Source organism: Pinus tabuliformis, chromosome J (assembly GCF_031772625.1).
Source record: "Pinus tabuliformis cultivar Carrire ecotype Pingquan chromosome J, CPIR1, whole genome shotgun sequence".
Classification (NCBI taxonomy): domain Eukaryota; kingdom Viridiplantae; phylum Streptophyta; class Pinopsida; order Pinales; family Pinaceae; genus Pinus; species Pinus tabuliformis.
The window spans coordinates 1542986238-1543058326 of NC_142295.1; the positions used below are offsets into that span (position 1 = coordinate 1542986238).

Consider the following 72089-nt stretch of genomic DNA (forward strand, 5'->3'; position numbering starts at 1 on the left):
ACTCTTCAACCATAGTCAAAAACTCCTTAATATGTTGGTCATCTTCAAAAACTTGCTAGTTCATAACATTATTAGGAACAAAAGGTCTGTGTCTCATTTCTACCTCATATCTTAATCTTGGAATAATAGGAGGCTTGAAAGTGCTAGCAGCCACAGCCAACGAATCTGCCAATCTATTTTCATCTCTAGGAATGAATTGCATGTTAAAAGCTTCAAAGAAGTTTTCAATCAAATCCCATACCTCATTTCTGTATGCCTGGAGTCTAGGATGCTTTGTTTGGCAGTGATATTTTATCTGCTTAATAATTAGCTCCGAATCTCCAAAAGTAGAAATTGACTTGACTGCCATCTGTTTGGCTGTTTATAGCACAATAATCAAGGACTCATATTCTGCCACATTGTTCGTTGCCTCGAACTATAATTTGAAAGAAAAAGGAAACATATTACCTCCAGGTGCAATTAGAAGAAAACCAACACGTATTCCTTCCTTGGAACAAGATCCATCAAAGAAACATTTCCACACTTCTTCCGTTTGCAGCTCTATAATTACATTGCCTGAAGCAAGCTGCTTCTGATTATCTTCAGCCAACTCTGCATTATCATGCAGTGTGAAACAAGCGAAATCATCCTTGTCCTGACTATATACAGGTGAATTGCTTGCTCCATTTTTTGTAATTGTTTTTACAAACCTATTTTATTTGTACAATCTCCTCTCCTCCCCACCAAAAATCGGTATAACAACATATGTAAAATATAACTCCAAAACACCTCTCAATTTAGGCTCCCAGGACCTAGATAGAAGCATTCCAATTCTAGTAGGAATATCTGCTACTACAACATCCATGACTAAACTTCTAGTTGGAATTTTGGCTAGTGACACTGCCAGATCCTTAATAACCCCCAGACACTTGACCTTGTTTGAATCGAATGAATACAAATCCCTATAAGGTTTAGTCACTTGTAAATTCAGTTGCTTCATCACTGACAAAGGCATAAGATTATTTGAAGCTCTCGAATCAAACATACAATTATGTAGGAGGAAATCATGAACCAATAGGGAAATATAAAAACGAGGTATTGAAGAATCTACTTCCTCTACATGTGGACCAAAAAACACTACTGGTTTATCTTCTTGTAGATTTATAGTGTCACTCTCATTTTCTTTTAAATTAATAAACTCAGCAATCTCCTTTTGATAAGTAGATGTTTTTGCAAATTCTATAATGGGAACTTGTATTCTTACCTTTTCCAACTCCTTGGTAATACTAAATAAGTGACCCTGTTTAGCAATTTTTTCATTCTCATCTTCACCTTTCTTCATGACTGGAATTATTTGAGGAATTGAAACAAATTTTTCCAAAGGAATTTTCCCAGTTTGATCTTGAGAAGAATTACATTGAAGTATCTATGTTTTTCCATTTGCATTTTGCTACTGCTTTCCTTTATTTACTTGTTTTGCAGACTGAGATTCTTGTGGAGTCACCTTTGATGAGGATGTTGAAACTTGCTCCTCAATTTCATTTTCTTGATTTCTTGGTCTTTTCCTAGATCTCAGATCATATTCCTTATGTAGTTCAGCCTGCATAAAATCAGAAAATTGTTTCCAATATTCATCAATTTCATTTTCATTATGAATAGCATCTGCCTCATCATACACATACTCTTCTCCTTCAATGCTGAGTTCATCTTCATCAACTGCATATAATGTGGAAATTTGATCTTCACGTTGTTCTCCACCAAGATCTACTTCTATATATAATGGTGCTTGAATTTGATTTTGATCTCTTCTTTCCTTTTGCAAAATTTGCAAAGGTTGCCTTCTGAATTGGGGATTAAAATTCTTATTATACTGTGTTTGTCTCTAAGATTTATTAATTTCTAACTCTAACCTATTTAACTTATCTGACAAAGTTTTAATTACATTACACATTTCCTCCAATGATTGACTTTGAGAGGATTCTATCTTTGCCTTTCCCGCCACATGGATATTACAGATGGAGCAATTCTTCGATCTCAATAATGTGAAAAACACACAAAAGGTACGTATGGCAACTTTATATTTGGAACCAAATCAGTTTGTATGGTATCAATGGCTTTGTTCTCGTAAATAATTTATCACTTGGGCAATTTTTACGGAAGAATTGATAACACATTATGAGGATACAAAAAGCAACACTTTCTTTAGCCAATTGATAAGTCTCAAACAAAAGGGTTCAATAATGGAGCACATTGAGGAGTTCCAAAAATTGAACATAAGGGTAAAAGATATTCCAGAGGAGCATAGGATTGATGTGTTCATAGGGTCTTTAAAGGATAATATCCAACATGATGTGTGCCTTTGGGAACCTGATTCATTAGAGAAGGCATTCAGGTTAGCAAGAAAAATGGAAAGCAAAATTATGGCAACTAGGAAGCATACCATTCAAAACTATAAAGACGGAAGTGTTGTTGCCCATAGTCTTCCACAACCTACAAGGTTGACACCACAACAATTGGAAGAGAAAAGAGCAAAAGGGCTTTGTTACAATTGTGATAGCAAATACACAAAAGGTCATAAGTGTGCTGAGAAGAAATTATTCTACATAGATTGTGAAGAGGAAGAAGAAAAGGAGCAAGAAGGGTCAAAAGAAGAGGATATATTCCAGGAACAAAGCCTAGATGAAGAACAAATAAATTCAACCATATCTTGTAATACATTGGTAGGAATTACCACTCCTCAAACCATCAAGATAGAAGGACAAATCAAGAAGAAAAAGGTAATAGTGTTGATTGATTCAAGAAGCACCCACAATTTTATTCATTGTAGGGTAGAAAAAGAATTGAGTTGCTTCCTATATCCAGCACCAGAGTGTCAAGTGATGATTGCAAATGGAGGAACAATAAATTGTTCTGGAAAGTGCCATAATATCAAGCTATCCATGGGAGAATATGTATTGACTAGCCCAATGCTTTCCATTCCAATGGGAGGTGCTGATGTTGTACTAGGAGTCCAATGGCTACAATCTTTGGGTATAATAGCTTTTAATTTTCAAGAACTTTTCATGAAATTTTCTGTGGAAGGAAAGGAAGTTGAACTAAGGGGTATTGCAAGGAAACCAGGAAAGATAATCAACTCTAATGGCATGACAAAGCTTCTAAAAAAGGAGCAAAGAGGTGTAATTGCACAATTATGTTCACTAGATGTTTCCACATTGGAATCATCTATTTCTCCAGATCTCCAAAAAGTCCTGGACAATCATTCCAAGGTATTTGAGACTCCCAAAGGTCTCCCACCTATGTGTGATCATGATCATGCTATTCATATGATACCAGGAAGTGTTCCTCCAAACATCAGGCCGTACAGATATCCCTATGTCCAAAAAAGTGAAATTGAACGTATGGTTTGCAGAAATTCTAGAGGCTAGTATAATTCAACCGAGTCAAAGTTCTTTCTCAGCTCCAGTAGTATTGGTGCACAAGAAGGATGGATCATGGCGCATGTGTCCAGATTATAGGGAGCTCAATAAGCTCACTATTAAAGATAAGTTCCCCATTCCTTTCATTGATGAATTACTGGATGAATTGCATGGATCAATTTACTTCACCAAGTTGGATCTTCGTTCGCGATATCATCAAATCAGAATGAAGATTGAAGACATTCTGAAAACAGCATTTAGAACTCATGAGGGTCATTATGAATTTTTGGTCATGCCTTTTGGCCTTACCAATGCACCTTCAACATTTCAAGGTTTGATGAATTCAATTTTCAAACCATTCCTTAGAAAATTTGTGTTCGTATTTTTTGATGATATACTAATCTACAGCAAGTCTTGGAAGGATCATGTTGAACATGTTGACAGGGTGCTACAACTATTGGAGGAGAAACAATTATATGCAAAAAGATCCAAATGTTTCTTTGGAGTCCAGGAGGTGGAATATTTGGGTCATATTGTATCTCATGAAGGAGTTAAGGTAGACCCTAGCAAAATTAAAGCCATTAAGGAATGGAAAATCCCCACATCCATAAAGCATCTGCGAGGATTTCTTGGGTTGACAGGGTATTATCGCAAGTTTGTTAAGAATTATGGGAGAATAGCAGCACCTCTAACAACATTATTGAAGAAAGATTCATTTTCATGGACTCCGGAAGCAATAAAGGCCTTTAAACATCTTAAAGAGGCAATGTGCCAAGCACCGGTCTTAGCTACACCGGACTTCACAAAAACCTTTATTGTGGAATGTGATGCTTCAGGAAATGGAATTGGTGCTGTTCTAATGAAAGATGAAAGACCCATTGCTTTTGAAAGTCGTCCAATCAAGGGAAAGTTTTTAAGCAAAGCTATTTATGAGAAGGAAATGTTGGCAATACTCCATGCACTTAAGAAATGGCGACCCTACCTAATGGGAAGACATTTCAAGGTAAAAACAGATCATGATAGCCTTAAATACTTTTTAGAACAAAGATTATCCTCTGAAGAGCAACAAAAGTGGGTCACAAAGATGTTGGGTTATGACTTTGAAATCATCTACAAAAAAGGGAAGCAAGATGTGGTGGCAGATGCACTCTCAAGAAAGGATGAGGATATGGAAGCATTGTTGTGTGCCATTTCTATTATCCAACCAGATTGGATAAACGAAGCAAAGGAGGAATGGAAGAATGACGAAGAAGTGTGGGCACTTATTCGAAAGCTACAACAAGATTCCAGTACTTCTGATACATTTAGCTGGAAAAATGATTCGTTATGGTACAAAGATCGTTTATACCTCTGTAAGAATTCCCAGCTAAAACAAAAGATTCTTATGGAATTGCACACTTCTCCCTTAGGAGGGCACTCAGGATTTTTAAAAACTTACCACAGGGTTAAGAAGGAATTTTTTTGGGATGGCCTTAAATCAGATATTCAAAAGTTTGTGGCGGAATGTTTGGTTTGCCAACAAAATAAAGTTGAAACAATTAAGACACTGGGTCTATTACAACCTTTATCCATTCCAAGCCAACGTTGGGAGGAGGTTTCAATGGATTTTATCACAGGTTTACCCAAGTCTGAGGGAAAGAGTGTCATCATGGTGGTAGTTGACAAACTTACCAAGTATGCACACTTTTGTGCATTATCACATCCATTTAAAGCCAGTACAGTTTCTATTGCATTTATGGAAACAGTTCAAAAGCTACATGGAAACCCAAAGATTATTGTAAGTGACAGAGATCCCATTTTCACTGGAAATTTTTGGACAAAATTATTTTCTTGTCTTGGTACTCAGTTAGCTCATAGCTCATCTTATCATCCTCAATCTGATGGGCAAACTGAGATAGTAAACAAATGTTTGGAAGGATATCTTCGTTTCTTTGTATCTGATAAACAGACACAATGGGTCAAATGGTTGCCTCTGGCTGAATGGTGGTATAACACTTCCTTCCATACAGCAACAAAAATGACCCCATTTATGGCACTTTATGGGTACCAACCACCATCCATCACATCATATTTAAGAGAAAATTCTAAGGTTCAGGCAGTGGAACATCACATCGAACATCAACAACAAGTCCTCCAACTCTTAAAGGATAACCTCGTGTTGGCACAAAACAGAATGAAGCAACAGGCAGATCAACATCGCAGTGAAAGAAGTTTTGATGTAGGTGATTGGGTATTCCTACGGCTACAACCATATAAGCAAATGTCCCTAAAGAAAGCTAAGAAAGATAATAAATTATCACCAAAGTATTATGGTCCGTACAAGGTGTTGCAAAAGATTGGTACTATGGCATACAAATTGGAGCTTCCTGCAGCTTCTCGATTGCACCCAGTTTTCCATGTTTCATGTTTAAAGAAGGTTATAGGCGACAAGCTCCCAGTTCAAACAATATTGCTAGAACTTGACGAGGAAGGAAAAATTATATTGGAACCGGAAGCAGTCACAGAAACAAGAACTCGACAGCTATGAAATCGATCAATTTCAGAGTATCTTATCAAGTGGAAGAACTTATCTGCTGAAGATTCCACATGGGAGGATGAAAATTTTATGCAGAAGTATCCAGAACTACTCAAGCGTTGAGGACAACACTTTTTTGAAGGAGAGGGGCATGTTGGGTCCCTATAATACTAGTGATTACCCCATTACTATTGTAGTTAAACCCCTTATTTATATTGTTGTGCCCCTATTACCCCCATATTGTTATTTCTGTGCGCCATAGAATCCCTCTATTGTTATTTTTGTGGCTTTATATTATTATTGTTAGGTCGACTGGATTATATTGTGACTCCTTAGACTCCTATATATAGAAAGGAGGTTTTGTCATTTGTATCATCCAAGAAATTTTCATTTATGTAATGTAAAGGAGGTTGCCCCCTCGAAGAGGCTGAATTCTAAGGCGTTGATCTTTCTTTCCTATCTTTTCTTGATCTGGTTTCATAACAACGGTGGTGGAGCAAAAGAGCAGCGTAGAGGGGCCCAATGACTAATTATGGAGGTATGGGCTTTATTATGGGTTAAAAGATGAGATTAGCGGGGTTCTTCGTTTAAATCATAAAAACAATTTAACAAAGAAATCCTTCGGAAAACACGGTATGGTGGACTTGAAATTGTATGAATTTAGGTGGATAAATGATGTCGAGTCTGGGTTCATCACATATCGCAATCACAGTTTACGAAGGAAGGCCCATCGCAAAGGAATGCAATAAGGGCCAGACGCAACGTGAAAATAAATCATGGATAATACTGCGATTGGGTTCGGGTTCCCATCGCATATCGGAGATCGCAATGGTGGAGGGTGCATGTTTCAGCTGGGACTTGCGATGAAGGGCAGATGCGAAATGCCAATGAATTATGATATATATTGTGTCAGGTCTGGGTCCATTGCGCATCGCATATCGCAATGTGGAGGAGAGTGCTTGCACGTTGAAAGGTTTGCGATCTGTTGATATGCAATATTTTATGGAATACATAGTTTTATAATAAAACTAATGGTTTCGGGATATTTTAATAAAGGGAGTTAATATATACGGGAAAGGACTTTTAGGGGTTTAATACGTTAAGTTAGCATTAATATGAAATATGAGCGGAAAGAGGAAAAACACTAAGTATAATGCTTTTTCATGAGTTATTTTCTTTTCACATATACATCAATACTTAGGCTAAACATCTTTTTGTGGGTTTTTTGGGTAAAAGGGTATTTAACATGGGTTTTTCACTTTTCCTAGGCAAAAAGGATTTTAACCTTAGGAAAAGGGGTTTTTAATGGAAAATGAATGAACATGAACTGTATGAAAGTGGAAAGGGGAAATTAGTAAATATAGGGATGAATGGGATGAGGGAAGTTAATTAATTGATCTTGTAGACATTCATTTGCTTTGTGTAATTGCCTCATGGACATAGAAACATATGGTAAAATATGATAAATGTACATTTTGTCCAATGAATTATCATACTTTTTCAACCTTTCTTCTACTTACCCTTTGCTTATCCTATCATTTTTTTTTCACTTAATGTGTGCATTTAAGCTACCAAGCCATTTTCCTTTATGTTTATTTAAAAAAAAAAAACTATCTAATTCTAACCTTATAACCTCCAAGGGCTCAGATTAAACTGATGAGCACCTTATTATTCTCTACCTAACTACTGATCTACCAAGATTAAACAGTTTGGCCAGATCTTTATTCTCTAACTATAACATCAAATTTAAAGCATGAAGTAGTCAAGATGAAACTATTTGATTGTCATGGGTTGTGGCATTTATGACAAGCTACACACAACCATTATTTTTTAGAAAAATAGTAGTGACATTTAGACTTTCTCACTTTCAGAGTTTATTTGTTTCCTTTTCTTTCTAACCTAACATTTTCTTTTTGACTTTGATTTTTTAGGACATATAATGTAACATTTTCTTTAATATGGACATCATCATCAAGATATTTTCAAAAACATTTTATTCACTATTGTTATGTCCATATCCTAACTTAACATTTTTTCAAAATAGTTTTTATTTTTTGACTATTTTATTCTACCTTATCAAAACCAAAAAATTCTACAACATTGGCTCCATCTAGGGACTGCTTTCTCTTGTAAAATGTAGAGTACCTACAAATCCATGTGCCTTCTCCTTGGGCTATGGAGTCCTTGCTGTAAGAAAAATCACACTGACATATTGAAAAGTAAAAGAAAACCAGAGTATTAACAATGAAAACTATTTCAACTTATTAGTACTGAATGTAATGTTTGAGAAACCTTCCATTTATAGGATAAGTGGAATATAGCCCCTCAAGATTCTGCAACACTGTTGGCTAGTTGAATTGTTTATTGATTAACAATCAAGTACCACATTAAATTGTCAACCTGGGAAAGTCTTTTATTTCAAAGGCTACCACGTACTATATGTACTTAACTCTAAAAGCATTAAAAAGCTGTAGTATACGTAATTCTCACGTTATGTCATAACAGTGTACTGTAAAGATAAAATGAAAGCAGTTAATTTAAGATGACAAATCTGAAAAGAAGAGTGGTGGATGCTCTGTTATCAGAGGGTCAGGACCCTATCCTCCAAGCAAGGACGTTTAGCACCTACCCCTGTAACCAGATTGCTAATACACACTGCAATTATAATTCACCGGTGAAGTACAGTTTCAAACGATTAACAAAACAGAGTGCCAGCAAAAAGGAAATTATCAGAGGTAATGCTACAGAATCCAAAACAGAGTATCAGCATAAAGAAATCACCAAACACACTTACACACTTGACAGAAAATTAAATGGGTGAATCTTGTGAGGAAGGTGGGCCCGGTCCCTCTCACAAGATTCCCCAGAACACAATTGCTAGATTAGGTACTCAGAACAATCTTCTATTCATCTGCCAAAAGATTCAGTTACAATAAAAGTTTAGACTTTGCTGTTGTCTTTTCAAAATTCCCCTTACAAAACTATTTTTCTCCCCCCTTCTCTAATGTAGATGTCTCCTCTTTATAGAGGATACATCTATTACAATAAATTATCACAGTTCATTCAGTTAACCAAAAATAAGAGTTATAGGATGCTGTTATAACAGTGTGACAATGTATTCTTTCTTGAGTTTCTTGCTGTTACACAGCTGGTAACCGCACTTTGACCGTCTTCTTGGGATCCTCGCACTATCCTTTACCGTTTCCCCATGGTTGCTGATTTAGTAAACCCGTGCTGTTCCTGATACTTTAGCAACTGTAACTGTGTTTTGCCCTTTTTGGACAGTTGCTGATCATGCCGCGTCAGCGTGGAATTCTGGCGATCTCCAGATAGTTGTCGTTTTTTATTTCCAGTTGTTGTAAAAATAGAATTCCCCCGCTTTAGATGGTTGCCGTTGCTGGCTGTAGCAACTGCGTAGTTGTTGCTTCTGGTGTTGCAGCAACTGCGTAGTTGCTGTTTCTGGTGTTACAGCGACTATGAATTATAATTCCTGTAGACCTTAGACAGTCCAGCGATTACTTGGCAACTTAATTAGCTTTTCCAAAGATAAATATAAAGATATTCATGAATATGCAATGAACAATTAAACATATAGATATGCGGAGAGTTATTTCATACCTTGGGGTGATTAAATCATAATGTAATCAAAGCTGTCAACTATGACTGAAAAAGGTTAATATTATGGCAAAAATATAAGGTCAAAATTGGTCAATTCTGAGTCCTAACAAGCACAAAAGTGTTGTTACCCTTCAGTTCAACAATTGCTAAAGGTCCAAACCATAGATTGTCAAATTTGCCATGCTTTCCTTTCTCTTCTCTCCTAGCATCCCATCTTAGAACTAGATCACCTTCCTTAAAGTCCCTTTCCCTGGCTCTTTCGTCAAACAGGGCCTTCACCTTATTATGATATTTCTTCAATTTGTGTCGAACTTCATCTATGTTTTCATTAAGTTCAATAATCTGATTTATTCTTCTTGAAAAATCATCAGGTTCATCTGTTGAATCCTGCAAGAATTTTAAAATAGGGAAGGCCAGATTGGTAGGGAAAATTGTATCTTTCCCATGGGCTAATTGAAATGGAGATTTTCCAGTTGATCTCTTTGGAGTAATTTTGTTTGCCCATACTGCATAAATCAAATTTGAATTCCATCTCTTCTTATGATCAACTAGAGTCTTTTTGATTACCTTTACCAAAATTTTGTTTGATGAATTTGCAAGGCCATTTCCTTGAAGGTAGTATGGAGTTGAATGATGTAACAAAATCTTATATTTCTAGAAAAAGTTAATCATTTTAACACTAGAAAAAGATGCTACATTATTAGTGACAATTTGAGTTGGGAAACCAAATCTAGATAAGATATTCTCCTGAATAAACTTAATTACTACTGAATCAGTAGCATTTCTGATTGGAATTGCTTCCACCCATTTAGTAAAGTAGTCTGTTGTAGTGAGGATCCATCTATGTTGATTACTTGAAGTGGGGTGAATCTCTACAACAAAATCCAATCCCCACTGAGAAAAAGGTGTTGAAACTATTGATGGAACGAGTGGAAGAGCTACTAATTTTTGTTTCCCAGCAAACATTTGATAAGGAATACAACCTCTGACCTTTGTCCCTACTTGTAAGAACAATGTGGGCCAATAAAACCCTTCCCTCAGAATCTTGTACATTGTTGCTCTCCAAGCATAATGTCCCCCACAAAATCCTGTATGAAATTGATCAATGATTCCTTCAGTTTCTCATTATGTTAAGCATAATAAAAAAATATTCAGTGGATCTTTCCGGTATAAATTTTCATTTATAATGCAGTACTTGATTGATTTTAACTTAAGGGGTTTACACTTGGTTTTGGAGAACGATGCTGAACAATCAAAATGGATCAAGAAATTTACAATATCTTGATACCAGTTTGACAACAAGAATTTTTCATCAATGTGTATAAGATTGATCTTCTCTGAAGGTAGAGGTTCTTGTGGATTCTCCCCTTTAGGATGAAGGGAAGGTTCTCGTGGATTCTTCCCTTGTATTTCTAAAACAAAATTTATTCCAAGCACTTTGCAGTTGGATTCAGCTAGAAGCTTAGCTAATCCTTGACCTTTTACTAGCTCGGTAGTCTTGATAGTTAGATCAAACTCAAAAATTTGAGTGATCCATCTACCTCTTTTCCCATCAGTGTCTCGTTGGGTTAGGAAAATTGTATCTTTCCCATGGGCTAATTGAAATGGAGATTTTCCAGTTGATCTCTTTGGAGTAATTTTGTTTGCCCATACTGCATAAATCAAATTTGAATTCCATCTCTTCTTATGATCAACTAGAGTCTTTTTGATTACCTTTACCAAAATTTTGTTTGATGAATTTGCAAGGCCATTTCCTTGAAGGTAGTATGGAGTTGAATGATGTAACAAAATCTTATATTTCTAGAAAAAGTTAATCATTTTAACACTAGAAAAAGATGCTACATTATTAGTGACAATTTGAGTTGGGAAACCAAATCTAGATAAGATATTCTCCTGAATAAACTTAATTACTACTGAATCAGTAGCATTTCTGATTGGAATTGCTTCCACCCATTTAGTAAAGTAGTCTGTTGTAGTGAGGATCCATCTATGTTGATTACTTGAAGTGGGGTGAATCTCTACAACAAAATCCAATCCCCACTGAGAAAAAGGTGTTGAAACTATTGATGGAACGAGTGGAAGAGCTACTAATTTTTGTTTCCCATCAAACATTTGATAAGGAATACAACCTCTGACCTTTGTCCCTACTTGTAAGAACAATGTGGGCCAATAAAACCCTTCCCTCAGAATCTTGTACATTGTTGCTCTCCAAGCATAATGTCCCCCACAAAATCCTGTATGAAATTGATCAATGATTCCTTCAGTTTCTCATTATGTTAAGCATAATAACAAAATATTCAGTGGATCATTCTAGTATAAATTTTCATTTATAATGCAGTACTTGATTGATTTTAACTTAAGGGGTTTACACTCGGTTTTGGAGAACGATGCTGAACAATCAAAATGGATCAAGAAATTTACAATATCTTGATACCAGTTTGACAACAAGAATTTTTCATCAATGTGTATAGGATTGATCTTCTCTGAAGGTAGAGGTTCTTGTGGATTCTCCCCTTTAGGATGAAGGGAAGGTTCTTGTGGCTTCTCCATTTTAGGATGAAGGGAAGGTTCTCGTGGATTCTTCCCTTGTATTTCTAAAACAAAATTTATTCCAAGCACTTTGCAGTTGGATTCAGCTAGAAGCTTAGCTAATCCTTGACCTTTTACTAGCTTGGTAGTCTTGATAGCTAGATCAAACTCAAAAATTTGAGTGATCCATCTACCTCTTTTCCCATCAGTGTCTCGTTGGGTTAAGAAAATTTTCACAGCACTATTAGGGACATAAGCAGTAATAGGTAAATGTAAGACATACATCTTGAATGATTTTAGGGCTTGAATAAGGGCATAAGATTGCTTCTCAATGATGTCATACTTAAGCTCATCATCTCTCATAACCTTGCTAAAAAAGGCTATGGGTTGGTCATGGGAATCTTCATTTTCTATAATAGAATGGCAGCAACGGTTGTTTTAGAGGCAAAATAGAAAACACTAAATGGCTTAGTATAATCAGGGCTGGCTAAGGTGGGAGCTTCAGAGATAGCCCTTTTTATTTGTTCAAATGCATGCCTAGAAGAGGTAGTCCATTTGACTTCATGGTCCTTTAGGAGCATGTCAGTTATATCTTTTACAATCTTTGCATAATTTGGAATAAATCTCCTTAGAAAATTAATCTTGCCTAGAAAAGCTTGAATCTCCTTCTTGTTTCTAGTAAGGTCAATGTTTCAATGGCAGATACTCGTTTGGGGTCAATTACTACTCCCTCTGATTTTTTTTTTTTCTACGTAAAGACTAAGCTCTTGTATTAATAAAGAAAGAAAATATTTACAAAGAGGTACTAGCCTCTGAGGATGGATAAGGCCACCCTCTGTCTGAAGAGCATAGCAGGTACTCAAGGCTACCTGAATTACAAAGATAGAAGCAGTAGAAGTAAGCATGAGCAAAACAGAAGCAGGTAGTCCTCTGACTTACAAGAGAGATTCCTCCAAAAAGAACAACAGTAGCAGAATTGTAGAACCAAAGAACCTTTGCTGCTGATATCGTCGCGGCAGTTGAGGGTAGGAGGACAAGTGATTCCAGAGATCTGGAAACATTGCGAATTCTGGGCAATCCTCTACCCCAAAAACAAAACCTGGGTATCTCGGAAAGAGAAGAGACCCCTCCAAAACTCCAAAACTTGACCATTGAGCTGCAGCAGAAACAGTAATTTAGCCTTCGAAGGCTTACCTTATGCTTTGTTGTCGAAATCTGGCATAGTTGCATCTTCGTTCACTGGCTGTCGGGAATCCGGTGGGTGTGCTGGCTGCTGAAGCGAACCATGTTGATCAAGAGCATGCTCCTCAGGATTGACAACGCCTGGAGGAGGAATAACGACATTGCCAATTTCCGCCCTCGCTTGGGCATTACCAGTCTGAGCCAGCTCCCCATCGTCTTCCTCCTGGCTGTCGGAGTCTTCATCTTCTTCCTCCGTCGCGATTACCGTTATCAGTAGAGACACCCGTGATTGATTTCTCCAGCATCTGAATGTGAAACGGGATGTATGCACTTGACTATCTAGTTGGTCCGACTCCTCTGAAGGAGAAGACGGAGGCGCTACCATAGCCAGCGGCTGAATTGCCCTTGCTTGAACCTCCTGTCTTCGACTAATTCCCCAAACACCCCCTCTTCTCGGGACCCCACGCTGTCTCGGCGCCATGAGCAGGGAAACTTGAGAGCTATTTACAGTGGGAGGCCCAGTATCCAAACGCAGAGCCTGAACTCTGCCCCCCAGAACCGGCCTAGTAGAAACCTGAACCAAAGTATGAGTCCTCACTATAATTTTAGCCTGCCAAGGTCGAGAGAGCATACTCTGAGCGGAGGTGAGGCCTCTGCCACTGCGCACCCTGCCAGAGATCGTCTCCTCTCCACTCTGCTCGAAGCACAACATAACAATACACCAAACATACCCAAACTGGAGCAGATACGCCGTTAAGTAATCCTCTTTTCGGAATTCTCTGGATGCCTCCATAACGAACCCCAACGAATTAGCGTACAATGCAGTTAAGTCCCCTCGCGCGAACCCATCTCCCCTCTGCACAACCTTCTCCTCGGCCTTTAAAGGCATTAATGCCTGGCAGAGCCGCCTAGTGTGGCCGTCCTGGCAGGCCACCTTAACATGCCAGCTGCCCATCGCTGTTTATCAAATTGCCACCCGCATCCGGGTGAGAATCATCCTGTGTTTGCATGTCTCTATCTATTAGTGCTTGGAAGGTGGATAGATGATCCATCGAAACTACATCATTTAGATGGCCAACTGAGAGGTCTTTCTCATTTTCCACCCCTAAATTAGCAAGGAAATCAGCTGGCTTGTTCCCGTCCCTTTTTATATGCTTGAAGGAAACAGCTCTGTTCTCTTGCAGCCAATGTTGTATTTGTTCCAATCTAGATGCCAGTCTCCAGCTACTGCTGATCTTGTGAACTTGGGAACCCTGTTGGAGTTTTAAGGCCATGTTTATTAGAAGTTGGGAATCCCCTTCCACTATCAACGAAGATAATTGCCCTGCTACGCCAGAGTGAGACCTTTCCATAGAGCCTCCAGTTCCGCTGCATTGTTGGTATTCCACCCGATTGTGCCATAGTAGGTGAGGTGGGATTTACCCTGATGGTCTCTGATAATGCCGCCATAACCAGTCTGACCCGGATTGCCTTTCGATGCGCCATCGAAATTCAGTTGGAACATGTTGATGGGAGGTGGCCTCCACTTTACTGAATGGGTTTGGTGCTTTACGGGGCTGTCCTTGACAGGAATCTGATCTTGTATCGTTATCTGCCAATTGTTCCAGATGGCCAGCTCCTGAGGTTCCTTTGGGTAGTCATCTTGGGACCAGTTCTTTGTGGATAGAGTTTCTCTGATGTTGTTATGAATTACCTTCCATACCTGCTCCATTGTCATTGATTGACCTTTGAAGATCCTCCTGTTCCTTTCCTTCCAGATATTCCACATCAAGAAACCCGGTATAGTTTGCCAAAGGATGTTTAGAATTTTACATTGGTATGGTGTTTGAGGCCATTGACGTATTGTGTCTTTGATATCCCCCAGAACTCGGCCTTCCTTTTGACATCGAAATGCCACCTTTTCCCAAATCCTTCTACTCAGCTGGCACGTCTGCATTAGGTGTAAGGCTGTTTCTTCTTCCTGATTGCATATGAGGCATATGGAAGGACCCAGGAAGCCCCTTTTCCTGAGGTTATCCCAGGTTAGGATTCTATTATATGAAAGGAGCCAGAGAAAGGTGGAAACCTTCGGCCAGATTGGTGGTTTCCAGATTTTGCCCCATATCTGATCTTTATCCATTCTGTCTTTTATGATGATCCTGTAGGCTTCCTTTGTGGTGAATGTACCCTTCTCCTCATAACCCCATCTCAATGTGTCCATACCTGCTTGCTTTAATATCCTGCGTTTTTTTAACTCGGTGTTGAGAGTGAGTTGGTTGTGATTTGAGCTGCGTGGTAAAATAAGGCTAGTTTCTTTCCACTCTCTCTGCTCTTGATTATTCGGTTCTTTCCAGAAATTGCTTATTTTCTCCTGCGGGGTTATCTCCCAATCATGAATAGTTTGCATGCAATCCTTAAGATTTGGTAGCTGTTGCCAGGAGTCTTCCCAGAACCTGGCAGTAAGACCATCTTTCACCTCCCAAAAGCTATGTTTTTGGATGAGATCTCTATGCTGTATGGCTGAGTTCCATATTAGTGATCCTTTACTTGTTTCCGACATTTTGATCCTTTCTTCTAAGGGTAAGTTCCTTGAGTACTTTGTTGTCCAGAGACATGCCCAGGGGGTATTGAAGTTTGAAAGCCACCTCCACCATATTTTCGCCCCCATGGTCTTATTACTTTGTTCCGGGTCTCTGAGTCCTATTCCTCCTGCCAGCCTAGGAATACAAACCTTTTCCCATCGAATGAGAGCCCATTTTCTGTTTGGTCCAGAGTTGCCCCATAGGAAATTTCTCTGTAATTGTTTGATTGCCTTAAGTACCCATTTTGGCGCTGCTAAAATGGAGAATAAGTAAAGCGGCATGGATTGCAAAACGGATTTGATAAGCACAATTCTACTGGCCATGTTAAGCGATCTATAGGTCCAAAGGAGCAATTTGGCTTCAAGTTTTTCAAGCAGGATTGTCCATGATGAATGCTTGAGGGCTGATGCGATAAGAGGAGCGCCTAGATAAGAGGAGGGCAGAGAAGCCTTGGAGAAGCCAAGAATACGCGTTATAGCTCTTTGGGTATATGGAGGGGTGTTAAAGAAGAATACTTGGGATTTAGCATTATTTATGAGGGCTCCAGAAGCTTTTGAAAAAGAATCCAAGATGGATTTGAAAGAGCGAGCTTCTTGAACGGAAGAGTGGCCGAATAACATATTATCATCAACAAATTATTGATGAGAAACTGCTGGGAGATGGTGAACGACAATTCCTTTGAGCTTATGCGCTAGAATGGCGGCTTTAATGCTTCGCCCCAGTCCTTCAGCAAGGATAACAAACATAAAGGGTGACAAGGGGTCTCCCTGCCTAATGCCCCGAGATGGATGAAAGGTGGGAGAGGGAATCCCATTGATGAGGATAGAAAAGAATGATGAGGAGATGAGACTACTAACCCATCTTACCCATGGGGGAGCAAATCCAAAAGCCAGGAGAGTTTTTTGCAAATAATTCCAGCTAATACTATCGAATGCTTTTGAAAGATCGATTTTGAGAAGCATCCCCGGCTTCTTTAATTGTTTGAGAGAATGCATTATTTCATGGGTGAGGATGATCCCATTAATGATTTGACGCCCTTCAACATACCCGGATTGTTCAGGAGAAATGATGAGGGGCAGCAAGGGCTTCAACCTTAGAGCAATAACCTTTGAGACAATTTTATAAATGATATTACATAAAGCAATGGGCCGATACTTATCTGGAGTGTTGGATTCTGAAGACTTGGGGATTAATGCTATAAAAGTGGCATTCATAGCTGGATACATCCATCTGAGAGTCCTTGATTCCTCCACGACCTGCCATACTTCCCATTTTATTAATTCCCAGAAATGCTGAAATAAATTTGACGTGAACCCATCTGGGCCGGGTGCTTTCCCTGCTTTCAGTTGGTTCACCGCTAATTCTACTTCTTGAAGACTGATCGGTTTAAGAAGCAGAGTATTCTGATCTTCAGTAATTATTCTTGGAATGTGCCTGGTGATGTTATCAATGGCCGCGGATCTATTGATATTTGGTTCTTGATTCATCTGTTTGAAGTAGTTAACGAACTCCGTTTCTATTCCTTCATGGTTTTCGACCTTGATTCCTTGCTCATTATTCACAGAGGATATTTGGTTGATCATGCGCCTTTGGACTGTTTTTTTGTGAAAGAATTTTGTGTTCTTTTCACCTTCCTTCAGCCACCTAATCCTGGACTTCTACCTCCACAATGTCTCTTCCTGCAGATCTCTTTCTAGAATTTGCTTTTCAATTGCTTGTTCTTGCTGTGTCAATTCCTCGGATCGGCCATGAGAAATTATTCTTTGTTGGGTGTCCTTCATTTTTTGAATTAGGATTTCCTTTGATTTGAAAATATTACCAAATGTAGATTTATTCCAACGTTTTATTTCCTCTTTGAGATACTTCAGCTTCTTTTGAAATAGGGCCATTCTTGTCCCCTCCGTTGCCCTAAAATTTGTCCAGGTTGTCTTTATAAATTCATGGAAGTCCGGATGAGATAGCCAGAAAGATTCAAATCTGAATGGCCTCCTTAAACTTTTGCCTGGTCGGTTCCAGTTTAAGGCAATGGGCCAGTGGTCCGATCCTGAATAAGGTAGGATTGAGGCTGTGAATTCTCCGCCCATGTGTACTGCATTGTCAGAAATTAGGAAGCGATCCAGTCGCGAGGCCACTTGCATCGGTTCCGTTCTCTTGTTGTTCCAGGTATAAAGGCCATTTTCAGTAGGAAGATCAATCATCCAATTGTCTTGAATGAAATCTTTGAGTAGAGTGCCGTCTCTGTTAATTCTGCAACGTCCTCCTCTCTTTTCCTCCAGAGTCGCTATCATGTTGTAATCTCCGCCTGAGATCCATAGCGGGTGCATTCGGTTTGCATTGAGCTGCGTTAATGCATCCAATATATCAGCTTTCTGCTGGATTTCTTGTGGAAAGTATACATTTGTAATATGCCCATCAATATTTGTGCCAATGAGATGAAACTTGGCTTGGATGAAATTTCTATTTGCATGTATATTATCCAGCTGTATCACCCTTACGTCCCAAAGGATTTCCAAGCCTCCTGAAGCGCCCTAAGCTTCCACTGCTGTGACCTGCCCTACCGGCCAAGCCTTAGCTGCTACTTTTTCTAAAACTACTTGTTTACATTTGGTCTCTTGCAGGAAAAGAATTGCTGGTTTTTCCTCCATTATCATGTTTTTAAGGAGTCTACCTTTCTTCTGGCCGTTAAGCCCTCTAATGTTCCAAGATATCAACTTCATTGGGAATGTTTGGGGTGGATGTTAAAATACCTGGTTAGCTGGGCGTATCTGCCTGAATCTACCAGGACTTCTCCGACCTTGATGGTTCTCTCCAGAGCGGACTTCCTTCCACGATTTTTGCTATCCTTTGAAATAAACGTCCCATCCCATTTGCTGCCTGTTTGCACCCCGAGTGAATATTTCTTCTGGGCTTTATGCAGAACCTCCACCAGTTTGTCCACTTGCGTTGCAGTTATCTTGTCGAAGTTCTTAGTTTTGCAAGCGGCCTCCAGACCAAGAATGTCCAGTTCCCCTATATCAAATGTTTCTGTGTCCTCATCCATATTTTTGACTTCTTGATGGCTTTCTTCTTCTTCCCGTGCTTGTACTGCGCCTGAATCCGTTGTGTCTATCTCCATCTCTGGTTGGCTCCAGATTTTCAATTTGGTGCTATAGGTGTTGTCATCTTGTACCTCGTTTTTTCCTTTTGATGACGCTTTGGGATCCTCAGACATGTCCGGATTTGTGATGCTCTTGGATGACAGAGGATCTTGGACTTGTTGCTCTTCCTCAACTAAAACAGCAAAGCTATTACTTGTTGAAGGCTTTGAAGGATCCTTCGTGACCTGCCTGTTCTGAGATGGCTGTTTCTTATTTCCTCTTCTGCGATTAACTACTTTGGTGAACCCATCGGTCGATTGCTTGTCCTGATCTTGTTCCGTGGACTTCTTATTTAGCGGGCAATCTCGGAACAGGTGCCCTAAGGCATGACATTTTCTACACCTAAAGGGCACATGTTCATAGTCTATTAACTGGTACCATTCTTCATCCTCATGAGTTAGTTTTACCTTGTCCGGCAGGGGTTCCTTTAAGTCCATGTAGACGCAGATCCGGGCATAAGAGGTGTACTTCTTCGTTTTCGTTTCTTCTGCAATCTTGACAAAGTCCCCCAGAACCTTCCCAATCTCCTGAAGCGATTCTTCTTCCCAATATTCCCATGGCAATGAGTACAGCCTGATCCAAACTGGTGCCCAGCTCAGATCCTCCTTATCTGGGTTAAATTTTGCTGCCCATTCTCTGAGGAATAGACCCGCTGAGTTAAAGAAATAAGGTCCGCTCTCAAAGACTCTATTTCTGTCCTCCAAGCAGTTGAAGACTGCTGTAAAGAAACCTTTTGGACCTAAATGCAGGGATATATGTCCTTTCGGGTGCCATTTTATATTAATCCAGGTCCTCAGGGCTTTCTCATTTGGCCAAATGCCTATAAATTTGCCTATAAGGGCATGATCCTTCATGTATTGTATTCTTGCATTGATTCTGTGACTGGGGAACTCCACTGTTGGCGTATGCTTAGCAACAGGCTTGCATGTGGATGATCTCACTCTCTGATCCTCTGGCTGAGCTTGATCATTCTGCCTGTCCGACATATCTTCAGTATCCTTTTCATTTGTTCTCTGATCTTTCCCTAAATCGTTCTGGTTTTCGGGCTGCATTTCGTTAGTTGGGGAATCCCCTCCTGCCCCCTGGCGGAGGTGGATTTTCGCTGCTGCCAACTTCCTACAACCGTGATGTGCAGCTTTTCCGCCTTGGGGTGGGCTTCTACCCCTGCAGTCCGCCTGCCGCTGCAGGTCTGCAGCTAACCCTAACCGCTGTACGCTGCTACTCTGCTCATCTTCGCGCTCTCCTCTCTCGGCGGGTTTCCACTCCCTCCTTTGAAATTATATGGCCCAACAATTTTCATTCTTTGACAACAAACAAGGAATTCTTAGGGTTCAATGATATTCCAATTTTTTTACACCTGCAAAAACCTTCACCAAGTGCTTTAGATGTTTCTGATTAGATTAAAAAAAAATAGTTATGTCATCAAGATAAATAACCACAAATTTATTTACCTGACCCATAAAAGTTATGTCCATAGCTCTCTGAAATGTTGCTCCAGCATTGGTTCAGCCAAATGGCAACCTAGCGTACATGAATGTACCCCAGGGTGTAGTAAGGTTCTCTTCTCTCTGTCTGCTATATCAACATTCACCTGATTGTAACTTGAAAAACCATCAAGCATAGAAAGTCTTTGTGCTCCTGAAACCATTTGAAGTAACTGATCCATTTTGGGCAAAGGATAATTATCTTTTAATGATGCCTTATTCAAATTTCTAAAATCCACACAGAGTCTTATTTCTCCATTTTTCTTTCTAATAGGATCTAGATTTGCAACCCAATTAGAATATCTAAGAGGGAGGATGATCTGAGCATCTAGAATTTGCTTAATCTCCCTTTCTACAGTTGGTAGAAGGGATGGATTATCCTTCTAAGTTTTTGTTGATAAGGTTTTGCTTCCGGCTTCAAAGGAATCTTATGTTGTATTAATGAAGTATCATAGGTCTTTAGATCAGCATAAGTCCAAGAAAAAACGCCCTTGTGATTTTTCAGTAACTTAAGATATTGAGTTTTGATCTCAGGGTCTAGAGATGCACATACTTTGATATTTTTTATATCTTCATTAGTTCCAATATTAATCTCTTCTATGTCATATTCTGAAATGGATTGAGGGTTTTGGAGGACATCATTTTGATTAAACAATTTTTCTAAAGGAATGAGTCCTTTTGGAATAAAATTATTAGATAATTGAATAATGTCATGACTAGAAATTTGGGTTTGAAAAGCTGAAGTATCATTTCCATCTACATTTTCATTTATTTCAGTTCTATCTTCATCAATTTGTAGAAATGAAAAATCATCTATTACTTGCAGAAATGATTTCAAATGTTCATCATCTTTGAATATATGCCAATGTTTCAGATTATCTGGGATAGATGGCCTATATTTGACTTGTATTTGATAGAGTACATCAGTATGATCAAGAATTTAAAAGAACTAGCTAAGACAGCTAAGGCATCTGCATGAATATTATGATCTCTGGGAATATGAGTCAAATTAAAAGCATCAAAGAAGTTTTCAACTGAATCCCATACTTCATTTCGGTAGGAGCTAAGTCTAGGGTGCTTGGTCTAGCAAACATTTCTTACTTGCTTAACAATAAGTTCTAAATTAGTATAAACACTTAAGTTTTGAACTTTCAAGCTTTTGGCTAATTGCAATCCTAAAAGGAAAGCTTCATATTTAGCCATATTATTTGTAACTTCGAAGTCTAATTTACATGATTGAGTTGTATTTTCTTTTTCAGGTGAAATTAAAACTACACTAGCTCCTGCTCCATCTTTCATGCAAGAGCCATTAAAGAACAGTTTCCAAATATCAGTTTGGTTTGGTTCAAGAATTTCAACTACCTCTTCAATTTTGAATTGAGTTTTATGTTGGTTTGAAGTGAGTTGAAAAAAACCAAAGTCTTGATCTATTGCATAAATTGGATGGTTCCTTGGCTAGTCAGTCTTACAAATAGTATGTGCAAATCTTACCTCTATATAATCTTAATTTCTCTCCTCTATAAACAGGAATAGTAGCATATGAAATATCCATCTATAGAGCTCCCCCTAATTTGGCACAGTAAGACCTAGAAAGGAGCATTCCAAACTTGGGAGGGATATCTGTGACAAAAATATCAAGTACTACACTTTTCACTGGAATTTGGGCAAGGGTAGCCACTATATCCTTGATCAATCCCAAACAGGGCACCCTTTTAGAATCAAAGGTGTACAAGTCATGGTAGGATTTAGTTATGTTGAGTTTCAAATGGTCCATGATAGATTTTGGCATAAGGTTGTGTGATGCTCTTGAATCAAGCATACAATTATACAGCATGGAATCATTTGTTTTAAGAGTTACATAGAAAGGAGGTACTATCTCATTTATCATGTCTAAACTAGGGCCAAAAACTACTGCTAGTTTTTCATCTTGTAGACTTATGACATCACCTTCAACATAAACTGAGATATTTTGTATCTATTTTGTGACTTGGCTTTTGTAACCAGGGGTTTTAGAAAGTTCTGATAGTGGAATTGGGATCTTAACCCTCTCTAATTCTTTTTCAACATTAAATGTAGTCAAAATGTTTTTACCAGTTTGGGTGGTATCAATTGACTGATCTAAGGGATGAATAAGAGTTGTTTGAGCTTCAACAATTTTGGTACATGGTTCAATTGTTGGAGTTTCCTTTGGAGGTCTCCCAGGACCAGGCCTAGGCCTAAGATCATATCTCTTGTTTATCTCTGCAATTAAAAATTCATAGAAAGCATGATATTTAGAGACCTGTGAAGCTTCTTGATCTTCTCGAATCTAATTTTGTTGTGAGAGAGGAATGATGGCTATTTGATTGGAAGAAGAACCCATACTATTAATATCTTCAGTAATTGTCATAGTATTATCATCAGGTTGTTGGTCATTTATCAATAGAGGAGTAGGAACCTATTGATCATTGCTAGGTCTCTGAAGAATTTGTAGTGGCGGATTTTTTTTACACTGACCATGATTTTGGTTTTGAGGTCTAGTAACTGTTTGTTGTATTGTCCTAGGTTGGGTATCAATCTTTGAAATCCTATTTGATAGGTTTCTAAGAAGAGATGCTATTTCATCTATTTTTGAGTCTTCTAATTTGGTATTAGACGAACTAGAGGCTTCTTGAACAAATTTTAGTTTTCTTTGGGCCTTTTCTTTCTTAAGTTTTAAAGAAGTTGAGGCTGCCCTATTTGCTTCTACTTCTATAGCGTTTGTTTGCATATCTTCAAGGTTCTTGAAGTTCTCTGTTATGAAACTAGCTCAAGAAAAGATAGAAAAGATAGATCAACGCCTTAGAATTCAGCCTCTTCGAGGGGGCAACCTCCTTTACATTACATAAATGAACAATTCTTGGATGATTCAAATGAAAAAACCTCCTTTCTATATATTGGAGTCTAAGGAGTCACAATATAACCCAGCTAACCTAACAATAATAATATAAAGCCACAAAAATAACAATAGAGGGATTCTATGGGGCACAGTAATAACAATATGGGGATAATAGGGGCACAACAATATTACTAAGGGATGAAACTACAATAGTAATGGGGTAATTACTAGTATTATAGGGACCCAACATACCCCTCTCCTTCAAAAAAGGTGTTGTCCTCAACGCTTGAGTAGTTCTGGATGCTTTTGTATAAAATTCTCATCCTTCCATGTGGAATATTCAGCGGATAAGTTCTTCCACTTTATAAGATACTCCGAAATTGATCGATTTCGTAGCTGTCGAGTTCTTGTTTCTGTGACTGCTTCCAGTTCCAATATAATTTTTCCTTCCTCGTCAACTTCTGGCAATATTGTTTGAACTCGGAGCTTGTCGCCTATAACCTTCTTTAAACATGAAACATGGAAAACTGGGTGCAATCGAGAAGTTGCAGGAAGCTCCAATTTGTATGCCATAGTACCAATCTTTTGCAACACCTTGTACGTACCATAATACTTTGGTGATCATTTATTATCCTTCTTAGCTTGCTTGAGGGACATTTGCTTATATGGTTGTAGCCATAGGAATACCCAATCACCTACATCAAAACTTCTTTCACTGCGATGTTGATCTGCCTGTTGTTTCATTCTATTCTGTGCCAACACGAGGTTATCCTTTAAGAGTTGGAGGACTTGTTGTTGATGTTTGATTTGATGTTCCACTACTTGAACCTTAGAATTTTCTCTTAAATATGATGTGATGGATGGTGGCTCATATCCATAAAGTGCCATAAATGGGGTCATTTTTGTTGCTGTATGGAAGGAAGTGTTATACCACCATTCAGCTAGAGGCAACCTTTTGCCCATTATGTCTATTTATTAGATACAAAGCAACGAAGATATCCTTCCAAACATTTGTTTACTATCTCAGTTTTCCCATTAGATTGAGGATGATAAGATGAGCTATGAGCTAACTGAGTACCAAGACAAGAAAATAATTCTTTCCAAAAATTTCCAGTGAAAATGGGATCTCTGTCACTTACAATAATCTTTGGGTTTCCATGTAGCTTTTGAATTGTTTCCATAAATGCAGTAGAAACTGTATTGGCTTTAAATGGATGTAATAATGAAAAAAAGCGTGCATACTTGGTAAGTCCATCAACTACCACCATGATGACACTCTTTCCCTCAGACTTGGGTAAACCTGTGATAAAATCCATTGAAACCTCCTCCCAACGTTGGCTTGGAATGGATAAAGGTTGTAATAGACTCGGTGTCTTAATTGTTTCAACTTTATTTTGTTGGAAAAATAAACATTCCGCCACAAATTTTTGAATATCCGATTTAAGGCCATCCCAAAAAAATTCCTTCTTAACCCTGTGGTAAGTTTTTAAAAATCCTGAGTGCCCTCCTAAGGGAGAAGTGTGCAATTCCATAAGAATCTTTTGTTTTAGTTGGGAATTCTTACAGAGGTATAAGCGATCTTTGTACCATAAAGAATCATTTTGCCAGCTAAATGTATCAGACGTACTGGAATCTTGTTGTAACTTTCGAATAAGTGCCCACACTTCTTTGTCATTCTTCCATTCCTCCCTTGCTTCGTTTATCCAATCTGGTTGGATAATAGAAATGGTGCACAACAATGCTTCCACATCCTCATCCTTTCTTGAGAGTGCATCTGCCACCACATTTTGCTTCCCCTTTTTATAGATGATTTCAAAGTCATAACCCAACATCTTTGTGACCCACTTTTGTTGCTCTTCAGAGGCTAATCTTTGTTCTAAAAAGTATTTAAGGCTATCATGATCCGTTTTTACCTTGAAGTGTCTTCCCATTAGGTAGGGTTGCCATTTCTTAAGTGCATGGAGTATTGCCAACATTTCCTTCTCATAAATAGATTTGTGTAAAAACTTTCCCTTGATTGGATGACTTTCAAAAGCAATGGGTCTTTCATCATGCATTAAAACAACACCAATTCCATTTCTTGAAGCATCACATTCCACAATAAAGGTTTTTGTGAAGTCTGGTGTAGCTAAGACCGGTGCTTGGCACATTGCCTCTTTAAGATGTTCGAAGGCCTTTCTTGCTTTTGGAGTCCATAAAAATGCATCTTTCTTCAATAATGTTGTTAGAGGTGCTGCTATTCTCCCATAATTCTTAACAAACTTGCGATAATACCCTGTCAACCCGAGAAATCCTCGCAGATGCTTTATGGATGTGGGGATTTTCCATTCCTTAATGGATTTAATTTTGCTAGGGTCTACCTTAACTCCTTCATGAGATACAATATGACCCAGATATTCCACCTCTTGTACTCCAAAGAAACATTTGGATATTCTTGCATATAATTGTTTCTCCTCCAATAGTTGTAGCACCATGTCAACATGTTCAACATGATCCTTCCAAGATTTGCTGTAGATTAGTATACCATCAAAAAATACTAACACAAATTTTCTAAGGAATGGTTTGAAAATGGAATTCATCAAAGCTTGAAATGTTGAAGGTGCATTGGTAAGGCCAAATGGCATGACCAAAAATTCATAATGACCCTCATGAGTTCTAAATGTTGTTTTTGGAATGTCTTCAGTCTTCATTCTGATTTAATGATATCCTGAATGAAGATCCAACTTGGTGAAGTAAATTGATCTATGCAATTCATCCAGTAATTCATCAATGACGGGAATGGGAAACTTATCTTTAATAGTGAGCTTGTTGAGCTCCCTATAATCTAGACACATGTGCCATGATCTATCCTTCTTGTGAAATAATACTACTGGAGCAGAGAAAGAACTTTGACTCGGTTGAATTATACCAGCCTCTAACATTTCTACAACCATACGTTCAATTTCACTCTTTTGGGCATAGGGATATCATCATATCTGTACGGCCTGATGTTTGGAGGAACACTTCCTGGAATCAAATGAATAGCATGATCATGATCACGAATAGGTGGAAGACCTTTGGGAGTCTCAAATACCTTGGAATGATTGTCCAAGACTTTTTGGAGATCTGGAGAAATAGATGATTGCAATGTGGAAACATCTAGCGAACATAATTGTGCAATTACACCCCTTTGTTCCTTTTTTAGAAGCTTTGTCATACCATTATAGCTAATTATCTTTCTCAGTTTCCCTGCAGTACCCCTTAATTCAACTTCCTTTCCTTCCACAGAAAATTTCATGAAAATTTCTTGAAAATTAAAAGCTATTGTACCAAAGGATTGTAGCCATTGGACTCCTAGTACAACATTAGCACCTCCCATTGGAATGGAAAGCATTGGGCTAGTCAATACATATTCTCCCATCGATATCTTGATATTATGGCGCTTTCCAGAGCAATTTATTATTCCTCCATTTGCAACCATCACTTAACACTCTGGTGTTGGATATAAGGAGCAATTCAATTCTTTTGCTACCTTACAATGAATAAAATTGTGGGTACTTCCTGAATCAATCAACACTATTACCTTTTTCTTCTTGATTTGTCCTTCTATCTTGATGGTTTGAGGAGTGGTAATTCCTGCCAATGCATTACAATATATGGTCGGATTCATTTCTTCTTTATCTAGGCTTTGTTCATGGAGTATATCCTCTTCTTTTGACCTTTCTTGCTCCTTTTCTTCTTCCTCTTCACAATCTATGTAGAATAATGTCTTCTCATCACACTTATGACCTTTAGTGTATTTGCTATCACAATTGTAACAAAGCCCTTTTGCTCTTTTTTCTTCCAATTGTTGTGGTGTCAACCTTATAGGTTGTGGAAGACTAGGGGCAACCACACTTCCATATTTATAGTTGTGAATGGTATGCTTCCTGGTTGCCATAATTTTGCTTTCCATTTTTCTTGCTAACTTGAATGCCTTCTTTAATGAATCAGGTTCCCAAAGGCGAACATCATGTTGGATATTAAGGTATTTAGACTTCTGTGATCCATAATATTGTTAGATAATCTTCGGCATAATCACATAACCAATCTTGTGTCGACGCGTTTCGAACCAACCAATGTGGTTCATCGTCAGGACAAGTTGAGGAACCAATCTGGCTTAGCGAGATTAAATAGCGTGTGCAGAGACTCCAACAGCTAAAATGCTAACGGCTACTTTTGACCGAATGATCTTGGTCAAACCACTAACTTCGTTAATTAATATTTCTCGGAATAGTAATCTAAACTAAAAAGGTAAAATATTATTATTATCCAATTATCAAATTATGATGGTCATTATATCTCATAGTATATAATAATTAATCTATATTTAATTCCTATAAAATACAAGTATTAATCTATATTTAATTAAGATGGTCATTATATTACATAACACATATTAATTAATCTATATTTAATTAATATAAAATACAAGTAAAGGTAATAATCATTATTAATTATAGAATATAGTTATGTTAGGTAATTGTGTAATAATTAATTTATATTATAAAATACCAGTATTAATCCTTATTTAATTCTTAATCCCATAATATATATTAATTAATCTATATTTAAATATTAAAAATACAAGTAGAGGTAATCAATCAGTTTTACTTTTAGAATCTCGTTATATTAGGTAATAGTGTAATAATTATTTAATGGTCTTAGGTAATATATCATATATAATATTTAAATATATTGGTCCAATAAATTAATAAGTTATATAAATTTATCAAATAATCAATTTTTTAATAGTTAATAAATCAAGTTAGAATGTAAAACCAATAATGTTCCTAGAATCTAGTTATAATAGGTAAAACCATAATTTAGAGTAGTTACAAACAAGTCTGTTAATAATAATATAACTAATAATATTGTTATATCATCAATTAGATCTTTATTTATTATAAATTAACCCAGACCTTAGGTTAATATATTATTACCTATAAGAGTTTACCATAATTTATGGTTGATAGTTTACTACTGTACTCATAATATGGTATATCATACTATATCTTAAAGGTCAAATATCTAATAATCATCAAATTTCAATACATAATTATTTATTCCAAATTTTTACTCAAGTTAATAATGTCATTAATATTTATAAGGTTGACAAAGGGAAAAAACTCAAATCTAGGGTTAATATAGCCAAAATCTATGCCCAATAGTATCATACATAAGTAAGGTTAATATAGTAATGACCCGATACTAATAACATAATAAAGACTCAAACCACCAAATAATGGGAAAAAAGCTGCCAGAAGAAAAAATTAGGAGGGGGAAGATAGAAACCCTCAGACCTAACAAAAAGGGGGTTGAGGGGGCTAGGAGGACAAGGCTGGGACCCAGCAACTGCTAATCTTCCAGCCATCATCCCTATTAAGGTTGTTCGGCCTTTTCTCAATCTCCAGGGCCTCTCTAAATTTGCGATGGTGAAATTGCGCAATTTTAGCAATGACTTGAGCCTCCTCTATACATACATGATGCATAGTCTTTCCCGCATGCTCAGCCAGGGCTGAGGACTTGGTCCTCCCATGCCTCAAGTCAGCCGAATGCTCGCTAATACGCTGATTAATAGAGCGACCAGTCTCACCAATATAAGGGGTTCCACAGGAACAGGGAATGACATAGACACCCTTCATGTCCTTAGGGTCAATCGGGTCTTTCACAGACCTGAGGGATCCACGGATAGTATTGAGAGGTCTAAAGGTTGCGGGCACATGTTGGATATTATCCTTTAAAGTCCCTATGAACACATCAATCCTCTGCTCCTCTAGAATATTTTTTACCCTTATGTTCAATTTTTGGAACTCCTCAATGTGCTCCATTATTGAACCCTTTTGTTTGAGACTTATCAATTGGCTAAAAAAAGTGTTACTTTTTGTATCCTCATAATGTGCTATCAATTCTTCCATAAAAAATGCCCAAGTGATAAATTGTTTACAAGAGCAAAGCCATTGATACCATACAAATTGATTTGGTTCCAAATATAAAGTTGCAATATGTACCTTTTCTGTGTTTCGCACATTATTGAGATCGAAAAATTTCTCCATTTGTAATATCCATGTTGCGGGATCCTTGCCATCAAACTTCCTCATATCTATTTTTGAAATATGGTGGGTCTTACGAAGCAGATTTCCTAGGGATTGAGAAATACTCAAAATATTTTCAATGAAGTTTTCTTTGGAAATATATAAAGAAAATAATAAATTTAAAAAATTTATATACTTTTGATCAATCAGTTTTATGTTCTACTCTAATTTTTGGGGTCAATCAATGCAATCATAATATCATTGCATCTTACAACTTGATGGTATTGATGCTTCTGATACTAATTTGTGATGCTTAGTGAGAATAACTAAATAAGCTATCGGGACACCTAGGATAAAGGGGGATACAACATACCCCAATTTGAAAGTTGAAACGACTTACAAAGGACATCTAAATGTTTCCAAGCAATAGCCCAGAAACAGAAATGACATTTCTAGTACCTGATATGGTAAACCCATATTTCAACATGATCTTGAAATTTTTCACTGCTACTGGGGATGTTTCTGACTGAAAAAAGAGATTTTTGGACATGAAGGAACCAAAAAAAAACACACACTGAAACCCTAACCCTAAAACTTAGACTCGAAACTTCTAACTTGAAATTGAAACCTTAACCCTAAATTGGTGAATGGTAATCTGCATATTTTATTCTCATAATTTTTTATACACAGATAATTGATATGGAGTGGATGGTGAGGAACAGGAATTTGGAGTAATACAGAGTAGTACATATGCTAAGGAATTCATAGCCTCCTTTCAAAATATTTACTTTCAGCAAACCAATTGAGAGAGCACAACCTGGAGTTCGAGAAATTATCAAAACAAGCATGCCATATTAATTTTGGAGTCTGGACACCAAAGTTGATTTCTTTCACTGATAGGAGTGAAAAGAAGCTTCCTTCAATGCAGATATCACCATAGATATCTCATACCGAGAGACTGGCTAGATTCTTTTTATATGTATTATAATATTTGTGACACTATGGCGTGGTCCTTTTAGCTTTAGGTAGTATGCTCTCTTTTAGGAGTTCTAGAAAGATTTGTTGCATATGTTTTGTAATTTTTTGTACAGAATGCTGGTCAATTTTAAGTCATCTAGCCTAAGTTCTAACCTTTGGATCTGATCAATACAAAATGTATCCTTTTTTTATTTTAATGGAGAAACATATGGTTTTTTCCATGGAAAACCATTTCCCCACCATTTCTTATCTAACGTTTCAGAAATTTTTCATATCCACTCCCCCTCAGAGTATTTGTATCCATTTTAATGAAACTTAGACAACCACGCATAGATTCTTACACTAGATCTGCAATGTTACCACCCACCCCTTTTGATAACCAGGTTGGATGGGAGGTGTTACTTTCATTTAACCTGACTTCCAAGGTCTCATTATGGAAATGGGGTCACAAAATTCCTCAATTTTTTACTTCTCTGAAATTTAAAACTAACACCACCATCACATTTGCCTTGTCAAGAGCTTTCCAGTGGTAAATTTTATCTCAATATGACTTACGGATCAAAAGATATGGTTGTTCAAGGGTTGGGCAATAAACCTTTGTCGCGTCAGCAGGTACTGCCATGTGGCACCCACATAGTGCTCACATGGCAACCGCACCTCACCTGGTAGGTCCACATCATCAACTCAGCCATTTGCTTGCCCCTGTGGCACCTTCCATCATCCCCCTCACTTCGTGCCTCACTGGACCGATCCTTAACATAGTTTTGTAACCAAGTTACATATAAGGGTTTTTGGGTTTTTGGGTCTGCAATGATAAACTCATGCCAAGCCTCTGCGGCAAGACGAAAATGCTTGTCGTCACATACTGGGAACTATTCCTATTCCCTAACCTCATTAATCACGGCCATCTTTACAAAATGCATTACCACAATGAGAAACCTCTGAGGTTCACGACCACACGACATACATATTGCCATCAAGTGTGTGGGAGACTTCCCATTCCCCGGCCTCCAACAACCTCGGCTTTCTCCACCACACATAGACATGACAAGGAACCCCGAGGTCCAAGGTCCTTAGACATAAATTCCCGTCAAGTGTCGGGGAGATTTCTCGTCCCCCAACTTCTGTCAATTTCAGCTTCCTCTTATCATGCTCCTCTCTTACCTCCCGAGGTCTAGAGGTGATGTCATGCTAGCATCATACCTAATGTGGAAAATGTCGAAGTCGGGATTAAATCAACAAGGGTCCAGAAATTGAAAAAGTCATTAAAGTTGGGAGATTTTTTAAAAAGTCGGCAAAAAAAAAAATATTCTTTTATTTTTTATTTTTAGCATCTAAAGTATCCACAACATCAAATAAATGCATTTCCACATAAACGTGTAAAGAAAGCTAATATATAATATGTATATTAATTCTAGTGCTACATCACATATCAAACTAGTGAATCGTCTTGAGTCCTGTCTCAGTCTCAACTATCAAGAGTCAAAATATCAACAAAAATATAATAAAGATATATCATGAGTCATCTACATGTCATAAAGGAGTCAATCACTAAGATCCTATGCCCCTTTTACGGGAGTAGAGAATGGCTTTGCCTTTTCCTCTAGAGGAAGAAGGGCTTGTCGTTGGGGATACAAATGGACTCAATCATCTTCTAAAGGCAATAAAAGAAGTGGCCTTTGTACTTTGTTGCTTCACATACTAGATGGTGTCACCTCCTCCTCCTCATCCTCCTCTTGCTCTACCCCCTGACCCTGCTCCTCCTCCTCATCCTCCTCCTGCTCTACCCCCTAACCCTACTCCTCCTCTTCTACCTCTAGCTCCACCTCCCCTGCAACTGCTACCTCCTTTTCTGCTAGTGCCTCTAGATCGACATCTAACCAATCAGGGATTGATCCCCTCTCACTCTGGCCCTTACCCCCCTCAAATTTTTTACCCAGGGTATTTGTTAACATAACATCCCCCTATCACCTAGGTCTAGCCCAAAGTTTACCAATGATTTCCCAGGGGTGCGCATGCCTTACCAAGCCTTACAGAAATGTGCCCATTTACATAAACTTTGACTCCATTGTAATAATTTTTGTTGTTGTTTTTTTTGCTAAATTAACTTTCATCATCTCACCATCGCAGTCTCTTGGTTAAAAATTATAATCTCATAGGCCATTTTCAACTATCTCGGAGCCTAACACCTAACACCATGATCTCATGGTCTTCATCTCTATGATATTCGAGGTTCTAAGGTTGACATGGGCAGTCGTTGTGCTAATTTATGGTTTCTAAGTGATTTTACAACTTCATCGTTGCTTAATGCATAAACTGATAACTACCACCACAACCTTCACAACCACAAACCCATATCATTTAGAGCTTGTTGGGAATGGGATCCCCCAAAGGACATTTTTGGGGTTAAAAGCCCATGTTTTTGTCAAATTTTGTAATAAACTTGTAAAGACTCCGTATTTTGTGGTCGTGGAGCATGAAGGTGTCATAAGTCATAAAGGGTTGTCTGCCCTTATATAAAAAGAGCTAAGCTTTAAGTAGTTTAGAATGGCCGTTAGGTAAGAGAGTCATAGCACTGAAGTAAGAAGTCTAAGTTTTAGGTCGTAGCTTAGGTAGAGGCTCTGCGGTTGAGTGTGCAGAGGCCTAGGGTGGAAGTTTGCAGCTGAGTGTGTGGACCCCTGCAACTATGTGCGCAGGGTGAATAGAGTTTGTAATCACTTGGAAGATATCAATAAAGAGAAGTATTCTGCAATTTCTGTGTCTTTGTTTTGATTAATGCATCTTATCAAATTATGTATGAATTTCATTTATAATGCTTATGCTATGCGCACATGTGTATGATTATGTTGGATAACTGAACGCATATAAGAATATATGTTTACGTGGTGTTAACTGTGAGTATCAAATAAGCTATGTAAGAAACATAGATTAGTTTAGGAATCTGCACGGTATGCTGCCTTAACAACATGAAAGTGTCTAGATCGAGGGTTAGGGCTGCATGAAGGTTAGCCGTACCCTTTTGTGGAGGTATTGGAGGACGAAATAGAGGGCTCGTCTAGCAAGCCCTAGAGCGAAGTGACCTGCGCAAAGGCAAAAATAAAGGGAATAAAACGACATCACGACCATCTCAAGGTGCAGAAACTTGGTTCCAGCATCCTCCCATATTGCTTTGAGTGAGACTTCGGTCCGCGCTCCACGGACTGATGCCGAAAGGGCCAGTAGTGTAGGGATTTGTTTGGTTAGTTAACATTGAACCTGGGTAGGCCCCCTCAAGCCAACAAATGGTTTCGTTACTGAGACCAGAATTTGCATAAGAGATATGTGATGTCGTATCACTGGAATCCAACTAAGAAAGAGATTGGAGACTGGTTGGATAGGAAGATCCACGAATTCACGGCGTAGGAGAATAGAAACCCATGACTAACAAAGGAACAATGGCTGGATAGGTACCTGTATACAAAGATCCATGAAATAATTTTCTGCTCCTTTCTGGTTGAGCTATACGAGTGGATGGCGAAGCTGGCAGATAGCCAAGGGAGGTGGATACTTGACAGTCCTATTGTGTGGACCCTGGAGTTAGTAAGAAGGTTGGAAGCATCAGAGGATAAGATAGCCCGTGCTATCGATCGTTGGCTCGATCATGTCATAGGAGGATTTGTAGCTGAATTTGTGATCGACACCTCAGTCAGCTACAGTGAGGCAGAGCGACGCTTTTTCAAAGGACCATGGGGTAAGTACGTGAATATTTGAATACCTGGATTAAGATATTACGGAACAAAAAATGGGTTATGCAGCTACCTTGATGTTTGAGGCTACGCGAAGTGGAAAAGATTATAGAAATGAAGGAAAAAAGGGTCCTGAATATAGTCTGTTGATTTCACCTCCGCGAGGTGACGAAGAGGGAATAGCGCAGGTTTCTCCACAAAGTGCTATTCAGTTAATAAGGCAAGGATTCCTACGAATACCAGCTCCACCCACACCACCTCAAACTTCACCACCATCGCTTACGACTTCACCCGTACCACTTCCACTTCCACAGTAGTTCAGTATGGTGAATTCAATGAAGCTGCCTTTTTTCAAAGGCTTGGGGAATGAGGACCCAGACCAATTCTAGTTCATTGTAAGAGTTGTAAGGGAAGCAAAAGGCATTACAAATGATAACATAAGGAAGGAAACCCTGTTTAGTGCTTTACAGGATCACGCACTAACCTGGTACATCAAGTACTCTAATGATAACCCAAATGCTAGAGTGGCAGACATCCAGACAATGCTCAACAAAGAATTCAACAGGCCTAAATCTGAAGCACAGTCTATTGTGGGGTTCAAGGAAACCATGATGCAGCCAGGCGAGAAACCTTGGGAATTAGATCAGAGATTGAAGTGTAATATCTGCGAAGCCAATATGAATTTAACAGACGGACAACATCGTGAATGGTTTATGGCTTTGCTACTGCCACACTTGAGGGTTTTGTTGTTAAAACAAAAGATAACGACTTGAGCAGAGGCTTTGGAGATTGCAATGAGACTGCATGAAACTCCGATGCAAGATCCAAATATGGGGGTTCAACAGATCCATGCGTAGTTGAAAAATATTTGCCTTGAGATGCAAAGTCTGGAGCAGAACAGAATGGTCCGACCAGAGGTGTGTGAAGAGGTATGGGGTCCGAAATGCAAGAGTCAAGGGCATGACAAAGACCATTTTATGATCTTTGTGAACTACCTTACAAGAGGAGGACCACTGCCTTTGAGGCCAGAAGCTCAAGAAGGACCAAGCACGGGGCCTGCATTTTGGTGCATGAAAACATGCCATGGATAACTATCATCTATTGCGAAAGCTTGTACAAACACAACAACAACTTTTTTTCAACTTTTGTAGGTCAGTAGGGCATGATAAGCGTAATTGCAGGAGTTATGAATTTGATGGATAGAACTCGCACCTATTGGGTTCAGGCCCTAAGGATGGTGCAGACATGATTTCAGGGGCGCGGACGAGGTCAAGGTGGAGGAGGACCTGGTAGAGGTCGGGGACAGTTGATTTGCTACAATTGCGGAGGACCAGGACATTATTCTTGCAATTGTACTAACCCAACACATCCGTCGTGCAAGTATTGCGCTTTGTTTGATCATGAAATGGAAGAATACCCTATGCTAATAGTAAGGATACATGACAAAGGGGTGCTATCACCGTAGCTGACTCAAAACCTGTAGATGATGAGGTTAGAGCCACACGAAGAGGATCCAAATGTAAATATAGTGCTCAGAAGTGGAATCACAATAGGAGATGATAAGGGAAACAACCCGAAGACATTACATGGGTGCGCAAAGCTTTGATGAAGGAGGCCAAGTTTGATTTCGAGCATGCATGAGAAACCTTCATGGAAGCAAAGAAGAGCTTCACTGAGGCCTCCACCTCAGGAAGCAAAGATAAGCCTGATCAGGAGGTGGACCCTTCTATGCTTACAACCTTCTTGGAGACCTGCATGAAGCTATTGCGTGATAGCAAGGCTGTGAAGGGGTTTTAGGATCTCATAAATAGATGCGCCAGAAACACTCATACTAAGTCGCGCGTAGTATGAAAGCTTGGTAAGTATAAAACAAGGATGGGACGGGTGATGAGACTTACTGCACAGATAGGAGAGTATGAGATGGATTAAGTTATCTTGGACCTGTGGTCAGATGCAAACATCCTATGAAAACAGACTTGGGAACGGATGGGAATACCCTCGCTACAATGGTCTCTGATTCAACTAAGGATGGTGAATCAGCAGAAGATCATCCCCATGGGGTGGTTGTAGTGGGTGACCATGGATATTGAAGGTGTGAGCACGTTGGCTGACTTTGAAGTAATAGAGATAGTGGACAAAAACAACCCCTACCCTACACTCCTTGGAATTGATTGGGCTACTGATATGAATGGGGTAATCAATCTAAAGAAATGAAAGATGATATTTTAGAAGAAATTGTTATGCATAATTGTACCCTTAAATCCTACTGAATGATGACACTATACTGAGCCAATTCACGATTATGAGAGAGATGATGATTTGGACTGTATCTATAAGATAAAAACGTGAGACCAAGATTGGGTGAATCCAATAGCGGATGGATGAATTACCTAGGATCGCGAGAGTTCATGCACCTCAGACTCTGATGAAGAACTAAAGCATTGGCAGAATGAGTTACACGAAATAACCACGCTGAGCTGTAACATGATGACTTGGTCACTGCACTGTGTGTCGTCAGAGGAAAGAAAGCTACCTATTTATGATGGCCTGAATGATGTAGATATGTTTCTGCATGCGTTTGAGAGGGAGGTACTAGAAAAGCAGCGCTTCTGGGCGTTGGACTGGGCACTACGCGCTACACCCACAAGGTGGCGGGGTACGCACAATGGAAGCTTCAATGATTGGCGCGAATGTAGGAGAATGATGAGAACTCGCTTTGGGAATCTGAGGATGCGAATGACAGACAAGTATGATGGGTAGGATGATCCATGTGCACACTTGGACAAATGGGCTCAAGCTTATGGAGAGAAGCTCCAACCTGAATGGGTGCACTTGTTCTGTCATACCCTGTATATTGTCCCGATGAACTGGTATGTAGAAACATAGCTCCACCATGAGATAGGTGAATGGGATATTCTGCACAATGGATTCATGATGACATTCAGTTTTGAAGACGGGTTTGACAGTATTGATGAAGCACTACAAGAGGTGAAAGCAAAAATCTTTAGGATACTGCAGGATTCTTTAGACCTAATTCAGCCTGAATGGGCTACTTAGTTGAGTCTTGTGCTAGAGTGTTATAACGTAACTGTTGAAGAAGAGGATGAGGATCTGTGAAAGATTAACATCCATAAAACAGAAGGTTACCGCGAGGTTGAAGGACCGTATGTTGAGAATCTGAATATAACTTCGACACTAAAAATGAAACAAATAAACATTGGTACGGAGGCAGAGCCCAAATTCGTGAAGATTGGAGACTATTGGGATGACGTGACGGTGGTTAAGGTAGCTGAATTGCTTCGCAAATACTAGGATTTGTTTCCTACCAATTTTACGAATCTAAAAGGGATAATTGGGGACCTAGGTGTTATGAAGATCACATTGAACCCCGACGCAAAACCGGTTAAGAAAAGGCCTTACCGTCTCAATCCGAAGTATAAGGAAAAGGTCCGCTTAGAGCTAGACAAAATGCTCGCGACAGGCATTATTGAGCCTATGGAGGAATCTGACTGGGTAAGCCCAATGGTGGTACAAGAGAAAAAGCAGAAGGATGAAATAAGGATATGAGTGGATCTCAGAAAGATGAATGATGCTTGCGTACATGATCCTTTCCCGACTCTGTTCGCTGATGAAGTGTTGGACAACGTAGGTGGCTAGGAAGCATATTCCTTCACTGATAGGTTCTCTAGGTACCACCAGATCAAAATTGCGTTGGAAGATAGGAGCAAGACAACCTTCACGACTGGGTGGAGTTGTTTTCAGTACACTGTAATGCCGTTTGGATTGAAAAATGCACATGGGATCTTCTCGTGCGTAGTCGTTTCTGCGTTTAAGGAATTTATTCATAAGTTCCTGAAAGTATACTTTGATGATTGGACCATGTTTGGGCTGGTGAAACACCATGTAGCAAACTTGTGCCTGATGCTGGATACCTATTGAAGATACCATATCGCGCTCAATTTGAAGAAGTGCTTGTTTTGTGTTCCTTTTGGGACCCTGCTGGGTCATGTGGTTTGCAAACAGGGACTGATGGTAGATCCCATGAAGATCACTGTGATATTGAATTTGGAGGCACCCAGGAGTGTGAAACAGCTACGCGCTACCCTAGGACATATGGGATACTACATAAAGTTTATCAAAGGCTATGCCCAAATCACCGCGTCTATGAATAAATTGTTGAAGAAGGATGTCATGTTTTGCTGGAACAAAGATTGTAAGAAGAGACTCAATGTATTGAAAGAAAAGATCTTCACTACGCCAATCCTAGTCTTCTTGAACTGGAATAAGGTGTTTCATGTACATCTCGACACATCATGTATAGCACTGGGAGCAGTGCTGACACAGGTTGGTGGAGAAGACCTAGACCACCCTATCATGTTTGCAAGAAGAAGGTTATCCAAGGCGAAGAACAACTATTCCACCATCAAGCACAAAGTTTTAGCTATGGTATATGCGATCCAGAAGTTTAGACACTACTTGCTGGGAGGCCATTTTAAGATGTACACAGATCATTCCGCGTTGAAGTACTTGGTCAATAAGCGTGTGTTGGAGTGGAGAATTTGTAGATGGTTGTTATTGTTCAAGGAGTATGATTTTGAAGTTATTGTGAAGCCTTGACGATTGAACGAGGGACTAGACCATCTGTCGTGCATCGAAATAGGGGAAGAGCCCACTAATTTGGAGGAAGGATTGCTTAATGTGCAACTATTTGCACGGGGCATTGTGGATGGTCATTTTGAGGATATAATACACTTCCTAACGACAAGAACTACCCCGGAAGGATACACTATCAAGTAGAAGAAGGAACTAGTGGTGCACACAGCAGATTCCTCTATCATTGCTGGGCATCTATACAAAATGGTGTCTGATAAGATATTGCAATGATATGTACCTGAGTTTGAAAGAAGTAGAATCCTCGCGGATGCTAATGGGGGCGCTACGTTTAAGGAGTTTATTCATAAGTTCTTAGAAGTATACTTTGATGATTGGACTGTGTTTTGGCTGGGGAAATGCCATGTAGCAAGCTTGATCCTAATGTTGGATACCTATTGAAGATACCATATCACACTCAATCTGAAGAAGTGGTTGTTTTTTGTTCCTATTGGGACCCTTCTAGATCATGTGGTTTGCAGATAGGGACTGATGGTAGATCCTGTGAAGATCATTGTGATATTGAACTTGGAGGCGCCTAGGAGTGTGAAACAACTACGCGCTACCCTAGGACATATGGGATATTACATAAAGTTTATCAAAGGCTATGCCGAGATCACAGGGCCTATTGTTACTTAAGAAACCAATTTCCTGGCTGTAGGGAAATTGTGCTTAAGACGTTAATAAATATTATTTAGTGTGTCCCTTACTATTTTTTGTGTTCTCAAATGAAGGACCTAGAAACTTTGTCTTTAACTCTTAATACATGTATGACCAAAACATCTCACAATGCCATTTGTTGCTTGATATAAATGATGAATGAAGAAAATTTGAAGGAGAAGCTAAAGATAATATGTTGATCTTTCACAGGAACTACTATTTCTAACTTAGAGGAATTATGATAATGAGAAATGAGTCATAGACAATATGCTGATCTTTCAACAGAAAATATTAGCTATAACTCAGAAAGGAAGTGAGGAATTCAAATATAGGAGCGTTATTTTAAGGAATCTTAACCTGCAGCATCATTACTATACTTGAAAAGAAGAAAACATAGCATGACACATGACAGAAAAACTTACAAAAATTTATGTAACAACTCATGGAAACCTTTGATTCTTTCATTAATCAACGATGATATCAGGAATACAGTGGCCTAGTCTCTGAGTTCTCCAAAATTCCAACCCTCTCTTAGTAAATTTTCCCTTTTTTATACATTGTAGAATGGTTGTTGATCTCTGCAACTACCCAGATTATTTAACTATTTCTCTAACTATATGAATTAAAACTATTACAAAATTTTACAGAGGTTTAAAGACACCTCAAAGAACATAAAACAAAAAACCACTGAACAATGACAATAACTGCTGGCCTTTTGGCTTTGTTAATCTGCTACTGAATTCCTCTGTATGTGCCTCAATGATAATTAATTTTCTTTAATCGTACAAACTATGTTTAACTTGTGCATAACCTAGCTTACGCATGTATCAGGCACATTTCAATTGGCCAGAATAGCAAGAAATTCGACCAACTTCCCTCTTCTTTAAATCTGGCTTTAACACTGATTTTTCTGTTCACACAACAAAATCAACGCAAAAGAGGCAGAGCAGAACTAAAAAGGAACTAACAATAAGCTTATCGGATCCACCTGTTCAGTGTTGCGTTTACTTCCCCTTATAAATCACAATCGACACTTATAAACAGTGTAACAGCCCAAATATTAATAATATGCGATATGGCGGACCCGACAGTAGAATAAAATGTAGCATATATAATATCGTGTCTAGCCATCGCAATCGAAATGGGTAGAAACAACCCATATGCATAAAGGCTTGGCGAACTCGCCGCAATTATAAAACACAATATATATTATATCAGGTCTGGCTTATCAATATCACAATTAGCGCTTATATAATCCCTTTATAATAGAAATATATTAAAAATGCGTAATCATAATGTATATGAAACGATATAGCGGACCCGCCAAAACTTTACAATAGGATATATATATATATATATATAGATATATATAGATATATATATATAGGTCCGCCATATCAAGTCGCAATCGGTGGTTCTTAACATTCGAAGCTCTGTGGTGTGGTGGACCCGACGAGAGTTTAAACCATGATGTATATACCTTTCGGGTCCGTCATTTCAAATCACCATCAACAATCGTTGAATGAACCAATGCATATGCATTTGCCACTTTACGGACCCGCTGAATTTTAAAACATAATATATATATTTCAGGTCCGGTGTTAATCACTTTAACACATGTTTCCTTTGTAAATCTGCTACAGTTATGCTTTGCGATATATATATATATATATATATATATATATACTTGTACACCCATATAACCATTGGCTTCTGATATACCATTATTGCTTCTTCCTTTTGCTTTATCTTTTTTTTTTATGTATTTTCAAAAGATTCTTGAATAAAAAATGAATGTTATAAACAATAAAAAATGCATGTTACAACATCTGGCTCCACCTGGGGATAGTGATTTTGCCACATAAGCATTAAGAACCATATATTAGTGCCTTCACCTCAGTTGTGGATTCATATATTGCTTCGCATAAACTGAAATGCTATGGCATTTGTACACTGATTTCACTCTGATATTTACAATGAAATAATGCTTATTCTTTAGAACTGGAAGTAGTGCTTTAAGTATTTCCCATTAACAGGTAGCTATAGAGTTTCACCATCAAGATTCTCAAGGATGAAGGTATTGTTGGATCTCACTTCAGAAATTCTAAAAGGACCATACCAGAGAGGGTCAAACTTCCCATGCTTACCCTTATCCTCTCTTCTGGTATCCCATCTCAATACTAGATCTGCAACTTTAAAATCAATTTCCTTTGTTGGGTGTGGAGCCTGATTATCTTTTATATTCAAAGGTATCGCCACATAGGACCCCAGTTCGAAATGGGGGCGGAAATGCCGCCCTTAAAATATTCGCTGCAGGGGGGTCCAGGGGGGGCGGCTGCGACCTTTGGGAGCCCCCCCTTGGCGGGGGGTTTCGGGGGCAGCGCCCCCGAAGCTAAAAACAGCTGTAAAATTGCCTTGTAAAAGTATAGTAATTTCTAGTCAATCTGGGCTGTTCATTAGGCGGATGATCTGACGGTAGAACTTATGTTTAGTTTAGGGTTTTTTTACCCTAGAAGGCAACCCCTCTCTTTGTATGAGGGTATTGTATTTGAGGCTGTGTGATAGATGTGTATTCTGTGAGCGAGAAACAAAGAGGTGAGACTGTGAGAGAAAACAGAGGATATTACAATGGATTTGTTGTAGGTTGTGTCTCTTCATTTTGCTGGATAATAGAAAGGAAGGACTGGCTGTTCGGGGTGGACGTAGCCCAAACTGGGTGAACCACGTATATCTATGTCTCTCTTGTTTTGTGCGTTTTATGTGTTTATATTTCTGCAATATTTTATGTGTTCCATTTCTCCGTAATATATAATTTTCTAACAACTGGTATCAGAGCCGAAGGTCTATTTGGCTGATAAACTCGCAGGAAAGAAGGGTTCCTGGTTCGAGTGGGAGCAATGGCGGAAGATGGTAAGTTTAGGGTCGAGAAATTTAACGGCCAAAACTTCTTGCTGTGGAAGATGCAGATGGAAGATTATCTATATCAGAAAGATCTATACCTACCATTGGGCGGAAAAACAAAGATGCTGACGGGTATGAAAGACGAAGAATGGAACCTTCTCGATAGAAAGGCACTCGGAACAATATGGTTGTGCCTTGCTGCCTCAGTCGTCTTCAACATTTCGAAGGAAACCACGACAAAGGTTTTGATGCAGAAGTTGTCGAAACTATATGAAAAACCCTCAGCCTCAAACAAGGTATTTCTTATGAAACGGTTATTTAATATGAATATGTCGGAAGGTGGATCTGTTGCAAACCATTTAAATGATTTTAATACAGTTACAAGTCAGTTAAAAACTGTAGGGGTAAACTTTGACAATGAAGTTAGAGCTCTGTTATTCTTGTGCTCATTACCAGAAAGTTGGAATGGTTTGGTAATGGCCATTAGTAACTCCGTTTCTGGATCTAGTACTTTAAAGTTTGATGATGTTGTCGGTGCTATCCTTAGCAAGGAAATGCGATGGAAAAGCTGCGGTGAGACATCGAGAAATGCTTTGAGTGCAGAGTCTAGAGTAAGAAAAATGGAAAGAGGAAAGAGCTCAGGATATCGCAGTAAATCAAGGAAAGGCAGATCCAAGTCCAGATCGGGGATAGTGTGCTGGAAATGTGGAAAGAAAGGACACCTAAAGAAAGACTGTAGATCAAGGAAGGGAAAAGAAGGAGATGCACAGTAAGAAAACAATCATGAAGCAAATGTGACAGGTGAGGTGTTACAAGATGCTTTGATTCTTTCTTTCGAAAATATTACTGATTCCTGGGTGGTAGATTCAGGGGCTTCATTCCATGCCACACCTGATAAGAAATACTTTCATGACTATGTTCAAGGAGATTTTGGACAAGTTCGTCTGGGTGATGATAAACCCTGTAAAATCGTTGGAATGGGTAAGGTTCTTGTAAAACAGCAGAATGGAAACCAATGGCTATTAAAGGAGGTAAGGCATGTTCCAGATCTAAAGAAAAATCTGCTTTCAACAGGGCAGTTAGGCGGTGAAGGTTGTGTGACAACTTTCACAGATAAAGCTTGGAAGGTCACTAAAGGAGCCCTGGTAATAGCAAAAGGTGAAAAGGTTGGTACATTGTATTTATGCAATGGTATTTCTAACTCTGTTAATGCTTTAACTTCCAAAGGAGCAGATGCAGCATTATGGCATCATAGGCTCGGACACATGAGTGAAAAGGGGATGAAGATTCTTCACTCAAGGAATTTGTTGCCGGGTTTGAAGAATGTTGATTTGGACTTCTGTGAGAATTGCATTTATGGAAAACAGAAGAGAGTCAGATTTCTCAGAGTTGGGAAAGAAAAGAAGAACGAAAAATTAGAGCTTGTGCATACAGACGTATGGGGACCTGCTAAGGTATCATCTCTCAGTGGCTCTCGTTATTATGTTACTTTTATTGATGATGCAACTAGAAAAACTTGGATTTATTGTATTAAGAAGAAATCTGATGTATTTGATACTTTCAAGAAATGGAAAGCTTTGGTTGAGATTGAGACAGGAAAGAAATTGAAGTGTCTTAGATTAGACAATGGAGGTGAATATTGCAGCAAAGAGTTTGATAGGTACTGTTCAGAGCATGGAATTCGCAGAGAGAAGACAGTTCCAAGAACACCACAAGAAAATGGTGTGTCAGAAAGGATGAACAGAACAATCATGGAGCGTGCAAGGTGCATGAGATTGCATGCAGGATTGCCTTTACAGTTTTGGGCAGATGCTGTAGGTACTGCTGTTTATCTAATAAACAAGGGCCTTCAAGTTCCTTGGATGGTGGTGTTCCAGAGGAAGCATGTATAGGTAAAAAGGTAAACTACTCTATTTTAAAGCCTTTAGGTTGTGAGGCCTTTGTCCATATTGATAAAGAAAATAGAACAAAGCTTGAGGCAAAGTCGAAGAAATGTACCTTTATTGGATATGGTGTTAATGATTTTGGTTATCGCTTATATGATTATGAAAATCACAAAATCATTAGGAGCAAAGATGTAATATTCAATGAAAAGGTCTTGTATAAGAATCAGTTGCAGGAAAAGAAACAGGAAAAGGAAAACAAGGAATACGCAGTTCTTGATGAAATCACTAAAAAAGTAAAGGTGCCTGAAAATAATAATAATCAACAGCCACAACAACAGCAACCACCACAACAACAACAGGCACCCCAAACACCTGAAAGTGGTGTTAGAAGATCTATCAGGATAACTAGACCCCCTGAACAATACTCTCCTTCATTATATTATTTGTAGTTGACTGATTCCGGTGAACCCGAATGTTATGAAGAAGCAATGCAGGTTGAAAGCAGGAAGAAGTGGAAGGTAGCCATGGAAGAAGAGATGGACTCCTTAATGCATAACCAGACTTGGGATTTAGTTAGGTTGCCTGTAGGAAAAACTACATTGAAGAATAAATGAGTTTACAGGCTGAAGGAAGAAGATGGAGGAAAACAAAGGTATAAAGCTAGACTTGTGGTGAAGGGGTTTGCACAGAAGAAAGGTATTGATTTTGATGAAATATTTTCTCCTGTTGTTAAAATGACTTCAATCAAAACTATTTTAAGTCTTGTAGCAGCTGAAGATTTGCATCTTGAGCAGTTAGATGTAAAGACAACTTTTCTCCATGGGGATTTGGAGGAAGAGATATATATGCAGCATCCACAAGGATATAAGGTGAAAGGGAAGGAGAAACTAGTGTGCAGGTTGAAGAAGAGCTTGTATGGCTTAAAATAGGATCCAAGGCAGTGGTATCTAAAATTTGACAAGTTTATGTCTGAACAAGGTTATACTAGATGTCACTTTGATCATTGTGTTTATTTGAAAAAGAAAAATGATGGCAGCTATATTATATTGTTATTGTATGTAGATGACATGCTTGTTGCAGGATCTAACATGCAGGAAATAAATGTGCTCAAAAGAAAATTGGAAAATCCATTTGCAATGAAGGATTTGGGAGCTGCAAAACAAATCCTTGGTATGAGAATAACTAGAGACAGAAAAAATCGTAAATTAACATTGTCTCAGAATCAATACATACAAAAGGTGTTGAAAAGATTTAACATGCACAATGCAAAACCAGTTAGTACACCTTTTGCTAGCCATGTCAAACTTAGCAAGGAAATGTGCCCAAAGACTCAAGAAGACATGGATTATATGTCTAAAGTTCCATATGCATCAGAAGTTGGAAGCTTAATGTATGCAATGGTCTACACAAGGCCTGATATTGCACATGCAGTGGGAGTTGTAAGCAGATACATGAACAATTAGGAAAGGAACATTGGATGGCAGTGAAATGGATTCTCAGATATTTGAAAGGTACCACAAATCAAGCATTATGCTTTGGTGGTTCAAACATCTGCCTACAAGGATATGTTGATGCAGATATGGCAGGTGACAAAGATAACAGGAGGAGCACTACTGGATATGTATTTACTATTGGAGGAACAACTGTCAGTTGGGTTTCAAAAATCTAAAGTGTTGTTGCACTTTCAACAACAGAAGCAGAGTATGTTGCTGCTACAGAGGCTAGTAAAGAAATGATTTGGTTACAAAGGTTTATGGGTGAATTGGGTAAGGAGCATGATATGGGCACGTTATACAGTGATAGCCAAAGTGCCATTCATCTTGCAAAGAACTCAACATTTCATTCCAGGACTAAACACATACAACTCAAGTACCATTTCATACGATCAGTGTTGGAAGATGGAGAGTTGAAGCTGGAAAAGATACACACTAGCCAGAATCCTGCAGATATGCTAACAAAAGTTGTAACGAGGGAGAAACTGAGAATATGCTCAGTTTTAGTTGGTCTTCAAGGATGACGATGAAGATGAGAAACAGCCAGGTCCAAAGAGGAGTCATTATCCAGCAAATGGAGTAGCGGTGGAGTTAATACAATCAATCTCCAAGTGGGAGAGTGTTGGGTGTGGAGCCTGATTATCTTCTATATTCAAAGGTATTGCCACATAGGACCCCAGTTTGAAATGGGGGCGGCAATGCTGCCCTTAAAATATTCGCTGCAGGGGGGGTCCAGGGGGGGCGGCTGCGACCTTTGGGAGCCCAGCGCCCCCGAAGCTAAAAACAGCTGTGAAATTGCCTTGTAAAAGTATAGTAATTTCTAGTCAATCTGGGCCGTTCATTAGGCGGATGATCTGACGGTAGAACTTATGTTTAGTTTAGGGTTTTTTTGCCCTAGAAGGCAACCCCTCTCTTTGTATGAGGGTATTGTATTTGAGGCTGTGTGATAGATGTGTATTCTGTGAGCAAGAAACAGATAGGTGAGACTGTGAGAGAAAACAGAGGATATTACAGCGGATTTGCTGTAGGTTGTGTCTCTTCATTTTGCTGGATAATAAAAAGGAAGGACTGGCTGTTCGGGTGGACGTAGCCCAAACTGGGTGAACCACGTATATCTGTGTCTCTCTTGTTTTGTGCGTTTTATGTGTTTATATTTCTGCAATATATTATGTGTTCCATTGCTCCATAATATATAATTTTCTAACATCCTTGGCTTTCTTGTCAAAAATATTTTTCATGTTGGATTCATAAATAATCAAGTTGTCTCTTACCTTGTCCCCGTTCTCGCTTAGCTCCACCATTTTGTTCATTCTTCTTACCAACGCATTTGGTTCTTCTTTTGCTTCCTGAATCATTTTAATTACTAGATTCACAAGTTGACTTGGAAACAAAGCCTGAGTTGCATATACTAATTCAAAAGGTGATTTCCCTGTAGATATTCTTGTAGTTACTCTAGTAGCCCACAGAGAAAACTTTAACTTAGAATCCCAATCTCTTTGATTTTTTGCAATGGTTTTCTTAAGGATCTTCATCAAAGTTTTATTAGTAGATTCAGCTAATCCATTTCCTTGAGGATGGTAAGCTATTGAATAGGAAAAAATAACATTGTACTTGTGACAAAAAGCAATGAACTTACTTGAATTGAAGACTTGAGCATTGTCTATTATAATTTTAATGGGACATCCAAATCTGCTGAAAATATTTTCTTCCAGGAACTTCATTACTATCTGTTCATTTGCTCTCTTAGTAGGAATTTCCTCTACCCATTTGGTGTAGTAATCTATTGCTGTGAGAACCCACCAGTGTTGTATGCTTGAAGGTGGATTAATTTCTCCAACAAAATCCAATCCCCATTGCCTAAATGGCTCATCTACGAAAACTGGAATCAAAGGTAAAGGAGCTAATCTCTTTCTATCAGCAAAAAGCTGACATTTCTGACAACTTCTAACAAACTTATATGTATCACCAAATAAAGTAGGCCAATAAAATCCTGCCTGAAGAATCTTACATGCAGTTACTTTCCAACTATAATGTCCTCCACAAAACCCTTCATGATAATCATTGATTGTTTTTGTAAATTCATCTTCCATTAAGCATAGCATTAAAATTCCAGCTAGATCCCTCCAGTACAATCTGCCTTCCACAATCACGTATGGTTGTGCCTTGATCTTTAGCGCCCTATACTTTGTTCTATCCAAGGATTGAGGATAATAAAGAAAGCACAAATAATGAATTATATGCGTATACCATTCTGAACACAAAAATTTATACCTGATCTTCATTCCTGGATCTTGCTCTCCTTCACTTTCTTCAACTGCTTTTTCATTTACAGGTGCCAACAAGTTAATTCCCAACGCCTGAAAGTTTGATTCTGTTAACATTTTTTCCAATCCTTGTCCTTTTACCAACTTTGTGGGTTTTATGTCCAAATCATATTCTTGGATCTTGGCAATCCACTTTCCTCTTTTGCCTTCTACACATCCATGTAATAATACATCTTCCATTACAGCATTTGGCACATAAGCAATGATTTGGGACTACAGCACATAAGTGTTGTGGGGAAAAATGCCTATGCAGGACGATCCTATCCACCTAAGGTGTGATAGTGCCTTAGCAACAAACAGAAACAACTATTCTAGTATTCTTCCTTTATGAATTAAGAATGAAGAGAGATGGATGGACTAACCGGTGTCTTCCGTTTGTCCCTCGATCCGGTTTCTCTTCTCTTTGAGAGTTCCCAGCTACTTGCCTTCTCGCTCGCCCAGCTTCAATGGTTTCCTACAAGATCACAAGGAGAGAACACTACACAAAGACATAGATTCATATTCATAACTAGTTCAGGATTAGAAATAAACTAAACATACTAATGCAATCATACATCAAAGATACATCAGTATATAGGAGAAACCAGGATAGCTTTATTGATGAATAACAAGGTTCAGGAGGAGATACAACCAAGAGAGTTCCAATCCAGCATCTACCTCCCAGCGAATGAAATCCTTTCTTCACCTCCCTTCAAATCATTAAGCACCCAATGATTCCAATCTCAAACCAACAGCAATTCTTTGCAATAACAAAATTCCAGCCTCTTGGATCTCATGGAGGAGAGATCCATATATAGATGTTTGGAGAGAGGATGAGTCAGCTTGAGATCTGACTAGTGTCCTCTCCCTCTGTCAGTTCTTGTTTCCACTTGGAGACTAAGAGCCTCTTACTCATCACTTAGTCGAACTCATCAAGGCAAGTGTTGTGGAGGAAGATTCTGGAAGCTTCCACAATCTTTACACCTCGCACAAAGGACCCTGCCATTTGTCATTTCCTGCTCAGCGCACCCTGGTAGTGCTTCCACCTGCGTTGCAATGCAACTAGCCAGTGTAGCCTCTGCATTTCAACGCAGGCAGCTAGTGGAGCCTCTGAATTGATCCTGAATTGACTTGTTTTTGAGCAGTTTCTGGTGGAGAACTTCTGTGAATTGCTGTGGTTTGTTAGCCTTGTTCCTCTAGGGGTAGGAACAACATGTTTAGGGACTTTGGATCCCTTGTATTATGGACATTTCATGCTTATAGCTGTAAGGCACAAAAATGTCTATAACAATAAGTTCTAAAAGCTTTCAGGGCTTTTACCAAAGCATACACCTGCTTCTCAAGAATATTATATTTTAGTTCAGAATCCCTAAGAATCTTATTGAAGAATGTGACTGCCTGCTCTCTCTCTCTTCATCATTCTTCTGTAGTAAGACAATAGCTATTGAACTCGGTGATGTGAATAAAAAAACTTGGAAAGGATTTTGATAATCAGGGCTGATTAAGACTGGAGCTGCCTGCAATGCCTATTTAATCCTGGAAAATGATTCTTTGGCTTCCTTAGTCCAACGCACTTCATTCTCCTTCTTCAGCATATTAGTGATTTCTTTCAGGATTTCTGCATAATTGGACACAAATCGTCTTAGGAAGTTAATCTTTCCCAGAAATTTTTAAATATCCTTTTTACTCCTAGGCAATGGTATTTTTTGCATATCTTGTACTCTATCTAGATCTATCTTCACTCCTTCTTTGGAAACAATGTGTCCCGGTAATTCTCCTTCTTCCAGAGCAAAAATGGATTTCTTGGGATTCAAGGAAAGTCCAAATCTTCTACATTTATCAAAGGTCCTTTTCAAATGGTCCAAATTTTCTTCATCAAACTTTGGGAAAATAGTAATATCATCCAAATATATTACTACAAACCTATCTAAAAAAAAAGCAATGTCCATAGCCCTTTGAAATGTAGCACCTGCATTCATCAATCCGAAAGGTATTCTATCATACATAAATGTTCCCCGGGGGGTTGTGAACATTGTTTTCTTCTGGTCCTCCTTATCCACAGCCACCTGGTTATAACCAGAAAATCCATTTAGCATTGACATTCTAAAAGATCTCGTTACCTTTTGCAGCACATGATCCATTTTAGGCAAAGGATAATTATCTTTCAAAGAAGCCCTATTGAGATTTTTGATGTCAACACACAAGCTTATTCCTCCATTTTTCTTTCTCATAGGTACTAGACTAGCCACCCAATCAGAGTACCTAAGTGGGAATATGATTTTGGCATCAAGAAACTTCTTGACCTCCTTTTCAATTAATGGTAGAAGCGAAGGATTTATCTCCCTAAGCTTATGTTTGTAGGGTTTAATCCCCTCCTTCAAAGGAATCTTATGCTGAATAATATTTACATCATAGGTTTTGAGATCTTTAAAGGACCATGCAAACACATCAACATAATTCTTGAAAAGTTTAATATATCTTTCTTGAAAATTAGGTGAAACTCCAGCATATAATTTGACTAACCTGGGATTCTCTTGAGTTCCAATGTTGTGATCCTTAATATGTTCATGTTGTGAGATTTTCCCTGAGTCCATAGCCACATCATTGGAATTAAAAATCATTCCAAGAGGAACAAGTCCCTTTGGCGGAATATTATCTTTCAATTGAAAGATCTTCTGATTTGCTATTGAATATTTTAAACCACTGACACCTGCAATTTATGTTGTCTCTTCTTCGTCCTGATCAATTTCTGTGCCCTCGAACTCTTCAACCATAGTCAAAAACTCCTTAATATGTTGGTCATCTTCAAAAACTTGCTAGTTCATAACATTATTAGGAACAAAAGGTCTGTGTCTCATTTCTACCTCATATCTTAATCTTGGAATAATAGGAGGCTTGAAAGTGCTAGCAGCCACAGCCAACGAATCTGCCAATCTATTTTCATCTCTAGGAATGAATTGCATGTTAAAAGCTTCAAAGAAGTTTTCAATCAAATCCCATACCTCATTTCTGTATGCCTGGAGTCTAGGATGCTTTGTTTGGCAGTGATATTTTATCTGCTTAATAATTAGCTCCGAATCTCCAAAAGTAGAAATTGACTTGACTGCCATCTGTTTGGCTGTTTATAGCACAATAATCAAGGACTCATATTCTGCCACATTGTTCGTTGCCTCGAACTATAATTTGAAAGAAAAAGGAAACATATTACCTCCAGGTGCAATTAGAAGAAAACCAACACGTATTCCTTCCTTGGAACAAGATCCATCAAAGAAACATTTCCACACTTCTTCCGTTTGCAGCTCTATAATTACATTGCCTGAAGCAAGCTGCTTCTGATTATCTTCAGCCAACTCTGCATTATCATGCAGTGTGAAACAAGCGAAATCATCCTTGTCCTGACTATATACAGGTGAATTGCTTGCTCCATTTTTTGTAATTGTTTTTACAAACCTATTTTATTTGTACAATCTCCTCTCCTCCCCACCAAAAATCGGTATAACAACATATGTAAAATATAACTCCAAAACACCTCTCAATTTAGGCTCCCAGGACCTAGATAGAAGCATTCCAATTCTAGTAGGAATATCTGCTACTACAACATCCATGACTAAACTTCTAGTTGGAATTTTGGCTAGTGACACTGCCAGATCCTTAATAACCCCCAGACACTTGACCTTGTTTGAATCGAATGAATACAAATCCCTATAAGGTTTAGTCACTTGTAAATTCAGTTGCTTCATCACTGACAAAGGCATAAGATTATTTGAAGCTCTTGAATCAAACATACAATTATGTAGGAGGAAATCATGAACCAATAGGGAAATATAAAAACAAGGTATTGAAGAATCTACTTCCTCTACATGTGGACCAAAAACCACTACTGGTTTATCTTCTTGTAGATTTATAGTGTCACTCTCATTTTCTTTTAAATTAATAAACTCAGCAATCTCCTTTTGATAAGTAGATGTTTTTGCAAATTCTATAATGGGAACTTGTATTCTTACCTTTTCCAACTCCTTGGTAATACTAAATAAGTGACCCTGTTTAGCAATTTTTTCATTCTCATCTTCACCTTTCTTCATGACTGGAATTATTTGAGGAATTGAAACAAATTTTTCCAAAGGAATTTTCCCAGTTTGATCTTGAGAAGAATTACATTGAAGTATCTATGTTTTTCCATTTGCATTTTGCTACTGCTTTCCTTTATTTACTTGTTTTGCAGACTGAGATTCTTGTGGAGTCACCTTTGATGAGGATGTTGAAACTTGCTCCTCAATTTCATTTTCTTGATTTCTTGGTCTTTTCCTAGATCTCAGATCATATTCCTTATGTAGTTCAGCCTGCATAAAATCAGAAAATTGTTTCCAATATTCATCAATTTCATTTTCATTATGAATAGCATCTGCCTCATCATACACATACTCTTCTCCTTCAATGCTGAGTTCATCTTCATCAACTGCATATAATGTGGAAATTTGATCTTCACGTTGTTCTCCACCAAGATCTACTTCTATATATAATGGTGCTTGAATTTGATTTTGATCTCTTCTTTCCTTTTGCAAAATTTGCAAAGGTTGCCTTCTGAATTGGGGATTAAAATTCTTATTATACTGTGTTTGTCTCTAAGATTTATTATTTTCTAACTCTAACCTATTTAACTTATCTGACAAAGTTTTAATTACATTACACATTTCCTCCAATGATTGACTTTGAGAGGATTCTATCTTTGCCTTTCCCTTGTCTTGGGTAGGCTGTGTTTCTGGTGCTTTTCCTACAGCCACCAGATTCGCTTTTATCTCTAATGCATATGTTTGGATTTTATCAAGGGTTGGAGCTCTTCTTTCCCTTAATGTAAATCCAAAATTTGATTCAAAAGCCCTTACAAAAGTTATTTTTGTACCAGCAGGAGGATGCTTAATTTCTGCTGGGAGACTATTGTACAATTTGTTAAATATTCTGACAAATTTGGCCACAGTTTCATCAGACTTCTTCTTTATGGAATTGAACTCTATTAATGAATATGCATGGTCTATTTTTTCTCCCCATCTTTGAATAAACACACGTTCCATCTCTTCCCAAGAAGGAATGGTATTATTGGGAAGTCCTTTGAACCATTTCCTTGCTTCTTCATCCAGGGACTGAATAAAAAGTCTTAGAACAACATCTAAATGTTAAACATTTAGGATTTTTGCAAAGTTACAAAATACTACTACATGATTCTCTACTGTCTGTTCATATTCTCCTAAAAAATGTGGAATAGTTTTAAGGTAATCCTGTGGAATTTGATTGAAAGGTTGTGGTAGTTGAAGAGGTGCATACCTATTCACTAAGAATACAAGTGCTGCCATGTTTACTGAACTTTGATTACCAACAGATGTGGAACTTGATTGAGATGTAAATGGAATGTGCAAAGGTGGTAATGTGGTTATTGGTTGAGGTTGAATAATTACAGCAGGTAAATGAAAAGTCACAGACTCAAAAGATTGATCTTGACAACTAGGTTCTTGAAATGAAGATGATGAAAAAGATGAGTCTCTATCAGATGAATGTTCAAATAAGTTGCTGCTTGATGCAAACAATGTAGGACTTGGTATAATTGAGATCTTAGTATTCCTAACCCTCCTTGAAACCAACCTTTAAGGATCTGAAAGAGATCGAACCTTCTTTTGTGAGGTGTTTGATCTTGTGTGGGACCTTCTTGAAGCCAGAGTTATTGCTTTGATTCAAAAAAGCCAAATATTTCCTCCTCCCTTAGCAACCAGAGGAAAATATTGAAACCTAGGGAAAAATCTTCTTGTCTTCTCTCCCTGGCAACGACGCCAATTAATGTTGTTCCTTAAGAAACCAATTTCCTAGTTGTGGAGAAATTGTGCTTAAGACATTAATAAATATTATTTAGTGTGTCACTTACTATTTGCTGTGTTCTCAAATGAAGGACCTGGAAACTTGGTCTTTAACTCTTAATACATGTATGACCAGAACATCTCACAATGCCATTTGTTGCTAGATATAAATGATGAATGAAGAAAATTTGAAGGAGAATCTAAAGATAATATGCTAATATTTCACAGGAACTACTATCTGTAACTTAGAGGAATTATGATAATGAGAAATGAATCATAGACAATATGCTGATCTTTCACATAAACTATTATCTATAACTCAGAAAGGAAGTGAGGACTTCAAATATAGGAGCACTATTTTAAGGAATCTTAACTTGCGGCTTCATTACTATACTTGAAAAGAAGAAAACATAGCATGACACATGACAGAAAAACTTACAAAATTTTATGTAACAACTCATGGAAACCTCTGATGCTTTCATTAATCAATGATGATATCAGGAATACAGTGGCCTAGTCTCTGGGTTCTCCAAAAGTCCAACCCTCTCTTAGTAAATTTTCCCCTTTTTATACATTGTAGAATAGTTGTTGATCTCTGCAACTGCCCAAATTATTTAACTATTTCTCTAACTATATGAATTAAAACTATTACAAAAATTTACAGAGGTTTAAAGACACCTCAAAGAACATAAAACAAAAAACAACTGAACAATGACAATAAATGCTGCCCTTTTGGCTCTGTTAATTTGCTACTGAATTCCTCTGTATGTGCCTCTATGATAATTAATCTGCTTTAATCGTAAAAACTGTGTTTAACTTGTGCATAACTTAGCTTACGCATGTATCGGGTGCATTTCAATTGGCCAGAACAACAAGAAATTCGACCAACTACCCTCTTCTTTAAATCTGGCTTTAACACTGATTTTTCTGTTTACACAACAAAATCAATGCAAAATAGGCAAAGCGGAACTAAAAAGGAATTAACCTGATTTAATAAACTTATCGTATCCATTTGTTCAGAGCTGCATTGACTTCCCCTTATAAATCGCAGTCAGCACTTATAAATGGTGTAACAACCCAAATATTAATAATCTGCGATATGGCGTACCTGACAATAGAATAAAAAGTAGCATATATAATATCGGGTCCGGCCATCGCAATCGCAACGGGTAGAACCAACCCATATGCATAAAGGCTTGGTGGATCCGCCGCAATTATAAAACGCAATATATTTTATATCAGGTTCAGCTTACCAATATCACAATCGGTGCTTATATAATCCCTTTATAATAGAAATATATTAAAAATGCCTAATCATAATGTATATGAAATGATATAGTAGACCCGCCAGAACTTTACAATAGGATATATATATATATATATATATATATATATATATATATATATATATATATATATATATATATATATATATATATATATATATATATATATATATATATATATATATATATATCGGGTCCGCCATATCAAGTCGCAATCAGTGGTTCTTAATGTTCAAAGCTCTGCAGTGTGGCGGACCGGACAAGACTTTAAACCATGATGTATATACCTTTTGGGTCCATCATTTCAAATCACTATCGGCAATCGTTGAATGAACAAATGCATATGCATTTGCCGCTTTACAGACCCGCAGAATTTTAAAACATAATATATATATTTTAGATCCTTTGTTAATCACTTTAAGACATGTTTCCTATGTAAATCCACTACAATTATGCTTTGTGACTTATTTGTAAATCCGATAGAGTTCTTCTTTCTGATATATATATATATATATATATATATATATATATATATATATATATATATATATATATATATATATATATATATATATATATATATATATATATATATATATATATATATATATATATATATACGTGTACACCCATATAACCATTGGCTTCCGATATACCACTATTGCTCATTCCTTTTTCTTTATCTTTTTTTTCAAAGTATTTTCAAAAGATTATTGAATGAAAAATAAATGTTATAAACAATGAAAAATGCATGTTACAACAACGCCTATGAAGAAATTGTTGAAGAAGGATGTCATGTTCTACTGGAATGAAGATTGTAAGAAGAGACTAGATGTATTGAAAGAAAAGATGGTCACTATGCCAATCCTAGTCTTCCCGGACTGGAAGAAGGAGTTTCATGTACATATCAATGCATCATGTATAGCGCTGGGAGCAATGCTGACACATGCTAGTAGAGAAGACCTGGACCGCCCTATCATGTTTGCAAGCAGAAGGTTATCCAAGGCGAAGAAGGAATATTCCACCACCGAGCACGAAGGATTAGGTATGGTATATGTGCTCTAGAAGTTTAAACACTACTTGTTGGGAGGCCATTTTAAGATGTACACAGATCATTCCGCGCTAAAGTACTTGGTTAATAAGCCTGTGCTATGGGGAGAATTTGTAGATGGTTGTTATTATTCTAGGAGTATGATTTTGAAGTTATTGCGAATCCTAGACGATTGAACGAGGGACCAGACCATTTGTCATGCATCGAAATAGGGGAAGACCCCACTAATTTGGAGGAAGGATTGCCTAACACGAAACTATTTGCACTGCGCGTTGCAGATGGTCATTTTGAGGATATAATACACTTCCTAATACAGGAACTACCCTGGAAGGATACACTGTCTAGTAGAAGAAGGAACTAGTGGTGCACATGGCATATTTCTCTGTCATTACTAGGCATCTATACAAAATGGTGTCTGATGAGATATTACGACGATATGTACCTGAGTTTGAAAGAACTAGCATCCTCACAGACACTAATGGGGGTGTTGCAGGAGGGCATTATGCAAGAAGAGAAACTACGCAGAAGATTCTACGCACAGGGTTGTGGTGGCCAACCCTCCATTAGGACTCCAAAGTGTACTACAAGGCATGTGATGTATGTCAAAGGACTGGAAAAACCCCCTTTAGGCTGGTTTATGGTGTTGAAGTGGTAATGCCTATGGAATATATTATGCCTAGTTTACGCATAGCGGCACTCATAGATATGACAGATCGCAGAGCCAAAGAGGAAGGCTTGCATAGCTAGATGAACTCAAGGAAAAGATATTTCTTGTTGGATTTCACCAACAAGTCCAAAAGCAGCGTGAAAAAGCCTGGCATGATCGACATATTAAGTGGTGCACCTTTAAGGTAAATGACCTGGTTTTGTTATATAATATAAGTTTGATAAATTTCCAGGGAAGTTGAGGATGCATTGGTTAGGGCCCTATGTCATTAAGGAAATTATCAATGGAGGAGCACTACAACTGATCAAATTGAATGTAGAACCCTTCCTAGGAAAGGTGAATGGCAGTTGCTTGAAGCCATACACCGGCGGTCCGGCCATGTGACTAGATGAAGACAACATAGTCTTAACACTCCATGTACCTGAAAGGAGGCATGGGACTATAAACTACACTGCTCAGGTTGGGGATTTTTACGATTGGAGAATTGTTTGAAGAAAGGAAGTGTCACAATGTTTGCGGCAATGCGAAGGGAGCTATGTTACCCAGGGGGAAATTGCGTAGGTTGGCCAGAAAGTGACCGTTAAAGTCACTGTTCATGATTTGACAGTTGAAATGCATCCAAATGGAGCTGGAAGTTGACATTTAAGACACAATTTATGGCTTAGATCCTTGAAAATATGTCACCAATCTAGCGTTAATGAACCAAATTTTGGGGGAACGGTCAGATTTGAATTCAAAATGCCCTATAAATTACAAGTGAATGTCTAGTGAAAAACACTTGGCATTTTGAGAATAGAGTTTTTGAGCTCGTAGGTGCACCTGAATTGTGAGCACTATGAGCTTCTGATAGCTAGTAAAGTATTTGAGACATTGCCAAAGGAGACACAAGAGATCATACAAAAAATCATGTTGATGCCCACAGAAGCTGTAGATACCAAAGGAGAAGAATCGGTGCCTAAAGTTGAGATGGAGATAGAAGTGGCTACTCCAGAGGTCGCCGAGGTGCTCGTTGAAGTCCCTAAATCACCGAGAATTCCGAGAGCAAAGCTGACCCCCACCGAAGAAACTGTGAAAGATAAGAAGCGCAAGCAACCTGCTATACCGATGCGTGCATCACCAAGGCGAAACCCACCAAAACCCAACGGATAGGAGAAAGGCAAGGCCATAAACTTAGAACCAGAGGAGGAAGACATTGAAGACATCCCGATGGAAGATGAGGATGTGGGAGTTGAAGTGGAGGAAGTTGAATCCCAGGGTGCAAACCCTATTACTCAGTTTTCAGAGTATTTCCCTCCGCGCAAGCCTAAGGCCAAGATACCAAAGGACATTAATAAGAGCAAGACTCCCCTACAAAACCCTTTGCTACCGGAAGAAAATGTTTTTGATGGCCCGCACTTGGCACGAGTGCCACTGCTGAAACTTGAAGACTGGGACTTGGCAGACCATGAGAAGTTCACACACCTGGCGACCGAGTAGCTGATGCACCGCATCATTGATACAGATACGGGAATGAACTTATTGGAGCCACGGAGGTGGCTCAAGGGAGTAGAGAAAGTAGGGTTGCTCAACCTTCTCTGGGTGCCACACTAAAACCACACCCCAGTGACAGTTAGATAATTGACCATGATCTTTGGCAAAAAAGGTGATGAGCAGGCTCTCGCAGAATTGATGAAATAAAAATTTAAACTGGTGAAGAAGTAATGCGGATACACTATATCCAGTATCTATGACCCCACTATGAAGGTAGTCACACAGATCCTCACAGGGAAGGTGATGAGGGAGTGTTTCGTCGATGAGGTGCCAGTGCCTGTGGTCGCGCTAGCAACACAATGCACTGAAGGAGTCCAGTTCAAGTGGTCAGAATACCTTAGCGGACATGGCAAATTATCATGAAGCGCAAGAGCTCAGCAAGACGTTCCACTACGCGTGGCTCTTGCTATCAATTGCGCCGGTAACATAGGATCTGCCCGAGGACAGCCAGTTCCCTTCGGTCACACTAGACTTCCCTGAAGCAGCGAAGTACACTTTGCTATGGGCGACCAAAGGTGCACAGTGAGTCAGGGACAACAAGATCTTTTGGATCTTGATGGAAATGAACATCTAGATGGCCATCAATCGCAAACTGTGATTGTCACCTATGGTATATGCTAACCTACAGGGCTACGTCGAATTTAAAGCAGACTTCCATCAAGTATCCATCAGGGCGCAGAAAGACACCATGCAGAAATGGTACAACTTTCCATATCTGGAAATGGATGATGCCATTGATGTAGTGCTTGATCAATGGCCGTCAAAGTGGCACTCTACAAAAGATTTGGCGGTGGGCAGAAGCAATTCCGCTGCGCAGAAGAAAAATGAGGAGGCCAAGCTGAAGATGACACAACTGGCTGAGAAGAGGAAAAAACAGGCTGTTGATAAGGCCGAGGCAGAGCACAAGGCTACGTAGCAGACAAGAAAGCAGACAGGTGGGATAGAGCGGGGCTTTGACAAAGGTGCGAGGTCGCCTTCACCTGAGACAGAGGAAGACAAAGAACAGCACATCATGGACCCTCAGGAGACATCCACCCACATCAAGCACCCAAGGGAGCTAGATAAAGGAGGGCCCAGGAAGAAATCAAAGGTGACAAATACCTCACTAGACCCCATCACATTAATAGAGGGTGACTTGCATGATATTGGTGACACAGTGAGGGATGTCACCACGGAGGCCCTGCAACAATTTGAGTAGTAGTAGCAGATCATCCTGGGGGCTATCCATATAGGGTTGCAGGAGTTGCAGATCCACAAGTCACAGGTGTTGGTTGATAATAGGTGCCTTTTAAAACTCATAATTATCCTCACATTAATTATCAGCCCAGGAAAGTACTCTTATTTCAAGAGTGTACACAATATGTGGATTCTATTTAATTCATAGAGTAGTGTTTCCTAAATTTCAGTATAGATCTTTAAATACAAGAATAAACGGATGCATCTAATAAATTCCAACAAAATCATTAAAGGGAATATAACAACTGAACTTCAAAACTCAAACTTCTACCGAAATTGTAATGAATCCTTAATTAATTCGAAATGGCATCAGCTGAGAGTATAGTAACAATAACTCATCTCTTCTTAATTGATTTAATCTAAATCAAACCCAATCTCCAATAAATAATCCAAACAACAATGATATCAATCTGAGAGTCTGACAATGATAGTTAAACTCTTTACAGTTGATTAAATCGAGTTCAATATTTATCTAAGTAACTCAATCTGAAATGAAAGTGAACTGAATCAACGACAATGCTATAAGTTGTAGAAAGCAGAGGTATTCTCTCAACACAAGAAAATAATAAAGATCGAAGGAAATAAAATCATAGAAAGCAAGAATACTATCAAACCATCACACTTGTGAGAATTTGAAATGTATGACACAAATAAAGTAGTTGAATCCACCAGAGGCTGGGCCGTTAACCACCAGCGAACACTGCTAAGTTACTTCAGGTAGCTTGAGGGAACAACAACTTCACTTATGTATTAATCATCAAATATAAGTAGCACTACAATATCACCGTGTTCTCTCAAAAGCAAGAGTCTGTAATTAAAATTACAAATTCAACAACAATAGAGATTCCTCCCTTTCTTTTTACAATCATCTCCTTTTATAATCAGAAAGGGTAAAAGATAAATGGTAAATGTGATCCCTCAGGATCTCCTGATCCTGAGGGATTCACAACTGATTTCCAACTTCAGACATCCTTTCCTTTCTCACGTTGATTCTCCTGATTTGTCTTTAGCCTTGATCGTAACCGCCGTGTTCCTTCCTTGGCTTGTTGATTTTTGTTGTTCCTTCATTAGGGAACAAAATTTGTCCCTTTTGTTGTTTTCCTGCATAAAGAAGGGTAATAATTAGCTAAGTCGTAACTGCAGATAATTCCTTCATTTCTTACCATAATTCTTTAATATATTAACACATTAGGATATAGAAAAGATAAGAATAAAGGAAAAGAATGATGAGATTAATAGTAATTACATACCCATTTCATGACTCAACATACTCCCCTGCTTACCCTGTTTCATGTCCTCATGAAAAGTAAGTAATTTCGATACAGAGCAGGTAAAGAATAAGCTGGAGAAGGAATGTCGTAAAGTGGTCTAAAACCATTGGTCTTGGCCAAGAGTTAAAAGATGAGCCTTGTTTGTCCTTCAGGAAATTCGTATATAGCCCGATAACCTTCTGCAGGATACCAAATGATAAGGCAACAAAACGGACATCCTAGCCAAGAAGGACCTTCTCTCAAAATGAGTTTGCTATATGTAACAAAATGGTCTGCAACTAGCTTAAAGTTTTTATAATTAAAAGGCTCTCTATTCTGTATATTACTAGTAGAGACTGTCCACTTGAGCTTGGTTGCAGCTAAGGAGCTTTCCTGAATGGAGAGGAAGTATTCTACTCCCTTCTGTACAATCTCTTTTTGAATAGGCTCCAAAATTTTGATCACTCCTTCCCTTGTCATTAGACTCTTTTGATTGGCTAGCATTTGTAAAGGGTGCTTGGGTTCACTTCTAACTGAAAGATACAACACATGCTCTTGTATTTGGAACGTGTTATGAGCCTTGATCCACTTTAGTTGATTGACAGAAAATGAGATAAAGGCTGGAATTGAACATCCCACACAAAAGGATTTGGATTCTTTTCCACCTCTTCTTTTAATACAAAATTGTGTAAGTAAAATTCACAAAGAAACTTTTGAACTTTTACCCCCTGTTGTTTGCAACAATTTATAAAATCCTCAATTGTTTTTAATTTGATGGGTTTTCCAGCTCTCACGGCTTTAATTTTTAATAGCAAATATCATTCTAAAAAAAATAAGGAATAATTATTAGCAGGAGATCTACATGCAAAGACATCAGTGTATAATGAGCATATAGTGTCCATTTGGCTCATGACCTTCTCTAATATGAGCTTCATTTTCTCAATTTTCTCTTATGCTTTTCGATATTTTTTGAAGGTCTCACTTTCTGATGTATTCATGTCCTGAAGTTGCCTCTGTAATTCTTGGTATTTTTGTTGGGAGACAGTTTCTTGTTCAAGCCATTCTACGGCAAGCCGAGCCTGTGCTAAATCTTCTTGAAGATTCAATATACTGGGGTCATTGCTCATCATGATATCTTTGGCTTGAATGGTTGTCTGAGTACTTCTGCTATGAGAAGGAATGCCTACTGTCTGTGTTTCTTTATTATGGGAGGTCCAAACCTGTCTAGGTGGCCATGCTACAGGAGGTACCATCTTCATCTGAATAGCTATGTTATCAGAGGGTACAGCCTCTGTCTATGTAGCTACTTTGTAAGAATTGCATGATGTTCCTTAACAGGTTGAGTGAGTATGGGCTCCGTTTCAGTCCCTCTCACTCTTCTTTCGTATAATTCAATTTGAAATAACACGTTTACTATCTCCGGGGTTTTGTCTGGAGCCGTCCTAAGCTTTTTAATTTTGGCTCTACACTTTTTCAGAGGAGCAGCTATTCTATTAATAGTCTCTGCCCCTAACGAACCCGGTTGCTCATCCTGACTTTGTCCTACAAGAACTGTGTCGCCAAATTGGTAGTCGTATTCCTGATTTATTTCTAGTTCTTCTGTTTGGCCTATATTCTCCGTGTTTAGGTCTACCTGGCTGGGTTCTCCTATAGGTGTGTCACCAGGTTGGTTCAACTCTTCTTTTCTAGCCTTTGCGCCTGTTTCTTCTTTGTGGATTACATTTTTTGATAATTCTTGTTGTGGAGGTAAATCCTCTCTGCGGACAAAGACGATCCCTACTAGCCCAAACTGGGTCTAGCAACAATCACACAATGCTATCACGCAAGTTCCTAATTGCAAATACAAAGTAGATGGTGAGAACCTACTTGGATTCCGAGGCTAGTGTTCGTAGAAGAGATGTTGCCCTCGTTCCTTTGCTTTGGCTGGTCACGATCTCCACGATCTCCGTGATTGGACACCTGCACATGCAAAGAACAACACGAAAACAAGCATAAAATCTAGTAGATGCAATTATATATCAGTCAGAAAAGATATAACTCAACATCAAACATAAGACAATGAGAGTGGAACCATAATGATAGTCATCTATTATTAATAAATAACAAAGAAGAATACAACCATTGTTCTGACGTCAAATCCTCCTTTCGCTGGGTAGTCAGCTACACAAGTCTTGCAAAGCTTGTTAGGATGAGGAACATGCCTCTCTCTCTTTTGGTGACAAGAATCTCCTTACTTAGATTTGGCCTTATGGGTGCAAGGAAGGCTCTTACAGCGTCAAACTCTCTATCACTATGCTAGAACTGGAGCTATTGTAACTATGACTCTGACAAGCTTGCTCAAGGCATAGAGGCAAGCTTTTATAGATAGAGAAGAAAGAGATAGGATCAACCACATTATTCATGGGATTGGCTTTATCACTTGGAAACTTCAATGAAAGGTGGCAAACAACTTTCCCTTCTATGGAGATTCGAAGCCAAACCATCCTAGCTCAACATAGATTCAGTTGGTGAATGGGTTGAAGAGAACCTTCGGGGGTTTGTTGGTTGAAAACTTTACTCAATTCGGTTGGCACGAGTGCGACTCTGAGATAGAGCGCCAATAGCACGCCCCTTTTAGAGGATTTCCCTCATTGGCGCGGGCAATGAACTGAGGACCCGCGCTAATGCAAAAAGAGTTGTTTTCATGGAGATTTTGCAGGAGATGCCTTCAGGGCATATGAAGCTCATACTTAGAGGAATATCATGCAAGTGATTTTAGGTCATGTCACTTCTCACAGGTCTTGGAATGAGTCCTCCAGTGTGCGGGTGAGGGGTAACAGAGACGGTGATAAACGGTGACAAATTGTTGTGTAATAGATGCCCCCTAAAGCATGAGGCCCGAGAGAGAGAGGGGTGAAATGCTTTACAAGAACATGCGTGACTGAAAACACGGCCGCCGGAGAACCTGCGTAAAGAAGTACAACTGATATCTCAAGTACATGATGTATGTGGTATGGGTGCAGCCATCCATAATAGAGTACATAACGATCTAGATCCAAGGTATGGACGCAACCAACTTGAGAGGATCAATAAATAGACTCAGGCATGGTCGCAGCCATCCAGTGAATGAGTCATGTAATGATCATAATAAGCCACAAATCGGAGCCTGGATTCCAATAGACAAAATCCAGGGTCTTGCGCTCCATCTCGATCCGAACAGAGTACAAGTTCAAGCATGTGAATACATGAGTTGAAGTCGAACATGCATGAACATCGTCTGATTACCAGTCAATGAGGAAAATTGTTAACAGATGCGAGAGGTACCACCAATAATGACAATGGCCCTCAAGGTACTATAGGTACAATCTACGGCGTGTGAATCAATGAGCTGGCGTCGAACACCCATAGAATCATTCGATTGGACGCCAATGATGAAAACCTCTTGTCGAACATGAAGAACCTGCCATTGAGGCATGTAGGCTCCAAGGCACCGAAGGGAGTCTCTAGACCAGCTTCCTGGATAATGAGCTGAAGTCGAAAGGAAGTGACCTTGATCAAAGGTGGGCCATAATGTTTCCCACATCATTGACACGAGAAAGAGGAAAGATGTTGTGGTGATTTAGAATTATGTGAGGTATCAGAGGGAGGTTGTGATTCTGCAGAGGTCAACTTCTCTTGAACATATCAGCGGCACGATAGTGGACTTGGCAGTATTTGACATCAAATGAGCATAGGTCATGGTGACAAGGCAATGAGCAGATGAGAGGTCAAATAGGATCACCCAAACCCATGGAGGCTAATGTGAAACAGGACGAGATGTTCCCACCCAGACACGAATGCAGACTAGTGCCATGTTCAAGAGCGACATACTGCCGACACGACAATGATTATGGATCCATTTTCCCCACCATTTCTGGCGAGTACCCCAATTATTTTAAAGAAGCTTGATGGGGATAGCATATGCTTGTGGGCGTCATTACGACAGAATCCGATGTCATTAAGTTTTAACGAGTCTGAAAAAGGAAGAACTCGGCGTTTTTTCCTGTTTAGAGAATCTGAAAAGATAGCAAAAAAGTAAACTCCGGGGGGGTCCTTTTTCGTAAAGTTGTGTCTCTCGAGCCCGAAAAAGTATAAAACAATGCTCGAAAGAACCGCCCGACCATTACGATCGAGGAGTACTTTTCATGAGTAGTGATATTGATCTGAAAAAGTAAAAAAGCGATCAACATCATGTCGTTTCGTAACCATTAACGAACCCGAAATGACAAGGGTCCGACGATCTTTTCATTTTTACACGGTCGGAAAAGGGTTTAAAGACGCCCGCCTCTTATTTATGTTTAACGAGTCAAGAGGGGAAACCCGGCAATCTTTTCATTTTTAGCGAGTCATAAAAGAGCTGAAAGATGACTCCATAGTGACTTTTTCGTGTATTTACCGAGTCCGAAAAAGTACAAAATACAACTCGTTTCACCATCGAAGTTGCAAAAAAGACCTGTCATAGTACCAAAAGCAAGCGTAAAATCCGTTCTCGACCAAAAATATATTAAATATTCAAAAAAGAACTCTTTAACCCTAATTACAAGTCAAAAAGTCTATAAATATGGTGAAAATGTAAAAAATAGAATTACTTTTACTTTTTTACCTCTTGCATAGTGGTGGTGGTCTATTGGGGAGCAAACTTTGAGCAGCGATTACCACCAATCCGTGCAACCATTTGAGATTCCGTCAGTTTCAGGCAAGAGGCGCTTCCCTTAGCTCCATTTTCATACGCTTTTTATGCATTTTGTTCCCGGATTGAGCCTCCGAAAGGGGGATTTCAAAATTTAGGGTTGCGTCCCATTGGCGCGGGTATTCGGCACGGGTTCACGCCAATGGGGTGATTTACCCAAAGGTGCCGCGCTATTGGCACGATTGTTTTAGAAACAGTCGCGCCAACCGTGCGACCTAACTTTTTATTTAAATTGGCCCATCATTTTTGAAATTTGTCCGGTTTGTAAGTCTACCAAGGTTTCATTAATGATTTATTCATCCTTGTGGGTGCAGGAAACAGGCAAAAATGGTGGTGGAATGGAAAGAACGGGAGCATGATGCCGTAGATGCCTTGGCCATAGCAGATGAGGGATGCATGAATGCTTTGAGAGACTATGGTCTCAAGAAGTTCTTCCTCACCTCTTATCTGCGAGCTCAACCGGAGCTATTACAGTTCATAGTGGATGCTTGGGATGTTGATGACCATGTTTTCTGCTTACAGGATTAGACCTTAGAGCTGGATGTATCGGATGTGTACTTCATTACTGGGCTGTCACGGAGAGGGGCGAGCCCCATTTTGACCGGAAGCAGGCCTTCCGGAGAGAAGATAGGTGAGGTGAAGGCTCGTGTGTGCCCAGAGGCACAATTTGGGAAAAACAGTGCCAAGGTGGATATCGCCACAATCCATGACTTGGCTCTTAGGGTGATATTGTTCACTATCACGTGTGCCGCTGGGGTACAGGTGCCCCATGAGGCAAGCAAGAATCATCTGTTACTAGCGACAGAATGCCTTAGCCCCACCATTTTTGACTGGGCTACAGCGGTGACTACAAATATCAAAAGGGAGCTTACAAAGTGTAAGCGCGGGGGAGTGAAATAGTTCGGGTATGGCTCGATTTTGGTGTTGTTCTTCTTGGAACGATTTCCACTCTTCCAGTACCAGGGAGCTGTAGTGGCGGACCCATTGCCACGAGAGCCTAGGATGGCTCGCTGGGTAGCATTGATGCCCAGAGAAGGAGGGGGCCAACAGATGTCATGGAGGCCTGAGTTCTTCATATGGCTTCGCCGTCAGCTGATCGTGGTAGAGGACTGGCCATACGCGAGAACCAACTTCATGGGGGACCCAGACCTCCTACTGCCAAAGGGGGAGGAGTGGGAAGAGGAGTTAGGTATGATCTTCTCTTTTTGGTGTTTTATGTATTTCATTTTTTTTTGTCAATACATGCATGTTCTGATGACAATTGTATGTATATGCAGATGTGGGCCCAGAGCGACCAGCCGGCTTGTCTCCTATAGCGCGGAGGGACCAACCTGCAGCTGACCCTCAGGCAAGGGGAGCCGTGGGGGAAGAGCTGGTGCAGAATCTCGAGGGACTTACCCAAGGGATTCCAGGCTACGCTAGATTGGCGGACGTGTCTTTTGCATACCAGAGGCACATAGTGCTGGTGCCGACCCGCATCCATCGTCTGTTGAGACGCTTGGTGCACGCGGTGACGTGCTATCACGAACACCACCACGAATAGACTCCTAGGCTTCTTTCATGCATATTTTTTGAGGGACATGTCCGAGGATGTATCAGGATGAACATGTATTATTTTTTGGGTTTTGTAACGCACGTGGTGCAAACATTATGACACACACACACACACACACACACACACACATATATACATATATATATATATATATATATATATATATATATATATATATATATATACATATGCCTATGGTTTATTATTGTGCTTTTATGTGCTTTCTTGTATAATGTTTTGATTATAAATTACGCAAATGTCTATCTAATACATGATTGGCCAATGCATCAGATAATGTGTTTAATCGTTGTGGAATATGCTGATATGTAATAAAGTCAAAATTCCTTTCTAACAATTTAACACGTAAGTACAACCTTAAAATGTGACGGTCTCTGACGGAATATCGCCCATTGAGCTGATGGACGACAAGTTGAGAGTCTAGGTTAACAAGCAATGTACGAATATCGAGATTAATTGCCTCGGCTAATAATTAAATAACAACGCTATATTCAGCAACATTGTTTGTAGTACAGCCTAAACAGACACCTTGAAGATCTATCAACTCACCGTGAGGATCGTAGATCACCCACGCCGCAGAGGACAAATTACGAGTGTTGCGGCAAGCACCATCAGCCAAACCAATGTAAGGTGCACCTGACATCTGCACAAGAGGCAAAAAGACACAATAAAGGGCAATCACGCTTTCACACCAAACTAAAAACATGAAAACTCACACACATACACACACGCATGTACAAGTCGAAGCGCATGAATCATGCATAGTACTTTTTCAAGTACAGCCCATTGCAGGGCTTATCAAGAGGATTACCTTCGTAGTCAACTAGCTCGTACGCCCCTTTTTGCAATACTCTGTTTACAATGTAAGGGCCTAGCCACATGGGTTCAAGTTTGGCTGCCCCCAGCTTGTCATTTGCTTGGTCGTATAGTAGGACAAGGTCTCCCTCAACAAAGGAACGAGGATGAATGGTATGGTCAAAATGAGTTTTGACTCTCTTCTTTTGAGCTTCGATGGCTAGGGAGGATAGACAACGGGTCTCGTCTAACCGTTCTAGATAAAGAAGCCGTTCCTCTACCGGAGTAGTGTTGGGAAGCAACTCGACGGCTATTTTCAACGAAGGAATTTCACATTCTATAGGAAGGGTAGCCTCCAGTCCGTAAACTAGTTGAAATATAGTGAAACCGGTGGCGTCCTTCACAGAGGTTCGATAGTCCCACAAGGCGGGAAACAACATTAGATGCCAATTAGACTTATGCATGTCAACAGTACGTTGAAGCATTGTAACCAAAATCTTGTTCACGGCTTCAACCTAGCCGTTAGACTGAGGATAGTACGGGGTTGAACTATCATGCCGTAAGTCTAGTTGGGTTGTCAGTTCAGTCATCATGTGATTACGGAAATGCTTTCCGTGATCTGTGACGATGGCCTGTGGAACTCCGAACCGCGTAATAACATGATTGAATAAAAACTGCGCCGCTGTATGACCGTCTTTAGTTAATGTGGGCATCGCCTCGGCCCATTTTGTAAAGTAATCGACGGCAACGATAATAAACCCATGCCCCCCGGCTGAGCGAGGCTTACAGGTTGTATAATCAATGCCCCATTTTGCAAAAGGGCATACCATCACTACAGGGTGCAGTGGGGCCGGTGGCGCGTGCATCTTCCGCTGGTATATCTGGCATGCATGACATGAGCGGACAGCAAGAATGCAATCCTTAAAAATGGAGGGCCAGAAATAGCCAGCGCGAAGGATTTTTTGAGCTATGGCATATCCAGACATATGGCCACCACAGGCGCTAGAGTGGCAGTCATTCAGGACTTTCTCAGCCTCCTCGAGGGTAAGACATCGGCGAAGAATAGAGTCAACGCTGAGATGGTACATGGTGTCTCCTATGATTCGATAGGGTTGAGATTGATGGCGGATCCGCCGCCAAGCATCTTTGGATACAGCGGGGCGGAAAGAGGACGTTTGTAAATAAACAATAATATCTCCGTACCAGGGATCGAGGGTGCTGATAAGAAAAAGAGTTTCGTCCGGGATATGATCCTTCGAAAGAGAGGGTGCAGAAGGAGATGGCAAAGAACAGAGTAATTTAGCAAAGACCAGAGACTTCTTAGACTTGGCAGTAGTAGATTCCAAGTCAAACTCTTGGAGGATTACGATCCATTTCGAGTATTTTCCCCCCAGCAACTGACGCGACAAAATGTACGTCATCGGGTTGCAGTCAGAAATCACGGTCGTGGTGCGCAACAGGATATAATGCTGGAAGCATTGGACGGTGCACACAGTGGCCAATGCCAACTTCTGAATGTAAGCGTAGCGAGTTTCCATATCCAGGAGGTTGCGGCTGAGGTAATAGATAACGTGCTCATTGCCATCATCATCATCCTGCACTAGAACCATGCCGATAGTGGTATCGGCAGTGGCCAGATAGAGAGTATAATCACGATGGTAGTTCGGAGGTCTCAATAATGGAGCAGAGACAAGGAGGCCCTTGAGCCACTCGAAAGACTCCTGAGCGATAGCGTCCCAATGAAAGGGTGTGTCTCGCTTCAACAACTGTGTGAAACCCTTAGGCACCTCGGCATACTTCGGAATGAATCGTCTGAGGAAATTTGCTTTGCCCTGCAAACTCTGCAACTACTGCAAAGAAGCAGGGGGAGGAAGGTTCAGAATGGCCTCGACTTTGAGGGGATCCCGACGGATGCCTTCTTGGGAGACAATAAACCCGAGTAGTCGACCTGATTCAACGCAGAAGACACATTTATGAGGATTGAGCCGAATACGGCAGTGTCGACAGCGGAGAAAGATTTCGCGAAGATGGGAAGGATGGTCCTGACGCTTGACTGAATGAGCTGGAAGATCATCCAGGTACGGTTGTACAATGTGACGAATGTCATGAAAGGCATAAGACATTGCACGTTGGAAGGTAGCACCGGCATTCTTTAAACCGAAAGGGAGCTTCTTATAGGCAAAAGTTCCCCAAGGACAGATAAAAGCCGTCTTATGTTGATCAGCGGGTGCAATGTTGATCTGGTTATATCCAGAAAATCCGTCCATAAACAAGTAAATTTCACTTCCTGCACACTCATCAATGAGCTGATCGATGAAGGGTGTAGGGAAGTTATTCTTAGGATAGGCGCGATTGATATCACGGTAATAAACACAAACTCGAATAGTGCCCTGCTTTTTGTTCACAGGGACTATATTAGAAACCCAATCCGTCAGAGGAATGGGGTAAATGAAACCAGCCTTGAGAAGCTTTTCGACTTCTGCTTTGATGGTTGCGGCCTTTCGGGGGTGCACAGGGCGTAGGCGCTGACGAATAGGCTTAGCACCTGGATACGTAGGTATCTCATGCACCACTATACTAGGGTCGATTCCAGGCATCTCTTCGTAGGATGAAGCAAAGACATCATGAAATTCGCGAAATAGGTCAGTGTAGAGTTGAACTTCCTCTGGAGTGCAAGTGACTCCAATGTAAATGTGCTCGACAATCCCGATTTGACAGAGATGTCCATGGGTTGGCTTTGCGTAATGTTTCCCATATTTCCCTCAGAAGATACTTGGTATATTTGAATAGGTGTTTGAAGGGGCGAGGATGGGATACACGAAGCAAACCGTTCGAGACATGCGATCATTTCCTGATGGGCAGGGAGAAACGAGGAACGGTGGTGATGCTCTGACCAAGGGGGTTCCTCAAAAGACATGGTCTCTATGATGGCTTCATCGGAAGGAAATATTTCCTTTAATGGATCTGAAGTAGCATCATCTCCAAGCCAAGGGAAGTGAACATATGAGTCAGGAACACCGCTCAGAAGAGCAGGCTCGGAAGGGGGAGCCGATGCAGCAACAATTTCGACGTAGTTGAGCTCGGCAGGACTCAACGGCATCATATCACCCCAGGATTCTATCTGATTAGCGGGAGGAAGGACCCACGGATCAGAACTCACGGAAATCATGTTAATAGGGGCGCGATTTGGAGGTGGAAGTGGAAAGACACCCATTAGGGCGGGATCCTTAAAAATTCCGGCTGCCACACTCTCGAATGATTTAGAGGTATGCTCCACGAACGACACATTACCTTCGGAAGAAGAGGCGAAGAAGGAGAGCTGGTCCACCGTGACAATCTTCCCTTGATGAGGGAAACGAATGACACGGAAAAGGGAGGAAGCCACGGCTTGCATGGCGTATGTCTAGCTACGTCCGAGGAGGAGGTTGTAGGTAAGATTAGCGTCGACAACTTCGACCTCCACTTCTACCGTCTTCCCTTCCAAGGAGATGGGCAAGCGTTGGAGGATACTGTAAGGATGGGACTCTCTTCCATCAAAGGCTTCTAACGTCGTAGGAGACTGGCTCAATGTTGGAGAACCAATGGCTTTCCAGCAAGCAACAGACATGATGCAAGTTGAGGCACCTTCATCAATGACTGTACGATGAATCGTTTTACGATTGATGATGACCTGTATAAGGAAAGCGATTTGGTGAGGCAGTCTCGGCGTATAGCCCTCGAGATCAAAAGAAATCAGATCCGAGTCAGCCGGGTCTATGCCACCGATGGCCGATAGCAAGGACTTCCTCTGGGAGGGGGGACTTCTAGAGCGGACATAGCAGACGGAGCCTGGGCTGAGTCCTCAACAATGCTGTAGTGTTGAGCAGCACGAGCATTCGGGTTGTAAGAAGACTTCCGGAGTACACCTTTTGGAGGGGGTCGGATCGTCGTCTTAGTGCTAGGTCGTTCGATGTGGAGTGGACCAGAACTGGACGGAGGAGCGTTGGAGGGGACCTCCGGCTCTTTCCTGGCATGAGATGGATATTCTTTTGCTCGAGTGGTGACATGGATGGGAATCGTCCCAGCCATGAAGACTTGAGAGCCGAATGAAGAAGAGGGTTGCGATGGATCTGTCACCATTTGAGTTTACTGTGAAGGGAAAGGTTCTTTAAGCACAGCAGGAGTCCCAGGAGCACCCTTTAATAATCGACTAACCTTGGACCGCCTAGGGCAGTCTTTAGTGT

General features: G+C 39.4%; 1 protein-coding gene across 1 annotated transcript; it reads right to left on the bottom strand.

The window, feature by feature from the left end:
• Positions 1 to 17458: 17458 nt before the first annotated feature.
• LOC149233386 (uncharacterized) lies at positions 17459 to 48005 on the bottom strand. Its single transcript, XM_089382177.1, has 3 exons — positions 47896 to 48005; positions 18548 to 20206; positions 17459 to 18257 (listed from the first exon to the last, which is right to left on the bottom strand). The coding sequence occupies exons 1-3, from the start codon at positions 48003 to 48005 to the stop codon at positions 17459 to 17461; spliced, it is 2568 nt and encodes an 855-aa protein (XP_089238303.1).
• Positions 48006 to 72089: the final 24084 nt, after the last annotated feature.

Excerpts from the sequence above, each read along its gene's own strand:
- LOC149233386 (XM_089382177.1), bottom strand. The coding sequence starts at position 48,005 with ATGTTAACAGAATCAAACTTTCAGGCGTTGGGAATTAACTTGTTGGCA. Across the intron at positions 20,207-47,895 it reads GATCCAGGAATGAAGATCAG|GAGGGAGTGGAAACCCGCCG; the intron begins GTATAAATTTTT and ends ATAATTTCAAAG. Across the intron at positions 18,258-18,547 it reads AGATACGCCCAGCTAACCAG|AAATTTCATCCAAGCCAAGT; the intron begins GTATTTTAACAT and ends ACATGCAAATAG.